This window comes from Neofelis nebulosa, chromosome 5 (assembly GCF_028018385.1).
Source record: "Neofelis nebulosa isolate mNeoNeb1 chromosome 5, mNeoNeb1.pri, whole genome shotgun sequence".
NCBI classification, from domain to species: Eukaryota; Metazoa; Chordata; class Mammalia; order Carnivora; family Felidae; genus Neofelis; species Neofelis nebulosa.
In genome coordinates, this window is record NC_080786.1 from 71289420 (window position 1) to 71359482 (window position 70063).

General features: G+C 38.8%; 1 protein-coding gene across 4 annotated transcripts; it reads right to left on the bottom strand.

Moving 5' to 3' along the window:
- Nucleotides 1-16247: 16247 nt before the first annotated feature.
- ZMAT3 (zinc finger matrin-type 3) lies at nt 16248-49096 on the bottom strand. 4 transcript variants are annotated; one of them, XM_058730551.1, is made up of 6 exons: nt 48857-49096; nt 45033-45359; nt 29971-30090; nt 27467-27633; nt 27247-27347; nt 16248-23657 (listed from the first exon to the last, which is right to left on the bottom strand). In XM_058730551.1, exons 2-6 carry the CDS (start codon nt 45300-45302, stop codon nt 23446-23448), a joined length of 870 nt encoding a protein of 289 aa, XP_058586534.1. In that variant the 5' UTR covers nt 45303-45359; nt 48857-49096; the 3' UTR covers nt 16248-23445. The 4 variants fall into 4 exon arrangements, with proteins under 4 accessions (XP_058586534.1, XP_058586537.1, XP_058586535.1 ...); XM_058730554.1 differs by having other exon boundaries at nt 16248-23654; nt 48857-49095; XM_058730552.1 differs by lacking the exon at nt 48857-49096 and adding an exon at nt 48595-48708.
- Between the last annotated feature and the right edge of the window lie 20967 nt (nt 49097-70063).

The following is a 70063-nucleotide window of genomic DNA, read 5'->3' on the forward strand; positions in this document are numbered from 1 at the left end:
TGCCTGACAGGGAAAACTCCTGATAGCCTAGGAATATTCTTACACACTAGTCGAAATTCTTTTTTACTATTATTATAGCCTTTAGAAAGTTATTTACTATTTTAAAAGCTAATAATTTTATATGCCCATTCTTAACTTTTTATCAGAGACCACCCTGTCAATATTCTTCATAACCCTCCAATGTCACAGGTTCTGTGGAAAATTACAAGATCCTCTTCTGGGAAAAACAAAGAACAGAACAGACTCTATTTCCAGCTGGGGTCAAATGGCAAGAGATTCAGTGTCCTCCTACCCAGCAGAATAGTGAGGTGGGAAGTAGAAACCCCAGGTTCAAGTATGAGTCAGGAACAAGGTATGAAGCTCTGTCCTGGCCAGATATCTGATATACCCAACAGGAGTGTGGCCTCCCCCATGAGAAAAGACAAATGTCCATATCAGATTCAGGCATGTCTACTAGAATAGAGAGTTCTCTTGTCTCTGATCTAAACTGAGAAACTTTGGAAAAAACTAGTTCAAGAACCAGGCTGGTTCAGACACTCCAAAAGAATAACATTTATAGAAATAAAACAGAGGATACTGATTACCAACATTAATAAAATAGTTCAGAGAGGTACCATGTACCCATCAGGCAGTTTCCTCCAGTGGTAACAATTTATTCAACTATAGTATAATATCAAAATTAAGGAGTTAACATTGGTACAACCCACAGATCTTACTCAAATTTCACCTGTTTTTTTTTCCTTTTAAAAATACCTTGATTTTTTTTAAAGTTTTTATTCAAATTCCAATTGGTTAACATACAGTGTAATATTAGTTTCAGGTATACTGTATAATGATTCAACACTTCATACAATACCCAATACTCATTACAAGTGTCTGATTTAACCTGTTTTATATCCACTCATTTGTATGTGTTTCTGTGTGTGTGTGTGTGTAGTTCTACGTAATTTTATTATGTATATAGATTAATATCATATTATATCATGATACATTATCATGATATATTATAATACCATAAGATCAAATTATGATATCATCAAGCTTTAAATTTCCTGAATATGGTGATTTATTCTTACACTTTCATGTTTTTGGTAAAATTATTGAATTAGCATTATAGTGAAGTTCAACCTCACTATTAATCAAAGAAATCCTATTTACAATTTTAAAATTCTCTTTTTCCCCTTTAAAGTTTTTAACTAACAATGTTCAGCTTCAGAGTACGGTAAGTCAAGCACTCTGTCTTAGGAGAATGCTGCTCTAAGAAGCCAAAATCAGTACAACTGTCCTGGAAACAAAAGTGTATGAAGGATCTTTTAATATTTCATACCCTCTCTTCTAGAAACTCCCCGTCCAGAAATATATACTAAGAAAAATAATCAGAAAATCAGGCAATTATTATGAAAAACATATGTTTACTTAGTAGTATCTAAACTAGTGAAAAACTGAAAATAGCCTAAATATTTTTTAAAATAAGATTAGTTGAGTAATTGAGACCTATCAAAGCAATGCTATATTATACAACAATTAAAAGTGGCATTTTTCAGGAACTTATATCCTAAAGAGAATCCCCACAATAAAATGTGAAAGTAAAATGATAGAAATAGCAGCTATGGTTCATAGCTCACTTTTTTGTGTGGAGATATGTATATAAGAAGTTCTGAACCTCTGCTTCTGGGAGGACAGAGTAGATGTACTTTTTTCATTCCTCTTGCTCAGTACAACTAAAAGCTCTGAATGTTTTATGTAAAACAAACATAAGAATAATCAGAAAGGTGGAAGAAAGACAACAGAATGTCTAGGGATCTCAAGACCCAAGGAGTCATATGGTCATTAGTACCCTGGATTTTTGGTTTGCCTCATATATCTCAGATTTGCAGCTAAGGAAGCCAGGTGCCCATTAAACACCAACAAGTGCAGATTTTTTGCTGTCTTGCCAAAAAGACTAGGAAAGGAAGAGCCAAGCAAGATAGAAAACTTTTAGACAATAACTACTCTATTCCATCCAAACACCACAGAAAAACACTGTTGTCCCCACCCTACCCATTCCAACAAAGGCTAAGTAGGAAACCTAGACTTCCACCCTCACAAGACACCCCAATACCGCTGCCAGAGTTGTGTCCAAGAAGGTCAAGTAAAGAGCCTTGAATTTCATCCCTATAAGCCTCCCCTCCAGCAGTGTCAGGAGAGACCCCATGGACGCCCACTGGTGTGGTGTCAGAGGAGGCCTACAGATGAGGCAGGATCTTCACCACTGCCCTGAAGAATGAAAGTGACAGAGGAAAGAGTCAATAAAATAGAAAATAGAACAATAGAAATGACAAAATCTGAACAACCATAAATAAATATATTTTTTAAGAAATGAACATAGACTCAAGGACATGTGGGACTATAAAAACAGCTCAAATATTTATATCATCAGAATTGTAAAAAGAGAGGAGAAAGAAGATGGGGCTGAAAAAGGACTTAAGGTGTTAATGGCTGAAAATTTCCCAAAGTTAGCAAAAGACATAAATCTAGTGATCCAAGAAGCTGATAAAATCCTAAAGAGGAAAATCCAAAGAAATCCACACCAGGACACATCATAGTCAAATTTCTGAAAAAAAAACAAACTTTTGAAAGAAGTAAGAGAGAAAATGCACATTATGTATAGAAGCTAACAATTTGAACGACAGTGTATTTCTCATCAGAAACCTCGGAGACCAGAGGAAATGACATAACATTTTACAAATGCTGAAAGAAAGAACTGTCAACCCAAAATCCTATACCCAGCAAAAATAACCTGTAGGAAGGAAGAGAAAATCAGGTCATTCCCAGGTGAAAGAAAACTAAGAGAATGTGTCACCAATAGACCTACCCTAAATGAATAGGTAAGGGAAGTTCTTGAAACAAAGAAGAAATGATAAAATTCAGAATGTTGGAACATCAGTAGAAAAGAAAAACACAAGAACCAAAAATATGGATAAATACTATACACTCCTTCTGCTCTTCCATTTTCTAAATTAGGTTTGAGGGTTGAAGCAAAAATCCTAACAGTATATGATGTGGTTCTAAATGTATATGGAGGAAATCACTAAGATAATTATAAATGGTGGAGGGTAAAAGAACATAACAGTGGGTAGGGTTTCTATACTTCACTTGAACTAGTTAAAAGACAACCCCAGTAAACTGTGGTAACTTAAGTGTGTATAATGTAATAACTAAAGCAACCACCAAAAAGTTTATATAAAAGAGATAAAACCAAAACACTATACATAAATCAAAATGAAATCTAAACAACGTTCAAAAACCCACAGGCAGATGGGAAAAGGAAAACAGAGGGGAAAAAGGAAGAAAAAATAAACAGAAAATAAAATAGAAGATTTAAGCCCTACCATATAAATAATTACATTTAATGGGGCTGGTCTAAACACAACAATTAAAAGGCAAAGATTGACAAAGTGGATAAAAAAGTCATGACCTAACTCAATGTTGTCAACAAGAAACTCACTTTAAATATAGCAATATAAGCATGTTGAAAGTAAAAGAATGGAAGAAAGTATACCATGAAAACATTCATCAAAAAAAAAGCAGTAGTGGTTATATGCATATCAGATAAAGAAAACTTTGGAGCAAAGAAAATCAATAGAGACAAAGAGAGGCATTATATAAAGATAAAGAGAGGCATTATATATAAAAACAATCCATCAAGAAGATATAGCTGTCCTTAAATAGATATACCAAACAATAAAGCTGTAAAATGTGTGATTTTACACACATTTTTACACACAAAAACTTATCGGACTGAAAGGAGAAATAGCCAAATCCGCAATTACAGATGGTGACCTCAACACTCTTCTCTCAACAAATTACTAGGACAAGTAGAGAGAAAATCAGCAAGGACTTGGAACTCAAAAACACATCAATCAACATGATCTAAATCAACATTTATAAAATATTCCACTCAACAACAGTATACACATTCTTTTCACATTACCACAGAACATATACCAAGATAGACCATATTCTAGGCCATAAAATAAAACTCAATAAATTTTTAAAAATTGAAGTCAGACAGAGTATGATCAAACTAGAAATCAACAACAGAAAAATAACAGGAAAATCTCCAAACCCTTGGGAAGTTTACACACTCTTCACTAGAATAATCCATGAGTCAAAGAGGAAGTTTCAAGTGAAATAAAAATATATATATTAAACTGAACAAAAGTGAAAATACAACATATCACAATGTGTGAGACACCAGTAAGTCTGTACTGAGAGTGAGGTTTATGGTACTAACTGCAGATATTGGAAACAAGGGAAAATTTCAGATTGATAATCTAAGCTCCCACGTTAACAATCTAGAAAAAGAAGAGCAAAATAAACCCAAAGAAAGGGATGCCTGGGTGGCTCAGTCAGGTAAGTGTCTGAGTCTCGGTTTTGGCTCAGGTCATGATCTCAGTTTGTGAGTTCAAGCCCCACATTGGGTTCTGTGCTGACAGTGCAGAGCTTGCTTGGGATTCTCTCTCTGCCTCCCTCTCTCTGTGCCCTTCCCCTGCTTGCTCTCTCTAAGTAAATAAACAAGAAAGAAAGAAAGAAAGAAAGAAAGAAAGAAAGAAAGAAAGAAAGAAAGAAAGAAAGCCTAAGGAAGGAAATAATCCTCTCATCTTCAGGAAATCAGTAAAACTGAAAACAGAAAAACAATAAAAACAGTAAAGAAAAATCAGTAAAAGACAGAACTAGTTCTCTGAAAAGATCAATAAAATTGACAAACCTCTGTTGGCAAGGATGTGGAGAAAAAGGAGTCCTCTTGCACTGTTGGTGGGAACACAAACTGGTACAACCACTGTGGAAAACAGTACGCACGTTCTTCAGAAGGTTAAAAATAGAACTACCCTTTGACCCACCAATTGCACTACTTGGTATTTACCCAAAGAATACAAAAACACTAACTTGAAAAGATATATGCACCCCTATGTTTATAGCAGCATTATTTACAATAGCCAAATTATGGAAGCAGTACAAATGTCCATGGATAGATGAATGGATAAAGATGTGGTATATATTTACAATAGAATATTATTCAGCCATGAAATCTTTCTATTTGCAACAACATGGGTGGAACTAGAGAGTATACAGAGTATAATGCTAAGCAAAATAAGTCAGTCAGAGAAAGACAAATACCAGATGATTTCACTCCTATGTGGAATTAAGAAACAAAATAGATGAGCAAAAGGAAAGAGGGAGAGAGAAACCAAGAAACAGTCTCTTAACTATAGAGAACAAACTGATGGTTACCAAGGGGAGGGGAGAGAGGTTGGGTGAACTAGGTGAAGGAGATTAAGGAGGGCACCTTGATGAGCACCAGGTGATGTATGGAATTGCTACATCGTACACCTGAAACTAATATAACACTGTGTTAACTGTAGTGGAACTGAAATTAAAAATTTAATTTAAAAAAAGGCAACACAAGAGACTCTTAAATACAGAACACAAATTGAGGGTTGATGGGGACGAGGAAAATGGATGATGGGCATGAAGGAGGGCATTTGTTGGGATGAGCACTGGGTATCATATGTAAGTGATGAATCATGGGTTCTACTCCTAAAGCCAAGACTACACTATGTGTTAACTAACTCGAGAATAAATTTTTTTTTAAAAGAAAAAAAAGGAGGTTAAAAAAAAAAATTAGAAAGGCAACATTCTAAAAACAACCAGACAGCTCTTTGGCCTTAGAGGCTTCTTGGGATGGAGGCTGTAGTTATCAAACTTTGAGGCACAGTAGAACCCAGAGTGCTGGTTCTTTAGCCCCACCCTCAGTGATACGGATTAAGTAAACCAGGATTTGAGTCCAGGATTCTGATTTCCAGAAGTACTTAAGATGAACCTGATGGAGGGAGGCCAGAGCGGGTTTAGAGGGAATGTTTACATTTTGTTTGAAAAGATAAGAAAATTAAAAGAAAGTATTGCATTAGGGGCGCCTGGGTGGCTCAGTCGGTTGAGCGTCGGACTTCGGCTCAGGTCATGATTCTGCAGTTTGTGAGTTTGAGCCCCGCGGAGGCTCTGTGCTGACAACTCAGAGCCTGGAGCCTGCTTCAGATTCTGTGTCTCCCTCTCTCCCTGCCCCTCCCCCGCTCATGCTCTGTTTCTCTCTCTGTCAAAAATAAATGAACATTAAAAAAAAAGTTTTTTTTAAAGAAAAGAAGGCATTGCACTAATGCTTCAATTAACCCATTACCGGGATTATTAAAATGAGTAGACTGACACTATATCCATACTTTGGATGAGCTGTACAGGTTTGTGTTTTTTGAAGATACGGTTCTGTTTGTCTAAGTTGTCAATGTTTGTTATGTGTGTAGGGTCATGCATTGTATTCTCTTACTATCCTTTTGTTGGCTGTAGAGTCTGTCGTGATATACCCATCGTATTCTTGACATTGGTAATTTGTGTCTTCTCTTTTTTGTCAATTTTGCTAGAGGTTTGTCCATTTTTTTAAGTTTTTTTTAATGTTTTTTAATGTTTATTTATTTTTGAGAGAGGGAGACACAAAGTGCGAGTGGGGGAGGGGCAGAGAGAGGGGAGACACAGAATTCCAAGCAGGCTCCAGGCTCTGAGCTGTCAGCACAGAGCCCGACATGGGGCTGAAAGTCCTGTGCCATGAGAACATGACCTGAGCCAAAATGGGACGCTTAACTGACTGAGCCACCCAGGTGCCCCGATTTTTTAAAGTTTTTATTTTAATTCCAGTTCATTAACATACAACGTAATATTAGTTTCAGGCATACAATATAGTGATTCAACAATTCCATACATCACCTGGTGCTCATCATGACAAGTACACTCCTTAACATAAAAACCATATGATCATTTCAATAGATGCAGGAAAAGCATTTGACACACTACCACATCCATTCATGATGCAAACTCTCAACAAAGTAGGTTTAGAGGGAACATGCCTCAACATAATAAACACCTTGCATGAAAAAACCCACAGTGAACATCATACTCAATGGGGAAAAACTGAGGCTTTTCCCCGAAGATCAGGAATAAGGGAAGGATGTCCACTCTCATAACTTTTATACAACATAGTACTCAAACTCCTAGCCATGGCAAAGAGACAACAAAAAGAAATCAAAGGTATCAAAATTGGTAATGAAGAAGTAAAACTTTCCCTATTTGCAGATGACATGATACTTTATACAGAAAACCTGAAAACTCCCCCAAAAAACTACTAGAACTGATAAACAAATTCAGTAAGTTCACAGGATACAAAATCAACGCGCGGAAATTGGTTGCATTTCTACACACTAATGATGAAGCAGCAGAAAGAGAAATTAAGAAAACTATCCCATTTTATAATTGCACCAAAAGTAATAAAATACCTAGGAATAAACTTAACCAAAGAGGTGGAACACTTGTACTCTGAAAGCTATAGAACATTGATGAAAGAAATCGAAGATGACACAGAATGTTGCCTTTTATTCTTCACTTTTGTCCTATCTTTTGTTACCATCACATGAGTGAAAGGTAATTGCCGCAGCTGAAGGGCTTTTAGCTTTCTCAATAAGGCAAGGATAATAGAATACTATGACAGACAAGTTTTTTTACAAAACTAAATATGGAAAAGCTAGCCACAGTGGGGAAATGGGAAATGCAATTTCCCTTTCCCACATTTTCTTTTCCATTACTTTACCCACATATGCATCTACATATTGGTTTGTTTACTTTGGCTTAGGCTCCAGATTAAATTGATTAAATGTAGTAAGTTTAAGTATTACATCCCTGAATCAGGCACACTATTCTACCATGGCCGCACACAGCTATATTCCTGCCTGTGTTGTGGTAAATCAGTGTGCGACCCCAAAGGGTGGTTATGAGATGATGGAAAGATTCCCACAGACACCAAGGATATTAGGTTTCTTTAATGGCAGAGGACATGCAAACTTCGAAGATGGTCATATAAAGCAGGCAATAACACAAACAGAAGCAAAACTTCCCAGGCCTCCACCACATCTCACAGGGAGACGCCCTGCTGTGGACCAACCACCCTCTTGGGGGTAAGAATTTGCTAAGGATGAGACTCCTTTTCCATTCTCATGGAGATCTGATGCCTATCTGTTCTGGAAACCACCCAGCCTATGCCTGCCTGCACAACACTCCCAAATCCTTCCTAGGTATTTTACAGCAATGTTGGGAAAAGCAAAGGTCCTTTTTCCAGACATATGCTCCTCCCGGACTGAGGCTTCTGGACAGTCTGAGGTGCATTCCTATAACTATCATTTCCAAAACATACCAGAGCCTCGAGTACTGTGGTTTCCGGAAGTGTCACAGGGGAAACCAACAAAAGAGGAATGATGCCATTTGGGAAAACCAGTCTGGTTGCCAAATACTTGGCAATGTGCTAAGAGGCAAGAGGCAGGCACAGTATTACTGACAGTTCAGGAGCTTTTGCAAAATACGACCAAGACCAACTTACTCTTCCTGCTTTTTTTTTTTCTCCCTAGTGAAATTCAAATAGGATCCCTGCCTTCTACAGTTATATTAGCTGCCCTTGTCTCCTGTTTCACTGAGAAATTTTAGGCCAACAGACATAAACTGTCTCAGCTTTCTTTTCCCTATGTGTCTATTTTCTACATTAGCTTCCCTTAAGAAGTAATAAGATATAGTGGCCAAGCATGAATTCTGAAACCAAACTACCTGACTATCCACCAGTTGTGTGATTCGGGGCAGTTATTCAACTGTGCCTCCATTTTCTAATCTGAAAAAAGGGAGCAATAATAACTCATATCTCCGAAAGTTCTTGTGAGGAAGAAAGGCTACCATTTACCAAATTATTTTGAAAGCATTCAGAACAGAGGCTGGCACAGAGTAAGTATCAGTGTTTGCTATCATTATTCCAATCTCAGAAAATGAAGAATCCTTCTTCTTTGGAGGTAAGCCACTGCCCCTGTACCCCTGATGCCATTCTCCTCATCTCCAACAAGAGCTGTCCCCGTGTCTTCTTCCCCTGTGTGCAAATCTCTAGCTCCCTCTCCTTAGCCTTTAAAGCTGTTTGTGTGCAGAGGAGTTACGGAAGGGTCCACAGAGAAGCTAAACTGAAGCTGGTCTTGAAGACCAAGTAAGAATTTGCTTCATGAAAAGGAGGGTGCCAAGAGATTAGTGGGGGGTGGGAGGGCAGCTAGGGTGGGGTCTCAAACAAAGGAAACAGCTCTAGCTAAGAGCCTTGACATGCATGGGGTGCTTAAGGAGTTGTTCAGGGTGCTCTTGGTGTCGAACAAGTGGATGAGTTCCTCAAGGTGTCGCTAAGGCAGAGTCACAACCTCAAAAGCCTACAGAACCAGGAAGGGGAAATGAATGAGTCAAGTAAGCTGGTTAGGGAAATCAGGAATGGAGGAGGTCTTGGCCTCAGCTTTCACCTCAGCTCTCACTTGGTCTCACCTCTCACAGAGGCTGTGACAGGGGCCTAAGTACAGGGAGTATTTCAGGAGGCGTTCCGAAGGACTGAGTGTGAGGAATCACAAAGAGTGGAACAAGGCGAGAAAGCCAATATTACTGAGGAAAACAGAGACTCTCGTCCACCGGGGACTCTGGAGGAACTATATAGAATTACTATGTAGAACACACTTCGGGATTACTCACCTGAGACATAAAAGTGGGATGCACTTATCAACTGGCTCTTGATCCTTACTCAAAAGCTGCCCACAGGGCATTAACCCTTTCACACCTGTATCACAGAGATGAGTGACTTCTGCCTGGCTCTCAGCCCGCAGAAGAGATGTTGTGTGTCTTATTTAACCCATGTGTTAAACGAGCTGTGCATTTATTCCCCCAGGAAACAGCTTAAAATCATACTCTAGAGAATTAAAACAAATAACCAAAGTTGGAGTTCATTGCTGGGTCAGAATTATATTTTAAAGGATACATCCTGTTTTAGATGGACAAAACTGTAAAGCCAAAGTCTTTCCTGGGGGTGAGAGATGTGCCTCTACTCTTGCTTCCCAACTCCCTTTCCTCCAGTGCCAGAGGCTCACCCCATCAGCAGCCTGGGGGATTTTCATGGTGAGGCTGTTCTTCCTCTGTTCCCTTCTTCCGCCTCTGCAGGAGCATTGATGAATTTTGTTCCGAAGGAATTCTCTGATTGCTGACAGGATAACATCCCGCCAACGGGTCTGTGTTTCCAGCAGGGGCCTTAGAAACATTACATTCATCGTGTTCTGCAGATGAGTGCTGCCAGAATGGCTGTTGCCTAATGCCACTGTGCATTTCATCAACATACCCTCCTGCCAAGTCTCTCTTAGTGGACGGAAGAAAGGGAATGAGCAGCTTCATATTTCTTTGCATGTGATCACCGTTTTATCACTTGGTAGCTGGCAAGCAAAACAGGATTTCATCTCTGGGCTCAAGGACTTTACAAAGTCACTACCAGTTAGGAAAACTATGGCCCGTGCTGGATTTCAGGAGAGACCTGTATTTTCCCTCCTAACTGCCCTATTGCAGGCGGTTGCTGCTTTGGAACTCATGGACTAATGGGCCAAAGAACAAAAGGCAAGCATGTGAGGAAGGGGCATATATCCAAATAAAATCTTGCCATCACACAATTTTGCCTAAAAACTTTCACTGGTTCCTCAGTGCCAAAAATTTCAATTCTATTATAGAATTAAATCAAAGCCTTCTTTTTTTAAAAATTTTTTTTTTTTTAACGTTTATTTATTTTTGAGACAGAGAGAGAGAGACAGAGCATGAACGGGGGAGGAGCAGAGAGAGAGGGAGACACAGAATCGGAAGCAGGCTCCAGGCTCTGGGCCATCAGCCCAGAGCCCGACGCGGGGCTCGAACTCACGGACCGCGAGATCGTGACCTGGCTGAAGTCGGACGCTTAACCGACTGCGCCACCCAGGCGCCCCAATCAAAGCCTTCTTAAAGCAGAGGCCACAAACCAGCAGCCTAGCACTGAATTTGTATTGCAGATATGTTTTGTTTGGCCCCAACGTGTTTTAGAAAAATTAGAATTTCCAAGAGACCAAGGTCAAGGGACTTAACATAAAAATTTAGATTTCTGTCCATATTGGCTGGCATTTCTGTATGAGGTTAAATAAATATTCAAGTAGAGGGCATAGAAATTCTTCTCCATAAATTATAAGACAACATATTTAGAAATACATAGAAAAAGGTTTGGAAGGATAAGCATTGCACTAATAATACCAGTTACCTCTAGGAAGGAAAAAGTAGGATTGGGGAAATGAGGAGTTGAAGGAGTATTTCCCCTTTTCAAAAGTATTGAATATTAGATAGTGAAAATGTGTGTAGGTCTACTTATGTGATTGAACATGAATTTAAGTAATGGAAATAAAGAATTTCCTATCTCTGAGAAGGTTCTTTCAGGTCACGTAAATACACTTTGAAGTAGCCAATCCAGTTGCGATTAAAGTGCTCTGTCCTGCAACTTATTCACAAAAATGCAGAGGGACTGGATAGATGAATAATTAGCCCCAAGACTCCCCAGGAATTTTCCCAGTTTTGACCACAACGATGTACTGTTGGACAGAAAAGCTCGCAATGGACAAAGTCCTGAGTTCTCTTCCTTGAGGAATCTGTTGCCGTGTGCACACCCTGACCACGGTCGGTGGAGGGCTGCTTCCTTCTGGAAGCACCCCAGGCTGGATATTGAGCAAGGAGTGCTGCAGGGTCTGTCTGGGCACAAAGCAGGGGGGTTCACCACCCTGTGGTGCATTTTTCCTCCTTACTCACATGTTCTGGCTTTTTGATAAACTGCACTATCCCAGTCAAAATCTCAAGGTTTTCTTAAGTGGAAAGTAAATTTTCCAACAATATTAAGAGAAATAATATTAATGGAGTGCTTTTTAGGAGATTATCTGATATACAGTTAGTGCCTTACAAATATTTGTTAAGTAAATTAAACTCTGTCGACGAAAAGCTAATTGCACTTAAAATAGGATAAAGCATTTGCTCAAGTGTTTTGATATTTGCTGGATTAGAAATTCCATTATTAGGCACACCTGGGTGGTTCAGTGGCTTAATGGTCTGACTTCGGCTCAGGTCATGATCTCCAGTTCGTGGGTTTGAGCCCCATGGTAGGCTCTGTGCTAACAGCTCAGAGCCTGAAAACTGCTACAGATTCTGTGTCTCCCTCTCTTTCTGCCCTCCCCTGCTTGCACCCTGTCTCTCTCTGTCGCTCTTTCAAAAATAAATAAACATTAAGAAAATGCACAGTACGAGATCCTGACCTGAGCTAAAGTCAGACACTTAGCCCACTCAGCCACCCAGGTGCCCCTGGGATGGTGCATTTCTAATGAGCTCTTAGGTGATGTAGCAAGGATGTGGTTTCTGAGTCTTTCACACATAGGCCTGTAAAGATATGTAAAAAGCATTCACTGTAGGGGTGCCTGGGTGGCTCAGTCAGTTAAGCATCCTACTCTTGATTTCGGTTCAGGCAGGTCATGATCTTGTGGTTCATGGTTCGTGGGTTCGAGCCCTGCATTGGACTCCTTGCTGACAGCGCAGGGCCTGCTTGGGATTCTCTGTCTCCCTCACACTCTGCCCCTCCTCTGCTTGTGTTCTCTCTCTCTCTCTCAAAATAAATAAGCTTAAAAAAAAAAAAGCATTCAATGCAGTATTGTTTGTAATAAAGTAATACTGAAAGCCACCTAAAGGTCCATCAACAGGATGAATTAATTACAGTATATATTGACAATGGAACACTATAGAGCACTTAAAATGGATAAACTATGGCTACATGTATCATCATAGATAAATCTCAGAATGTTGAGAAAAAAACGGAAAATACAAAGGTATTTGCACATTATGATGCCATTTACATTAATTTTGAAAGCATAGACAACAACACTGTATTCTTTATGGATAGATACGGTATTAACATAATATACATGAAAATAATAAATACCAGATTCAAGATTGTGGTTTATCTGGGAGGGACAAAGATCAGAACTGGGGAGAGGTGCACAGTAGGCTTCAACTGAAGCTATGCTTTATTCTCCTAAAAATAACAGAATATAGCAAAATGTTAGGATTTGATGGTGCTGGGGAGCTTGATGATGAATGCCTGTATGTCTATTTCATTGTCTTCTCTACTTTGCATCTGTGAAATAATTTCTAATTTTTAAAAGTTTTTAATTAATGTATACCTTGGTTCAGAGCAACATTATTCACCATAGCCTAAAGGTGAAGCAGCCCAAAGAGCCATCAACAGGTGAATAAACAAAATGTGGCAAGTACATATACTGGAATATCACTCAGCCTAAAAAGGAAGAAAATGTTAACATACACCACCATATGAACCTTGAAAATATGCTAAATAAAATAAACCAGTCACAAAAGGACAAAGAGTGTATGATTCAACTCGTATGAGCTACCTAGAGTAGTCAAAGTCACAGAGAAAGAGAGTAAAATGGTGGTTGCCATGGGGCTGGAGAGAGGGAGAAATGGGTGTTATTGTTTAACGGGTTATGGAGCTTTGGTGTGAGAAGATGAAAAAAGTTCTGGTAACAGTTGGTGGTGACAATGTAAGACAGTGTGAATGTACTCAATGTCACTGAAAGGCAGACTTGAAAATGGTTAAAAATGATAAATTTTATATTATGTACATTTTACCACAACTTTTTTTTAAAGTTTTTAATTTAAAAAATCGAGGGTCAAAGAAGAACCAGTAAAAGACATTTTGGAAATCATATGAGGGAATACCATGTAGTCAAAAAGAGTAAGATCCACATGTGCTGATAAAGAATGATTGTCAAGGCACATTGGTCACCAGAAAAATGAAAATGTGTATGGAAGGCCACCATTCATATTGCATAGGAGATCTCTGGAAAATACCTAAGAAACTGGTAACTGCCATTGCCTCGTGAGAGGAAAACATGGCAGCATGAGTTCATGGGTGAATACTGGCCTTATCTATTCAAAAACCTCAACCGATTTTTAAAGAAGAGCAATTCTCTAAGTTCTCCATGCTACTAAGAGGACTGAAAATAAATAACTGGAAATCACACTTAATACCCCAATTCTGAGTAACTGAAGAGTCAAGTGACATGCCCGGGGGGACACAGGTGACAGAATTGGCACCGATTACTCTAGAATGCACTTTTTCTAAATGTTTGAAGTATTTAACGAGACTTTAAAAATGTCTACTTCTGTACTGCCAGCTTATTGAAGCAGAAAACATCATATTTTCCCCAAAATAAATTATGCTTGGGAAAAGTTTTTGTATTTTGCATTTTGTAGTTTAGGTTTTATATTGTCAGCATCATTTCCACATATATTGTAACATTTGCCCCTATATATAATTTTTTATAATTTTAACAATCTCCTTTAATAAGACATTTTTCTAGTCCTTTCCTTCCAATTTGAGGCTCTCATTGATCATTATTTCTATTTAGCTTCCATATTTGTTGTTTACCTATCCAAATATGCATGGATAATGGATTCTTTTAAAGCAAAATAGACATTTTTTAAAATCACAAAAATCATACATACACACATATGTGCATTCTGATTCCCAATCCACCATTTTTCCCATTCTGCATACTTTAGCACCTAAAGTTATAAAAAGAATACAGCCCTTGTTATTTCCTAACATGATGTCTGCCCTTACATTATTTATGGATTAACAACTCTTCTCCTCCACTTGATGGTTTTTAGCCAAAGATCCTGCTCCCAAAGTAGTGTACCAACCACATTCAAACTGCTAAGATTTAGAGAGTCCACAGGGTGGCACTAGATACCTTTGGTCAAAGTCCATAACCCAGTAAGCTATTTCTAAAAAAACAGGGATAGAGAAGAGCCTCTGGCATTAGCAAAGATTAAAAATTAAAGCTACTATGAAAGACATCTTGTTCCTGTCTGGAGGGATGGCTGCCAGCCAAAGTATATTTGAAGCTCTAATTACATACTTAAAGACAACCAAAGTACCAAGCAGACGTTATAGACTCCTATGATGAAGCATATTTCTTCCAGTGGCAAATATCCATCTGTTCCTTTGAACGTACTTCATTATACATACATACAACATACTTCCGTACGCTTCCTCCTAATACGCTTTTCTCTCTCTATCCATGTATCTCCACATCTTTCTCTCTTACACACACATACCCACATGTATCTACACACCATGGTATGTACTTTTAAGTGATTTTTTTTTGGCAAAGATTCATAATCACATCCCTATTAAATATTTACAGTTCAAAATTGTTGCCTGTCTTCATCTTTTTCTAGGTTTCTACTTTTCAACAGTTTGTGAATATCCCACAAGTAGGAATAAAAGTTGGTGGATTAAGTTTCAACTCAGATGATAAAAATCTTAAAATTCGTCACAAAAATACCTATTTCTGATCTCTTTACAATCTTATATTAATTTATAACACTGTGAAATTTCATTACTAGTCTTTTACATACAGGCAATTGTAAAGGATAACACCCAGCAATTGATCTTGAATAGATTTTCAGCAAATAAGCTTCAGAAATGCCTGAAGAAAGAAAAGCTGAAAAGCTCTAGTGGTTAAAGACTCTCTTTTTTGATGCCCATTATCATAGTCTTCTTTTAAGTTAAAAATCTCTTAGAGATGATTTAATAAAATGTGCTGCCTTGAGTATTTTTACAACACACAGACAGATTCAATGTGATGTATTCACTTCATTCAGAAACATTTTTTTGTGCAGACACAAGAATTTTTCCCACGACAGTAAGTGTATGTGTCTTGCATCCTGATTAAACAAACCATAACAGCACCTTCCAGCCCTATAATCTACTTTTTAAAATGAGTATTTAAATTCAAAAGCACATTGCATATAGTAACCCAGAGTACTTAAATGACCATAGCTCAATATTTGCATATATAAGCTAATTATAAGAGTATTTTATATGTGAAACACTCAAAAGATTAATGGGTAGATCCCTTTTTACATTGTTTATTTTCAGAAGCAGTGATTATGGTCCTGCTAAGCCCAAAGTTCCTTAGAATTTGAAGGAAAGATAAATTTTAAAATACATCAATAAAATTAAGAACTTGCTCCAGGCTCAGGCTAACTCCAGTGATGTACAGAAGAAGTTGTGTGAGCAGCTAGGTCAATTCTACTGCAAGCCCAAGAGCTGACATACTCTGTATCAGTTCAAGAAGTCTGGCAGATCATATGCAGACTGATGAATGGGAAACCTAGTCATTGACCATCAGCATTGAAAATAACGCCTCAGTGCTGACAATGTACCTTTTCCCTGTGATCTCCAACTCATAACCAAACAATTTGCAGACAAGACTCAGAAACTGTTTTATTAAATTGAACACAAAATGCCTGTTATAATAATGTCAAGCTTTTATCATAAATCAGTACAGAAGTGAGGATACACAGCCAAAATGAGCCATCAACATAAGCAGTGTAAATTTTAAATAACTTTTGGATTTCTATATTCGATATGCTAAAAAAAAAAAAAAAACCAAAAGAGCAATTTCAATTTCACAATTCACAGTTGTGTAAAACCACAGTTGATTGGTTTTAATCCCATACTTTTGCCATTTTATGGCCCCAGAATGCAAAGATTTCCAAATCAGTGACTGGCACTTAGCCCCAACAGCATACACAGATGTTAAACCCCTGAATGACATTTAGAAAAAATTTTAGGAAACAAGCCCAATTTCATATGGCTCTGGCTGGCGCTTTTTAGCCATATCCTTTACTAGATATTGTTCTAGTGAAACAGCAAAAGCCAATTTTAAAAGTTTGCCATGCCATTAAATGAAGTGTTCTAAAGTCTCCCTTGGTTTTTTATGATTTTATTCTCTAATTTAAAACAATAACTACACTAAAATGCAACCTTAACAGTGAAAGCAAAATCAGTTTTGCTTCTGGATCTAGAGCATACATCCAAGACAGGCAACGTATTGCCCTAGCAGATGCATGGAATGCTTGAGAGCAGAATCGGACATGCTCTAGTAAGGCATTTCAAAGCAGACACACCATACCCAAACTAAATTATTATGGTCAGCCGAGGATACCACAAGGTGAACGCCAATGTACACAGAGTTAACAAGAAATTCTTACAAAATGACACACTGATTTACAAAACCACAGAAAGGTGCTCAAGTACCAAAAGAAGGCAAAACAACGACCAGCAGCTCTAACAGAGTTTTGTTCCAGTAAATGCCAGATTTGCAGAGTAGAAATAAACTTTATGTGTGCTTTGCCCTAGGATATCACTCATCCTGACACATGGGGTTACTTTTCCTTAAAAAAATATATCATGTCGACAATATACATTGAATCAGTGATATAGAACATTTATTTTCACTAGTGAGGGGGTCACTTAAGCACTTACATAGAAAAAGGAGTGAGTCATGAAGGTTATTCAAATGCAAAAAGAAATCTCATAAAACCTGCATTATTAGTCAGTATTCAACAGTGAAGTGAGATTTTTAGTAATTACATTGGCTTAATGAGGAACATGACCATGAAAAAAATCTTTAAGTTCAAAGAACCGTAAAATGCCTAAAAACGAAAGTCTAACTACTAAAAGTACATACTTTCATTTTAAGGTCCCCAAAGGAATGTTCAGTTATTTTGGAAGCCATGATTTGTATCATACAAGCACAAGAATATGAATCAGGAATAGTCAAGTTTCAATTCTGACTTATTTGTTCAATCTTCATGACCTGGAGCAAGTCACTTAAATTCTTCAGATTTTATCCACAAAAAAATTTGGCATAAAAATAAAGGCATATGTCAAAAAACTTTTTTTCTAGACAGTACTAGAGTAAAGCTAAAGATGCTTACTAAGGCTTACAATTTCAACAACTCATTGTACAGTACAATCGTTTTTGATCCTGCTAATTATGGCTAGAGGAAGCATGGACAATTACAATTCTCAGGGAATTCAAAGTCCTTAAATAAGTTAATGGTTTCAACTTTCTAAACTACAAAATCTGTTCTTCTCAAGTTGTTTAAAACCACTAATCATCTATAGGTTTGACTTTCCTCCTCTCTACATTCTGGTGGAGCAGGTAAAAGTAATGACAGAGATGTAGTATCGTGGAGAAAAGCAGCAATAGATTAAAATGAGGTATACACTGATTTAATAAACCCCAATTGGTAATTTACAGTTTTTTTAAGAAGCTGCATAGTTCAGCAAAAATACATCATCGAAGAGGGGTAAAGAAAAAAGTTCTTATCATCGAATTTTAAAATGTGTGACAACTAAGCATTTAAAATGACCAACCCCAAAAAATGTCAGGTTGGAAAGGAACTGTCTTCCTTTATGCTACGCACATATAAAACAGAAACCTAGAAAGCTAAAGTTCACGAGAGAAAAAAAAAATGCATGTTATTTGGTTCAGGTTATCAACTTAATACACTGCTTTTTAAAAGATATTAATTTAAACAAATAATAAACTCTAGTTAATGACACCTATGCTGAAGTGTGTAAGGGAAATGTACTGTCTGAAATTTACACTGAAATATGGATTTTAAAAAACTCCATGGATGGATGGATACAGGGATGGATGGACATGTGGTAATATAAACCTAGTAAAATGATGATGGTAGAATTTACTGGTGCAGATATGGTAAAATTTTTTCAACTGCAATGTACATTTAAAATTTTTCATAATAAAATGTTGAGGAAAATGTTAATATTTCTAAAATAAAATTAATTTAGCAGTGTGTTTTAAAGACTCAAAGTACCCAGGCAATTTAGAATTTTAAATTAATTGAAGTAGGGAATTTTTGTTTTAAAAGTCCTCACCCCTGATTTGTGAAAATCCTTTCTTTAACATAGAGATGAATTAACATGGTAAGTATTGTGGCAAGGGTAAGATAGTCTCTTCACACATCTCATTTGCAAGTAAATAATTCTCTCCTGGATAGCCATGTTGGGAAAAGACCACTGGAAAAAAGTTCTTCCAAACATCAATGTCAAGCCCCCTTTTCAACCCACCACACTACTATTCACTAAATATAAACGTAACACAGATTAAGGTGAAAAATAATCTGACTATTGCCAGCCTGGGATAACTGGATTTATTTTCAGGGGTATGGTTCCTGATCAATAATGTTAACAATTTTACTCAATATCAAATTGAAATTGCACTAAGAAAAAAAAAAAAAAAAAGACATAGAACACAATTCACACAGACCTTTGCTATTCCAAGCTTCTGTTTTATGAATTGTGATTAATGGCAATAATTCTATCATCTCTTCTCTCTGTAAAATGCTAAAACTTGCTAAAGGCACTCATATTCTGGGCTTAACGGAGACAGGGTCACATGGGACCACAAACCAGTATTGTTTTTTTGGTAGCTACCCAGAAAGGGAGTTTACAAATGATCTTCCCATTCATAATGGGAAGAAAAGGTCAAAGAGCTATCAGTAGGAACGTCGTATGAGAAGCTATTTACACAGCTATTTGTCCATTCAGCTAGACCGATAGTAATAACTTACGATGGTAGAGGTCCACAACCCAAAAAAAAAAAAAAAACCCAAAAAACAAAAGCAACAACAAAACACTATTATGTATGAAACTCCTGAATAATGATTTGGCTGTTAAAAAAAAAAAAAAGTTGGCAAAGTGGAATATTTTTCAAGCATTTGTTCAAAAGCCTGAATTAAACTTTTGCCTATATTGACAAAATATTTCTATTTCTAAGGAAGCTTTATTGTTCTTAGTATATGCCTCACCAAGTTCTTCAAAGAGCACTTCCAGCCTACATCCTGATATTAAGGAAACAAAATAGGTTCCAAATATACCATCCCTAGACCTCTCTGTAGAGGATACTCCACCTAACGGTTACATGTCTCCCCTGACACAAGTAAGGCTCTTTTTTACACAGGTCACTGGACAGTCCTCAAGCTGTCATTGCTCATGGTCCCAGCCAATTCAGGAGTGAAGAAATCCTAAATCCCACCACTAATCTTTAGAATCTATCTACAGAGAAAGATTTAACCAAATATATATACATATGTTTATATATAAACATGAAATATATATTTCTCCATTTATCTTCATTGAAAGTGTAGATAGGTAGCTATAAGCAAGCATTATCAGTTCTATAGAACAGCTTTATAAAACAAGGTGGAAGATTTCATGCTTCCCTTTAGCATGTTTAAGTCAGAGGAACATAAGGATGATCTCAGACAGCCATGATTCTTCATTCAACCTCAGGGTTTCAAAAATCCTAAATGGTTTTCTGAGTTTACCAACTAATTACAAGGGGAAATAATGAGGGAGTTGGAGAAGTTACTTTTTCTAAATGAATGGTATAAAATATTATTCATCTTGCAGAATCCAGTGCAATAAGAGACAAGCAGACAAATGTAATAAAAAAACATGCACATATTTACAAGTTGCAGTACATAATATACAAAGACAAGACCAACAAAGTATTTTTCTGTTCAATGTGGAGTCAAAAGGATTACATGGCACACTCAATTTTGTAGCTTAACTTTTTGAAAAAAACACTTCAAAGGCATATGCAATCCAACCTTTTAATTGGAACATGGAATTTTTCCTTTACAACTTCTTGCCCTCAATATCTTAAGAGTTTCTAATTGTTATCTTCTAACATTGACTTTGAATGACAACTTACACAAAGATATTCACAGAGAAAAGAGACTTTGATGCTATGAGTTCTTGCAGATGATTACTGAAATCTATTTGTTTGACTCAAGGTTTTCCACTGTTTAGGCCTCTGTCCATCCTTGTATACAGCATATAAAAAGATACTAACATGACTCCTGGGGAGCACAGGGTGCAAATTCTAAAGCACATTACAGAGCGGGAGTGGACTTCACAACATGAAACCAATGGAGATCACTTATCACTGCAGCAGGAACAATAGCCTTCTTCGACAGGGGAAAAAACACTGTCTACAGGGAATGTATGAATATGAGAAATTGTACCATGCAGAGATGTGTTTATTTAGGTATTTCCTTTCTGACAACCTCTGTCACCCTTTGTTTCACCTATGGAATATAGGAGAATATTGCAAGGTAACAAGCCCAAAACAACCCACTGTCACAGAGATTTGTGGGTTTTTTTGTTTTTTGTTTTTTGGATGTGTATGTAACCTCCATAAATGATCATGGAAGTTATCAACTTCCTACAGTTTGGAAATTAAGGAGCAAACTGAGTTATTGTAGGCAATATGGTATCTAAAGTGTCATATAAAACAAACACATAGCTCTTTTTTAGTGCAAAGAAATAGAGCAAGTAAGAAATAACATTATAAATCTAACTTTTCTTTAAAGAAAATGCGTTTATGCATTCATAACATCCATTAAGGGCACTGGGAGACTGGAAACCTGAATGTGCAAGGCCAGGAAAAACATCAAGGCCTTTAAGTCCACTGCTTTTTGTACATATGTAATGAGATTGTTAAGTGGGGAGAGTGGGCGAAATCCTTCCTTTAATTTTATTTGTAAAGGAAAAATGGAAAATAGATAAATGCCACTTTTACAAACTGTAAATTCTTATTCACAATCCTTTACTGTTATCTGAAATACGGATCCAATGAAATTTTCTCTATGGTATCACATAAACATATGTGTGTATATGTATATAAATATATACACACATATATGTGTGTGTGTGTACATATACATACACACACACACACACACACAGAGACATAAAGAGAAAGAGGGGAAAATGAGATTTTTAAATAATTATAGAACCAAGTGGCCAGCACTGTTATATTAAAATCTACCAAAAAATTATACTTAGCAGCAAAATGAGTAACCTACTGACCAATGAAATAAGCTCTAAATTGCCCTAAACAAATCAATTATATAAAAGGATTATACTATGAGTCACAAGTCTAGATAGAATCTCAATAACGTTATTTCATTCTTCTATTTTGGGGAGAAAAAAAATTACTAAACAATTCTACTATTTTTCAAAAAACCACTTCAACCAAAGGGCAACTTGATACTGAACTAGAGGTTAATCCCAAAACTGAATTTTAAATACATATCTAGATTGCTCAAAAACTGTTCATAAGTATTAAAGGAAAAGAATGACAATGATAATTTCCTTCTCCTCATCTCTTTGCTTATAGAATTCCCAAGGGAAAAAGGAGTTTCATTTTTAATTAGTAATGTAAGCAATCAAATGTGAATTGACCATAGTGCAAAGATACTACTCAATATAAACTTCCTGGTGAATGTGGCCTTTCAAAAGAACTATGGATGAGCACCAGTCTTATCCATGTAACTATAGTGAGTAGATAAAATACAAGTAATGAAAGTTCATAGGGTACTCCATTAGTTAATCTGGCCATACACTAGAGCTTCTTATTTTGAAAACAAGAAAATAATAATACTGTTGTAATTATCAGATACCAAAGTACTCCATAATGTATTTCTATTATCTTTTAGAAAGCTAAATTATAAAGAAACCAAAGTTCACGTATTTTACTATTGGAAATGATGCTACTAAAATTTGATTAACTTTTTTTAAAGTCCTCTCTATTTATGAAACAGTAAGGTAGTAGTATTTTCTCAGGACAGCCAACAAACTGGCAAGACAGGAAAGAATGTACAATGTAAGGATCAGTTTATCAAAAAAGTCTGCCAAAATAAATGTCAAGAGAACTGAATTTAGGATCAAGACCATCATACAAGTACATATTATCAGTGAATAACTCTAAAACCATCCGAAAAATATCTTTGTAAAAAATAGCATATCTATCTTACACTCACTGGATATTGGAATGGGGGGCTTGGAAAGCCCATAATATGGCTGGGGCATGAGAATGAGCTTATTTTACAAGCTAATTCAACCAGGACGGGGAGGGGCAGGGGAGGCGAAAGGAAGAAGGTGGCATTTAAATGAATGACTGGAAATGAAATTTCACCATTTGGAAGTCTACAAGCACATTGGAAGTGTATGAATCCATGAAAATCTGCATTTCAATAATGGGAAGACATGATAATGGGAAAACATGTCCTGGGAAAGACCCTAATGCAGTTTACAATAATAGTATATCCTACTGACAAGGCATTGCGTTGAGGTGGTTCCAAAGAAGCCTTGGGAAACCAAAATCTCTGCTTACCTGTTGTCACCGTTATCTGAAGTAAGAACTCAAGAATATTCTTAACAGTACATAAAACTAAAGTTGCAAAAGAAGGTGAAATTTTCAAATAGTTAAAGCTCTAAGTGATCAGGCTACTAGTTGACCAGAACTCGGTCAAGATAAAAAGTTATTTCTCATGGGGTAGGTAGGTCACATGCTCTAAGTAGCTCAACACAACTGACCTGAAAACGCATCGTGACCTAAGAAGCACATTCTTTACCTTCCCCAGTTTTGACATCTCACGGTACCACTGCAGGTTACATATATTAACATTAAGCAGAGGAATGTACTTATATCAAAAGGACCACAAAAGCAGGGCATGTCGACAGAAGGCAAAACACCAGGCAGGCAAAGCTGCTCTCTCTGAATGTAACAAGCACTATACATATCCCAGGTTCTCCATCTCGTTCCTGTACCGCTGCTCAGACACCTTGCTTTTATGTTGCTTGCTCTCTAAATGCTGCCGGAACTCCATCTCTTCGCCAGCCCCGACATTACACATGGAGCAGTAAAACCGGCCACTTGGAGTCACACACATGGCCAGATCACGGGGGATTCTCTGCCGAGAGCGGGGATTGAAGTAAGGACCTGCTAAAGCAAGAGATGAAAGTAGTGTAGTCACTTCAAAATATTTACTCAATAAACGATGGCAGTCTGGCTGATTATCACTGTAATTTGTCACTCTAAGTTCAAATTATAAAATTCACTGAACTCCCAGCTTTAAAAGAATGCAAAATTCCCAGATTTTCTTAAATTACATTTTTATACAGGTGCAATATAAAAAGCTAAAATGATTCCTCCAACTATCATCAGAAAGGTTACTAGGGCCAAACCCAAGCTCAAAATGGCAATGTCTCTAAAAAGTAAATAAAATTTTAAAAACTGTTTAACTTCCAAACATTACATGGAAACTTTTGTGATTATGCTAACTCTTTAATCCAAAACTTCGACTTCTAAGAATTCTCCCAAGAAAATACTGAGAATTTTTGCACGGAGATTTGTCAACAAGGACATTATTTATGACCAGTGTTCATATAAGTTTTTATCAGAGGATGTGGGGAAAGGAGAGATCAAACACATGATTTGAACAATTACGGTAATGGATGCAATGGAAATCCATGCAGTCACCATAAGTAACAAAAACTCTTTTGATTACATGCAAACTTAATTATAATATGCTACTAAGTGAAACAAGAATATCACAAAATATAATCGCATTTCTATTTTAAAGAAGTATACAGAGAGATGGGAATGACATATACAAAAACATTGGTGGGATTACTAATAATTTTATTTTCTTCTTTTTACATAACTGACTTCTTTTTTTTTTTTTTAACTATGTTAAATTGAATTTACTAGCCTGTGCATTCAAAAAAAGGTAATCTAGGGGCTCCTGGGTGGCTCAGTCAGCTGAGCATCTGACTCTTGGTATCAACTCAGGTCATGACCCCAGGGTCGTGGGATTGAGCCCTGCATCAGGCTCTCCACTGAGCATGAAGCCTGTTTGGGATTCTCTCTCTCTGCCCCTCAACTCAGCTTACACCCATACTCTCTCCCTCTCTCTCTCAAAAAGAAAAAAGTTAATCTATAATTATGTAAATAAATTCTTTAGAATTCAAAATATGCAATGTGATGTATTTATAGGTAAACCAAATTATAACTAATGTATTTTAAGTTGGGGAGGTTGTTTTTTTGTTTGTTTTTTGTTTGTTTGTTTTTTGAGAGAGAGAGACAGAGTGCAAATGGGGGGAGGGGCAGAGAGAGAGGGAGACACAGAATCTGAAGCAGGCTCCAGGCTCCGGAGCTGTCAGCACAGAGCCCACGGTGGGGCTCAAACTCACAAACCGTGAGATCATGACCTGAGCCAAAGTTGGATGCTTAACCAACTGTGCCACCCACGCGCTCCTTGGGAGGGTTGTTTGTTTTTATTGAAGTATACCTGACACATCATGTTACCTTAGTTTCAAGTGTACAACATAGTGATTCGACGATTCTATACATTTTGCGATGCTCACCACCAGTGTAGCTGCCATCTGTTACCATACAACACTATTATAATACCATTGACTATATTTCCTATGCTATACCTATTATCCTCTGACTTATTCATTCCATAACTGGAAGGCTGTGTCTCCCACTCCCCTTCACCATTTTGCCCAAGCCGCCCTCCCCTCCCCTACTATTTGTTCTCTATATTTACTTAGCATAATACCCTCTAGGTCCATCCATGTTTTTTCAAAGAGCAAGATCTCATCCTTTTTTATGATTGATATTCCATAGTGTGTGTGTGTGTGTGTGCACATGCATGTACACACCACATCTTTATCCATTCATATACTAATGGATACTTGGGTTGCCTCCATATTTTGGCTATTGCAAATAATGCTGCAATAAACAGGGGTACATATATCTTTTCAAAATAGTGTTTTTGGGGGTGCCTGGGTGGCTCAGTTGGTTAAGTATCCAACTTCAGCTCAGGTGATGATCTTGCAGCTGGTGAGTTCAAGCCCCACATCATGCTCTGTGCTAACAGCTCAGAGCCAGGAGCCTGCCTGCAATTCTGTCTCCCTCTCTCTCTGCCCTTCCCCCATTCGCACTCTGTCTCTCTCTCTCCCTCTCTCTCTCAAAAATAAATAAACATTTTTTAAAAATAGTGTTTTTGTTTTCTTTGGGTCAATACTCAGTTATGTAACTGACTTAAGTTGGACCACTGCTTATTAATTTTCTGCTTTTCTTTTCTACTGTAAGAAATTCTTAAGACTTTCCTCAAGATATTATTTTCACTGAATCCTACAGTTTAATCTATTTTTATTACTGTTTGGTTTTAAGAATTTTTAATTTCCAGTACGATTACTTCTTTGATCCATGAATCATTTAGAAGTATTTTAAAATTTCCAAATGGAAATTTCATAACATTTTTTTAAATGTATTTTTTGATATTGACTTCTCATTTAATTGTATTCTGGCCAGAGAATGTAGTCTAAACTGCCATCTGTCCTAAAGTTTATTTTATCTAATTTTTAATTTTTTAAATGTTTACTTATGAGAGAGAGAGAGAGAGAAAAAAACACAGAGTGCAAGCAAGGGAGGGGCAGAGACAGAAGAAGATACAAAATCCGAAGCAGGCTCCAGGCTCCGAGCTGCCAGCATAGAGCCTGACGCAGGGCTGAAACTCACGAGCTGTGAGATCATGACCTGAGCCGAAGTCGGATGCTTAACTGATGGAGCCACCCAGGCACCCTACTTTATCTAAAATCAATACAGCTATCTCAGCTTCCTTTCAGCTGAATTTTTTATCTAATCTTATAACACTTGTCTTTAAACTGGGACTTCAGTAAATTTACACTTACTATAATTACTGACATATATCTGAACTTCTATTAATCCTATTACATTGTGCTTTCTATATGTCCCTTTTTTCTATGCTTCTCTTGCCTTTCCAACTAACTTTTTTTTGTTTTTTTGTTTGATTTACTGTTCACGTGAATTACCTCTGCTGATATGTGTGTGCACTGGAGGCTGTGATGGGGAGAGAATGAAGGACTATTCAGTTCAACTCTCCCTACTGGAGATAATCAGAAAATGCAGACAACATTCCTCTAAAGTGGCAGTTCTAAACTGAAGGTGTATATGAGAATCACTGAAGAAGCATTTTCATACCACACATATGTCTGGGTCCCACTCCCAATTTACTGACTGAAAATCTCTAAGTCATGGTTCAGGCATGTGTATTTTGTAAAAATTCCCCCAATAAATCTGATTCACCACCCTACTTAAAAGCCACTGCTATAATCTTTTTTTATTTTCCCCCCAAAATGAAGATTTAACATTGTACAACTTTAAACCAAACAGCCCATTTTTATAATGCATTTTACATTTCTCAGCAGGCAAACACCAGGAGCAGTATAAAGGACTATGTATGATCAGAGACCTTAAAATAAAAATAAATAATATACCTCAGCATAAATAAATGAATGAATGAATGAATGAATGAATGAATAAATAAATAAATAAATAAATGCTTGGAAATAAATGCCAACTTGAAAAGCCACTAGACAAACTGAACAAAACAATTAGCTAGCCCCAAATTCCCAGGACTACTTATTCCCATTAAAGGAAATAAAAATAAAGAAGACCATCTGCAGAATGTAGCCAAGGTATGTGGAAATCCACAGGATACCTGAATTATTCTGTACCGTATACATATTCCTCCTATTAGGCATCATCTTATACTCATTCCCTTCTTTCCGGGTCCGCCGCTGACCCGCCTCTGAGGATTCCCTGGAGAAAAGAAATTTTAAAAGAGTGAGACTTCTAAACAAGGATCCCTTTCAACTCTTTTTCTCTAGACAGTCAGTCTTACACAACACTTTGGCCTCAGAGAAAGTGGCAATACCTACGAGAATGAGTTACTCTGAGCTTCCGCCAGCCGCAGCCTCTTGGCATGATTCTTCCCTTGATAGTGAGCCTGAGCCACAGCCGGAGAACTAAAGGAGGCATCACAGAGCTTACAGTAATCGTTCTCTGTGGCCAGGATCACTCTGCCTCCTGGCTTAAAGGAGCCCATCTGACATCAAAGACACAAGAGACAAAGTTAAAAAAAAAAAATGTGAAGTTTATTCCCTTCTTTCCTTCAAAGTTCCCTCTAAGTGTTGAAAGATAACCAAAGGTTACGGTATGACCACAGCATTCGGCTTTATAAGGAAAGAACATAATTCATTCCAGAAAAAAAAGCAACAACAACAGAGAGAAAAAAAAATGTTGAGAGACAATGTGGTTTTGTATTACAATCACCTATGTACCGAACTGGTTAATGGCTTGTTGCTGTCTCCATGGAGAAATTTTTTAAAAGAAGCATAGAAGATTCAGGGCAGTACAGGTAAGGCCTAATATCACATTATCAGAAAGGTAAAGTCCATCCAGAATCCATCAGCAAGCCTTTAATGAATGCCTACTGCTTTTAGGGCTTGCTACCTAATGCAGAAGGGATATACAGACATATATTTATAAATGAGCCCCTCTCCCAAAGAGTCTAAAAATTAGCTACAGATGTAGCTGGGGAAAAATAACCAACAGATTCAGACAACTGTATTCAGCTGAGAAACGAGTTATGAGAAACCTAACACAGTGCCTGGAAGATAGTATCTACTTAATAAATACTGTTAACAAAAAAAGACAAACTAGATTTTGGCTAGAGGAGAATAAAATACATAATAAGGAGCCTGGAAAGCCTATCGTATTAGGACCAACTGAAGGAAACAGTATTGTTTCATCCGGTCAGAAAGATTTTCTGGGGACAGGATAGCTGTCTCCAAAAATCACAAAGGGCTAGGCTGTGAAAGAAGGTGATGGCTGTTTGCTCAGGAGGCAGACACCAGCTGAAAACAGTCCCCAGCCAGGAGTGACCATCTCATTCCAGAGCAGCCTGGAGGAATAAGGGCCCTGTAAACTGCTCAGCCTGAAAATCTGTCTGGGTATTTTCCTGTCCTTTGACTCTGTTTTTACCTTCTCTCATTTACCCCACAAACTCGTGAGGATGGAAAGATACCTGGAATGGCTGTCCACACTTTAAATACTGGAAAACTGATGTTCAGACAAGTAAAATTATGCTGTCATGGTTAGTAGAGGTCCAAGGTCAAAAGAAATTCTTGTTCCGCCAATTCACAAAACATGTAATGCCATGGACAAGTTACTTAGCTTACCTGAGCTTCTAATAAATGTCCAGCTGAGACAAATGTTGCTGGCCCACGGATTACACACCCACTAATAAGGCCAATACCTCTACGTTCTTGGAAGCACTAAATGCAATCAGGGTCCAGGACTAGAATGAGGCAAGACAAGCATTTGCCATGGGCATGACATTTAAGGGTGTATCAAAAAACTCAGCCATCAAGATAAATAATATTTTAACGGAACATTCTTACAAATCAAACCTGATGCCAAAAGAAATCAATGTAAACAAAGTATCAAAATTTTAAATACAGACAGGATCAGGAATAGCGCCATGCCAAGCCATATGGCAGCCAAGGCAGAAGGAAAATCAGTAATACCTACCCTGTCTTTAAGTTGTTGACATTTTGTTTACTACTGATTTTTTCAAATTAATTTTGGATTTTTACAATACGACATTAAAATATTTATCTTGATAACTTAATGTTTTGGCTCCCTCTTAATTTTTGTGCCTAAGTCAAGTACATCCCTGACATCATCTTAGTCCCAGCGCTGAATGAAGTGACGCATGGAAAGTGCTTAGCAGAGTGCCTGGCATAGTAAGTGCTCAATTAGAGTTATTATTATCTATGACCATGTATTGTTCTACAGACAAAGACAGATGAAGGAATACAATCCATATTTCAGAGACTGTTACTGAGTACAGGATTTCTTGCCTCAAACACCTGCTTTACCTACCAAAGAGTGAAAGAACTTGGCTCATCAGTATGTGTCATTACACCAAAGTCCAGATAAAGTTTATACAGGCTCTTGCCATAGAGGTAAGAAAGCAGTAATCTGAGAAAACTGACCTTGCTGGAAGGCAAATAGGAAGTCAGGGGGATTAACTGTAATAAAGATGTAAGTGTTTAAGAACCTCTCTTTTCATTCAGAGCTTAGCCTAGACATTCAGAGTTATTTAACCCAGAATTTTGAGAAATGCTTAGAGAAAAGTACATGTACCAATATTTGTTTCATCATTTCATGCATCGCAACCAAAGCCAACGAGAAATCTCGAGGGTCATGGATGTTGGCAAGCTTTACATCCAGCACTACAGTTCAAGGAGTTAAAAATACCAAGGAGAACCTTTTGGGAGTATTTGCCCAACTGTACCTTGATGGGCTCATGGATGACAAATTTCATCCATGACCACTTGTGCACAGGACAGCTTCCACCCTGACACACGCATCTCACCTGTGGAGGGACCGGAACCGCTGGGGTGGCCACAGGTTCCACCACGCTGCTCATTCTGGCAGCAGGAGGACAACTGTTTGCTGCATAGTAATTTCGGAGTTTCTTACCGTGATTTTTACCCTAGAAGTAAAATGAAATGAGTAATCACCATGAAGAAAATCTGTCAAATTGAGTTAATGTACTCACTAAAAACACAGAAATAAGCGGAGAAAAACCCAAGTGATGTTACCTACATTTTATTTTTTCAGATATATGCAACAGTGGGGTAAAGAGACTACTAGATCTTAAAGTAAAAGAGTCTACTCTTTGGTTCCAATAGAATGATTTATCTGGGAAAGATGAGGGAACAAAGCCAAAAAAATATGAATTTCCTATTATTTCTGGAAAAGTATCGCATTTCCCAGTGATCTATGTCCTCCCCCAACTTGTTGCCATTCATATGCCACTGCCTAAATATGAGTTTTATTACACTCTGATCTAATCTACTTTATAAGTCAGTAATGAAATGGATAATCCAGTTATTTTTACAAAAATAGCACTTGCAGAGTATCTTTTTACTTGCAAAGGGCTCTCCTGTGCATCAGCTCATTTGCTGCTCACAAAATTTCCTGTAAGAGGAATTTGTTAGTATTTCCCACACATGATAGCTGAGGAACTCAATCTGGAGACGGTGGAGGACTTGCCCCTGGCACCTTCAGCTGGGGTGAGAAGTGGAGCCAGAGCTTGGGACAGGCCCTCTGAATTGAGAGCAAGGCCCTTTTGACTATATCAGGATGGCTTCAGGAGGCACTGTGTACCTCTACTAAAATGCATTTGCCTCTCTCGGTGTGTTTTAAGTTGTTATTCACATGATTATATTCCCTGAACTGATAGAAACTTCAAGCCTGTAGGCAAACATTCATTCACCATCTACTACAGGCTAAGCCCTAGCAATGAAAAGACCTAGCACACACTCAAGAGGAGGAGACAGATATATAAATAGGTAATTAAAGTAAGGCGATAAATTCTACCTTTTTTTTTTTTTTTTTCAACGTTTTTTATTTATTTTTGGGACAGAGAGAGACAGAGCATGAATGGGGGAGGGGCAGAGAGAGAGGGAGACACAGAATCGGAAACAGGCTCCAGGCTCCGAGCCATCAGCCCAGAGCCCGAAGCGGGGCTCTGAACTCATGGACCGCGAGATCGTGACCTGGCTGAAGTCGGACGCTTAACCGACTGCGCCACCCAGGCGCCCCTAAATTCTACCTTCTGACCACTGGAATGCCCTAAAGGTGCTTTTGCCAAAGTCACGTGACCTCGTAGTCAAACTCACATCTGTGGCTTCACCACATTCTAACTCTAAGCAGCATGACACCATTGCTACTCCCTTCTATTGTCTTCTGTGACTCCCACTTACCTCCTGACTTCTCATACTCTAAACTCTGCAACATCCAAAGCTCCACCGTTGGCCCTCTTCTCCATCTACATTATTTTACCCTCATAGCTTTAAAATAATCAACAAGTTAGTAGCTCCCAAATTATCTATCTCCATCCCTATTTTGGACTGAAGGATTGTGTCCCACCAAAATTTGTATGTGGACATCTAATCTGGAGGTGGAGCCTTTGGGAGGTGATTAATCACTGTCCTTATAAAAAGAAGGCCAAGAGCTCCCTCACCCTCCTCATTCTGCCATGTGAGGATCCAGGGAGACGTTGGCTGTCCGTAACGTGGAAGAGGACCTTGCCAGAATCCAACCATGCTAATACCCTGATCTCAGACTTTCGGCCTCCAGAACTATGAGAAATGAAACTCATTCTAGCTCCAGGGCTTTTGTACTTGCTGTTCCTTTTGCCTGGAATGTTCTTCTTTCAGTTCTCTGCATGGCTAGCTCCTTCTTATCTTTCAGGTCTTAACTCAAATGGCATCTCACTGAATGCCATCCTCCCCTACTCTGCACACACATACTCTCTAACACGTTACCACACTGTCTGGTCTATCCTAGTTCCACTTAGCATGATCTGAAATGACATTGTTTGGTTTGTTTTTTATCTCTTTTGTACTTTCTGGAATGTAGACTCCTTAAAAATAAGGACTTGTCTTGTTTACTCTTCTATCTCCAATGTCTAGAACAGCTTCTAGGCACCTGTCTGGTTCAGCCAGTAGAGTGTGCAGCTCGGGTTCGTGAGTTTGAGCCTCACGTCAGATGTAGAGATTACTTGAAAATAAAATAGTAAGTAAATAAATAGATCTAGAACAGTTTGTAGCATATAGCAGGCAATCAGTAAAGATTTGTTGGCTAAATGAACCAAGTATTATAATGGAGATAACAAATACACTGCCAAGAGAATGCAGAAAAGGAATTTGTTAACTCTGGCTGAATGTGTCAGAGAAGGCTTCCCTGAAAAGGGGACAATCAAGTCATCTTTTAAAATGAGCAAAAGTTTACCAGGCAGGTAAGGAGTGAGGGGAAATAAAATCGTGAACAGAAGAAATACTGTAAGCAAATACTGTAAGCAAAAGCCCAACCTGCCCTATTGAGGAATCACAAGAGAGACAGTCTTCTGGAGAAGAGAAGGACTTGAGATACATAGTGGGCTTAATGGCGAAACAGATCTTGGACTTCAGAGGCAGCAGGGAGCCCCTGAAGGACTCTAAGCAAAGTAGTTACATGACTGGATTGCATTTGATAAAAATCAACCTGGAATTAGCACGGGGGATAAGTCAGAGTAGATCAAAGCTGCAGCTGGATAGATGAAACAGAGCTAAGGACAAAGCCCTGGGACAATATAATGTAACAGTGTAGTAAGAATGAGGATCAAGAAAATGAGATTGAAAATGTCTGGTCCATCAAATAAAATGAAAACCAGACAAGTATGGTATTATGGAAGCTAGAATAAAGTGTTTCAAAAGAAGAGTCTAGTTAGATACATTATGACCAAACAGAAACATACGTATAAGGAGATATCTATAAGTGTTCCTAGGGGGCGCCTGGGTGGCTCAGTCAGTTGGGCGTCCAACTTCAGCTCAGGTCATGATCTCACCATTTGTGAGTTTGAGCCCCACTTCAGGCTCTGTGCTGACAGCTCAGAGCCTGGAGCCTGCTTCAGATTCTGCGTCTCCCTCTCTCTCTGCACCTCCCCTGCTCACACTCTGTCTCTCTCTCTCAAAAATAAACATTAAAAAAATTTTTCTTAAAGTGTGTTCCTAGAAGGACTGTTAGTAACACTGAAAAGTAAAAATAACTGAAGTGTCCATCTACAGGATAATGCATAAATCATAGTCTGTTCCTACAATGAAACACTATACAGTAGTGAAAAATAAACATTCCAGGGCCATGCATGGCAACGTGAATGATTCTAACAAAACGCTGAATGAAAAGATCAAGTTGCAAAAGGAGATACATAACAATAATTTTTTAATATGGGAGTTAAAAATATGAAGAGCCACTACAGTTTACATAAGGAAACAGTATGTAGCAAAAGTACAAAAAAGTAATGGAACAATAAATATCAATTCAGTACTGTAGCTACACTTAGGAGCACAGGAGAGGATACAATTTGGGAAGGGATGCATGGAGGCTTCAACTGAATGGATAATTTTCACTCTTTCAGCTTGATGGCAAATATGCAGGTTCATTATATTATTTTTGTGCTTTTTTATGTCTGAAGTATCTCATAAAAATTTAAAACAATACTAACAACGACAAGAAAAAAAAGAGTTGTTCACCAGGTCAAATGCTACTGTGGGGTTGAGTATCGTCAGGACAGAGAAGTAATGCTTGGATTTAAAATCAGAGGTTGAGTAACTTTGCTAGAACCATTTCAATAGAGGGGTTAAGAGATGACATGGAGGGGCTTGGCGAGACAACGGGAGATGTGAAAACAGAAATAACTAGTATAGGCAAATGTTTAGAAGGGTTCTATGACAGGGCAGGGAGCAGACATATAGGGTGGAGAGTGAGAAAGGGAAGTGGGTCAAGGGAAGGCTGGTTTTAAATTTGGGTTTTACTTAGGGTCATTTGCATGACAACAGAAGGAAGTCAGTAAAACCTGAAGAACAGATGGTACAGGAGCCAAAGCATGTCCGTGAAAAGGCAGAAGAAGATGAGACACATGGTACTACAGGAAGAGCCAACATTAGACACTATTCACAAGTTTCAAGCCGACGTTACGTCCATCACAAAATGACAATCATGGCAACTAATGTTTTTTAGCATTCATGTGATAAGCGGTGCTCTAAATACTTCATATATATTATCTCGTGTAATCTTCATGAAATCTCCATCTAGTAGGTATAATTACCATCCCCATTCTACACATGAGGAAACGGAACTCAGGAGAGTTAAAAACTTGCCCAAGAGTTTCCAGATGGCTAGGCAGCAGGTACCTGGGCTTGTGTGTCCCCATCTACCCTCTACAAACAATACAGAACAGTAAGGAAAACAAATAAAACTACACAAAAGCCATGCCCTCCACATAACGAGAAGGCACAGAATGCCCAGACTTCAACATAACTATAAGTAAAAATGGAGAAAACATCAAATCCCAGGGAGCACTCACTCACACTTCTGCCACATGCATTCACAGTAAGCAAGAGAGTCTTTCTGCAGGAAAGAGAGAAGAGGAAGCTAGCAGCAGACCTAAAATTGCTTTCAAACCACCACCAGGAAAAATAAACCCACCCTAAGTTTGTAAACACTAAAACATGATCTGGTGGAGCAGAGCACTCACTACTGAACGGGGCTTAAACGTACACATGATCTGAGGCAGCAAAGTGGCTTCTGGAGGAGAAAAAGACAAAAAAGAAGGGAGAGGCACCTTTTGGCACATGGGAGGCAAAGGGCGGGAAACAACAAAACAGGAAAAGCTAGCATCCTACAAAACAACAACAACAAAAATTAGAGGACATACAAACCACAAAAGAAAAAAAAAAAAAAAAAAAAAACCAACAACAAAACCCGAAGAACGAACTTTGCTACGGTCACAGAAGAGACTGTCACTGAATTAAGACTCTCATAAAGCACCCCAAATCCTCATAATGAACAGATGAAAACACTAGTCAGTTCTTTATTTTATTTTATTTTTGAAAACTAATCAATTCTATACAAAGTTATTACCAAAAAAATTAACACATCTCAGCCAATGAACTCCACCCCCCAAAAAAAACATATGAAACAGAAGAAAACCATTAAGACAATACTCCAATTTGAACTAATATAGTCATTTATTTGGAAATCTGAAACATCACGTTATCACCTTCAATCAGAATCCAAGAGGTACAAGGAAAAATGGACAAAAGAGGAAGAAATGAAAAGAAGGGTAATTAAACTTAGGAAAGAAAAAAGAGAATTTTATCAAAAATGAGAAGTAAATGCGTGCCAAAGGAAAACAGACACAAATGAAAATGTACTAAGAGACACTGAAGAAAGACAGAAAAGCAGTCAAGAAAATAAAACAATATAAAGACAAAAATCTTAAAGGCTCAGAGAGGAAGCAATGGAAATGGAGGACAAGAAGGAATACTTTATGCAAAACTGGAGCCCCTGAAAGACAAAAAAACTAAACAGCCAAATAGAATATTTGAAACCATATTCAAATAGAACTAATATTTGAAATTACAACCCAAGAAAATCGTCCAAAAGTAAATCAAGACCTGAATCTACATATTGAAAAGGCACGCCAGGTTTCTGGGAAAATCAACCTAGAACAATCAGATCTGAAGTATATTTTTCAAAAGGTATGAGATTTCAAAGAAAAAGAAAAGAAAAAGCCTCAAGCTTACCAGGCAAAAAGAGCAAATAACTTACAGATACATAAGAATTAGAATGGCATCCACAATATGTAAAACAAGGCAGTAGCTGAGAAGCATTTTTTTTTTAATGACACTTAATGAAAGTGTCAACCAAGGATTTTATGTATAGCCCACTGTCCCTGTGTCAAGGGTCAGGACTACAGAAAAACATTTTCAACATACACAACCTTAGGAACTCAGTACGTGTAAGTCCTGCTTGAGGAATCTTTTGGAGCTTCGTCCAACCAAAAAATGACTGGGAAAACTTCAGCAAAAGGGCTGATGGTAAGTATTTTCATAGATATAATTCTAGATCAAAAACTAAATAAAAGGTGGAGATCAGGATGAAAGATTGATGTTCAAATATTACACGACACAATGGAAATCATGCAACAAAAAACAGAAAAAGGAAGAGGAAAGTAGAACAAGCCCATTGATTCTGCAATAGGTAATTTAGCTGGAATACCATTGAAAACTGACAAACCAGAGGGGGGCCTGTGTGGCTCAGTTGGTTAAGTGTCTGACTTTGGCTCAGGTCATGATCTCGCGGTTTGTGGGTTTGAGCCCCGTGTCGGGCTCTGTGCTGACAGCTCAGAGCCTGGAGCCTGCTTCAGGTTCTGTATCTCCCTCTCTCTCTCTGCCCCTCTCCCTTTCTCTCTCTCAAAAATAAATAAACGTTAAAATAAAAACCCTTAACTGACAAACCAGACAATACATTAAATAACTGAACGGGATAGTAAGATCACTTAAAGTGTATAAATAATAGGGATATGAGAATGGACTACAAGGTATAGTAGGATGTGATATACATTCCTAAGTATACGTTTTTGTATAGTTCTTACTTTTAGAACTGTATTAACATTTCACAAACTTAGAAAAAGAATCAAAGTCAACAAGAATTGGGGAGGACTCAAAATACAAACAGAAACAAACAAACCTTTTGTATAAAAAAATGAATAACACAACAATACTGAATGGGGGGGGGGAAACTATTCACATGGTCTTAAAGTATCACCCCCACGATATTTATTAAACACAAAAAGAAAAATAGTAACTTTACAAAACAAGAACCTTATACCAGGCAGCATCTCTGTAACCTAAGTAAATTTTAAAGCAATATTTTTACTATATATCATGCTAAAGACAAAAAGAACAATACACAAATATTATCCTCTGGTTAGCAGGTTTTTCATGGGGATGTAGCTTATCAATCTGCAAACTATGTATACTGAGAGAGAGAGAGAGAGAGAGAGAGAGAGAGAGAGAGAGAGAGAGAGTGTGTTGTGGTTAATGAGTGCCTAAGTTTTTCACTATCCTAGAAAGAAATTAAACATTAAGAAAAGATGAAAGGCTGGAATGAACACTGTCCTATTGTACTGAAATTGGAAGTTTCAATCTGAACTCAGTTTTCAACATACATGCACATAAGTATATATAAATGTGTGTACACATAAATATATATAACTAGCTCTGCCACTGAGATGATCTAGAAACACTAACATCCCAGTAGCAAAGAGTATGCCTTGCACTCAGATTTTGGTTTCTAAACACCATTTTCCAATAAAAGTATACCTGGCTCCTTGAAGAAGTGGCTAGCATAGGGAAAATACAAGAAAATCCTAGAATCTTTTGTATTCAGGAATTAAGGAAGCATGACAAAAATTACAGGGATGTGTTAAAAGGACACAGGCACCAGCCTGAAGATTCTCACACTTTTCAAATCTGGGACAACATAAACATCGGAATAAATACTGATAGTAATACATTATATCTGTAGAATAAAATAAGAATCCATAATCTATGGTGATTGAATGAAAGCAGAAAGTTCTTCCTTAAGGTAAAATTCCAACTAATAAAGGTAGAAAGAATCATTAAAACAGAAAAATCACCATTTGGCAAACACCACAGTAATAATCACTGCAGGGAAGAATCATCAATGGATGTTAAAATTACTCAGTGAAAATACCATAAGAAATAAAATACAGAGTCTCAAAGTACCTCCCCACATGATACTTATTAAACACAAGAAGAAAAATAGTAACTTTATAAAGAAGAACCCTGGCAGGCACCACCTTAACCAGTGACCGAAGTCAACAGCACCAATGATGCAAAATTTTCATGTCATCTCCTTCCCAGTATGATGCACGGGGAATGATGCAACATCACTTTTGTGGTATTTGTGTCAAACACACACACACACACACACACACACACACACACACACACACACACACACAGAATCTGAGCTTAATAATGAGAAAACATCAATCAAACCCAAATTGGGATATTCTACAAAACTACTCTTCAAAAATTGCAAGATTGTAAAAAACAAAGAAAAAACTCAACCTGTCTAGATTAAAGGAGACATAACAACCCCATGCAAAATTTCATCCTGGATTGGATCCTGGAACCAGGAAAAGGACCCCATTAGACAACTGGTGAAATGTAGTCTGTAGATTAGATAATATTATTGTTATCAGTGTTAATTTTCTGATTTTGATCATTGTACTATAATTATAAAAACATTCACATTTGGGGAATCCGGATGAGGTACATGCAGAAATTTTTGGTAGTGTTTCTGGAACCAGCTTGGAAGTTAAAGGTTATTCAAACTGAAAAGTTAGTAAAATAGGATAAAACTTGCCCAAAGCCACAAGTAAGTGGCAGAGCTGGGATCAATCCTGAGCCACCACGCCTCACTGCACCCTAGGAAAAGTCAACAGTATTAAGGACCATCTCAGGTACCAGAAACTGTTCTAAATGTCTTACACATACTATTACTAGTGACATCATCATCTTCTTCATCATGAGGCAGAGAGGAGTTAGGATATATTTCCAATGTCATACATCTAGTAACTAGTGAGACTACAATTTGAAGACTAGTCTGACCCCAAAGTCCATGATTTCATGTTCTTAACTAATAGTACAGAACAGATACTAGCAAAGGAAACGGTAAGAAAACAAGAGACCCTTAAAAATTAAAGACATAAATGCCAAAGTAACAAAATTCAATATAGAGTTAGAATTCAATACCTCTTAGAAATAAAGGAATGATGAAAGAGAGAAGAGATAAGCAATATAAACAATTGATCCAGCTAGTCTAGGCAAGGGCTACCAGAATTACCAGGAAAAGAGAGAAAGTATAGAGAAGAATTTTATCAAGGAAACAGCATCAAAGAAAATCCCCCAGAGCTCAAGAGAAACAGGAATATGCAAATTGAAAGGAACTACTAGCACTGACCAAGGCCAATGGGAAAAGAGGCACAACTAAACACATCCATCACCGTGAAATTTCAGATATTGGGGATCAAAAGGAGAGCCTAAAAGCTTCCAAGGAGAAAAGTTCCAAAATTAAAGTAGGTCACCCACAAAAGAGTAAGAATCAGAGTAAGATTTCTCTTCAGCGATTCTAGATTACAAAACACACACACACACACACACACACACACACACACACATGCACACACAATGAGGTATATAGCCTTTAACATTCTTAGGAAAAAAAATTTCAACATGAAAATAAACTGTCACATAAGAAAACATAATACACACATTTTTAGACATACAAGGGCTCAGAAAAATTTATTTATTACTCCCTCACTTTATTTTAAAGAGAGAGACGTATTGTAACGTACATTTATATTTATTCTTTCTTCCTTCAAGTAATGTGAAGAGGTACTTCAATAAAACAAGATTGGAAGATAGAAAGGAAGAAAACATGTATATTTAGAAAAGCGTTGTCCAAGCCAGAGAGCGAAGAAGAGAAATCCAAAATTGACATCGATGCAGCAAACCCAGAGGGCATGGGAGGATGGAGGGATCTGGGATAAAGGGGGGATTCCACACAGTGGAAAGTGCGATGCACTGGAGGGGAAAATGGGGATATGATAAAGATATATTATGTAAGAAAAAGAAGGCACAAGAAGAAAAGCAATGAAAAACTCTAGGATATACAATAAGCTGCACAATGAAGTCAGGATCCAAATGGGAAACAACTAGTCCAAACCAGAACAGGAAATCAGTGGGTCTAATAAGGATAAATAAAACAGACTGTAAGCAATAAAAACAAAGATTAAGAAGCTAGCAATTGTTACAAATTCATAAGATTCTTCTCCCTATGTTTTTAAAGTATCAGAAACTCGAGGAAAAACAAAAGGTTATTTCGCAGTTAAAATCCACATATGAAACGAACTAAAAAGGGCATGATTTTGAGCAACTGGTGGCATTCAAGAAAGGGTCATCCATTTGAACTTCACTTTTGAGTAGCATGGGATCGTGACATTGGAAACAGAGAAGAAAACAGTTCTACTGTGGACAACAGTTCCCTACTCATAGTAATGCAAAAGCTGAATGTCAACTTTCAACAATTGGAATCAACCTTATAAATAGAGCAACAGAAATTTTAATTTGATTATCAAATAAACAAAAATGTGATCAACCTTAACAGTGTCAAAGTAAAACTATTGCCAACACAAGATGAGAGTTGGAAGGCAGAATGGAGAAGAAAAGGAAGGGATAGAAGAGGAAGAGAGAACAGGTGATTACCGCTTTTCATTATATGCCCTTTGTTCTATATGCATTATTTTGAGTTAAAATTTCTTTAAATGTTTTGAGGAAGCTGTTCCTAGTGGCAAATGCTACAAAAGGTCGAGAAAGAACTAGATTTGACCTGTAAGACCACAGGTGACCTTGGAAAGGACCATTTCAGTAGAATATTGGAACGGAAATCAGAATGCAGTGAATGAATAGAAAATGAAGACCAGGAGAGGACAATTATACCTGTCAGAACTCTTAGGAGAGAAGAGAAAAGTTGCCAAAGAAAGGGATTAAAAGCACAGGAAAGGTTGCTGTTGCTATTTTTATTTATATAGAAAAACCTGAGCAGGTTTTTAATTTGATCGAAGTAAAGAAGTGATGACAGGTGATGAAATCCATAGTTAGGGCAAGGAATCAGCCTCGTACAGAAGAAGGGATATGTACTTTTCTGAAATAAGAAGGAATGAGGTCAAGGGGACTAGGATGGAGAGGCAGAAAGCTGGTGAGACACAGCCACCGGCAGGATCATGGAGACCTCCTGTCTTCTAGTAAGTGCATTTTGACTAAACTCAGTCCACTGCAAGTTCGTTTGGAAAACAACCAGATGGGAGAATTTTGAAAAACATAAAAATTAGCTGCGATTAGAGTTGCTGATCATGAAACCGGGTAGCCAATGTTAAAATATAAATACCAAAATCAGTACTCCAAACTTTGGGATAACATCAATTGCATTCTCTGCATTATCAATTAACATCACTACAATCAGTATCACAACTGTAGAACTACTTTTTTTAACCTGCATTCTGTCTCCCTTTCAAATTAATCTAATTAATACAGTACATTGTTATTTGGCTGCTAAATATTACAAATAGAAATAGGTCTATGTTTATGACAAACTTTGGAAATGCACCTTGAGTGAGCAGTTATTTTTCAAATCGACACACAAATTAGCAAATAAATTGGTTGACTTTATTTTCAATTGTGGATGCCCTGGCAAAATTCATCCATTTTTGGTTGCTTGTTTTATTTCTGCTAACAACCTTCTATCCAAAGTAGTTCTTCCTCTGGGCATGTCTGCTGCTAAAACAGTGTTGTGTTACTCCATGCCAGGCTTGCCCTAAGTGACCTGAAGCCTGCAGACAGATTTTAATAAAACGAAGATATGTTTTTCCTCCAAAGGTTTTATTTTAAATTAAGATATAACTGAAGCCATAATTGTGAGACTGTAAAAATAGGTAATCTCATTAAAAGTAAAACAATTCAGGGTATTTTGAAGCAGATGGACTGGGCTAAAAAGACCTGGGAATAAAACTAAATCTGTGGTGACCACAGATACCCAGGGGTCATTGCGAAGGCAGCCCCAACACAGGAACATCAGGATGTCAGGGAAAGAAGGTGGTGAGTTTAAAGGGAAATAATGAGCAGCTTCCATTGTGTGTCCTGGATTTCTGGAACATGATACAGTTAGACTCTAGCATAACACTGCCCACACCACACTGAAGGTTGTTTATAATACCCTGGGCAATTTGAAACTTTGCGATTTCAACAATGGCACCAACTGACTAAAACGTTTTGAGTAATGTAATCACCGTGATTTATCATTTCACACAAACCTGTTTCTAGCTTATAAACAGGCTACCACTGACCCCTTTTATCTCACGCATAAGAGAAATAGTGAATTTGTGGTCTTGGTATCACTCGGTATTAAAAATTATAAAGCAGGTTTTCAGAAGTAAAACTTTCCATCACCTCATCAACCACTTCGTTTTATTAGCCTACTTACAATCATTACTGTTCTGCCTATTCCTGGTTCTTGGTAAGCCTTACTCACTGGTCTTACCCTGGTCTTCAGTAGCCCTTTTCTTTTTAATTTTTTTTAATGTTTATGTTTGAGAGAGAGAGAGAGAGAGAGAGAGAGAGAGCAGGGGAGGGGCAGAGGGAGAAGGGGTCAGAGGATCTGAAGCAGACTCTGTGCTGACAGCCGAGATGGCGATGCAGGGCTCAAACTCAGCAACTGAACTGAACCGTGAGATCATGACCTGAACCGAAGTCGGAAGTTCAACCGACTGAGACACTCAGGCGCCCCTTCAGTAGCCGTTTTTAATCATTGTCTATTGGTGTACTGTCTATTAGCCTTTGATGCATCTTACAGGCTGACATTTCTGTTTCCCTTCTGTAGTGGTTTCACCCACCTCTAAGTTATGTCCATGCTCTGACTGTTTATTATTCTGACCTACTCTTTGATCCACACTCGCTCATCTCAACCACATCTATCTTGTTGACATTCAGATTTTACTTCTAAAATTAACTTTCTTCCAGGTGCCTGGGTGGCTCAGTCCATTCAGCATCTGGCTCTTGATTTCAGCTCAGGTCACACTCTCACAGTTCATGAGATCGAGCCCTGCATCAGGCTCTACGCTGACAGCACGGAGCCTGTTTGGGATTCTCTCTCTCTCCCTCTCTCTCTCTCTCAAAATAAATAAATAAATAAACTTTAAATAAATAAATAAATAGAATTAACTTTCCTTCTATACTATGCTAATAAAATTGTTCCATACTTTCACACGCTCATACATTAACTGCTTTCCCTTGTTTCTCTGTAAAGGGAAAACAAAAACAAAAAACCTCCCTCTTTAACAATAACACTGACTTCTTTCAAATCTTTGCTTCTAAGCTCTTAGAAACAAACTTAGAAAAAACCCAAACTTTTAATTTTCCATTAGGTTCTACTTTCTTTATACCCACTTGCTTCTCTTTACTCTATTTTTACCCTAGTTCTTGGCTGCTTAAATTATCCACTATGACAGGCTATCCTTCTCCAACTTTTCCCCTTAAAAATTCTGATTATAGAGACATTTATCTAAATTTCACTTCCCTGTTCTCATGTTTTCTAATTTACATATTTACCATATCATGAACAGAGCTGAAATTAAGTACAATTACTAATCTTATCAACTAAAAAGTTCAGAGCACACACGTGCGCGCGCGCGCGCACACACACACAAATGTAAAATCAAAGGAAAAACAACAACAAATAAATGTAGATTGTTTCTTATCTAGGTTAAGACTTACAATCCAATGACCCTCTTCAAATTGAATTCTGTCTATTCATAACCAGAAGCATCCATTACTGTCTATAGAGCCATAAAGTGATATTAGGAGGGGAAAAAAGGCAGGAGATACAGATATAATCCATACACACAGATTAAAATTACACATTGCCCAAGAGTTTTACCTCATAAAAGTAAACAACTCTTCTTTAAAGGGCACACACAGGTAGGTTTTCTCTCAAGTTAATGACTTAAAAATCAAACCTTGAGAACTTAAGCTTGATTTTTCAAAGTGAGTCTTCGCCTATAAAACTGGCCATTCTGCAGGAATAAATGAAGAGGAAAACTAGCACTGAGTCTTGGGTTTGACAAGCATCATCCTGACTCCCCTCAAACAGTAAAAGAGGCAAAGGAAGACTCTGTATCAAACACTGTGGTGGAGAGTGGTACACAGAGAGAATGAGAGTGGGGCTGGGGAAGGGGAGAAAATGTAAAAACAAAACCAGAAGATGCCTTCATGCACCAATGAGGACATGTGCCAAGATCTGAGATATAATTAACTCAATCCTCTGCACCTGAGGGCCAAACAAACCCAAACAAAGGGAACTCCGGGGAAGCCACACATTGTCTCTTCCCCCAAATCCCCAGGAAAACAATATACCATCACAATATTTCTGATGTACAATCACAAAGTGACACAGTCATCAGTCTTTAGGATCAAAACAAAACAAAAAAGATTTACACTTACAGTGAATAAAACCCGTAAGTTAGAGATGGTTATAGTGGCACGATGGAAGAAATACTTGTATAAGTCATCTTTCTACCTTACGTCTTATTATCGCAGCTACTCGTGCAAAGAATAAACAGCCAAATCAATGCTGACCCAGAAGACATCCTTTCATTCAGTGGTGTTTGGCCCCAGTTGCTTCTCAGGTCGCCTTTTTCCAAAAAAGGAAATTACATAATTGTATACGGATAGCAATCTACAATAAAAAGAAATACCGTACCCTCTCTTTCGAGCCAAAAGTTAGCTTTCTATTTGTTCTTAGGTAATAACACCCTTTAAAATTGTCCTTTCTGCTAGCCATTCTACATGGAGGTGAAAGCTTTAAACCTTAGAAATGATTATCAGTTCACACTAACGGGCTAAAAGAAACCACAGTATGCTTCCTATGAAGGGTAAGGCTCCATATTCCAACGTCATTTTATTCTAACGACAGAAAAATACATGTTTTCCTTAGGAGTGACAGGTTATATAAGAAGAGTCAGAGGTCAAAGAGACAAAGTGTAAGATTCATAGAGATTACCTTGCACTGAGATAAACTGTATTAGCTACAAGATAATATTTATAAGGCTAATTCTTATAAACCATTTGAACTGAGTTTGGTACATTATGTTTCAAATACCTATTCACCTGAGGATTGCACGCTGGTCCACGAGCACAGATGATGCACATTTGCCTACAACAAGTAGTAAGCTATCAAATGCCACACAGTTACGTTGAGAGTCCATTCTGTGAAACGTGATGCTCTCTTTTAATGTAGGAACCTTATGCTTTTTAATCAGACAAACTAATATCTAGTTCTTCACTAAGCCATCTTGATTATTCCAGGCACAATTGGTCATATCTGGAGACATGACTCTGAAATGAGCAAAGCCCTAAAACATTCTCTCACTAAATTCCTGGTTTTCTTTTCTTTCCTTACCTGATAATGAGCCTGGGCTTGCTGCGCTGAGTTCAAGGTGACATTGCAGAGTTTGCAGTACAGGGGCTTACATAGCTCCTCCAGGGCAGAGTCTTGCTCTCCTCCCTTAGGTAACTCCTCTTCCCCTGCCAGAGGCAAGGAAGCCTCCTGCCCAAAAGGCTTCTGTGGCGGAAGCTGCAAGGTTCCTGTAGACCTGGCGGCCACTGACATAGGAGGAGAGGATGAGGGCCGCTTAGGCAGAGGAAGCCCGGCGTGTTGCAAGAGGATCATTGGGTAGGAAAGCCTTGGGCATAATCCAATGGGCGATGAGAAGTCAGGTCTTCAAACCTGAATCAAGAGGGAAAAAAAAAATGCTCACTTAAAAATGTGACCTCAGCAATATGACATGTAAATGACCACACCACCTGACCCCTTCCTCTACTTCTCCAAGCCACCTTTGGGATTTCTTTTTGCCTCCTCTAGCAGACCTCCCCTGTCTGTTAATCCACACTGACACTATGCTCTTCCACTGAGAACAGCTTTATAGATTTCGCTTTATTTTGCTTGGCACAGCTCCAACTGCGGTCCCTCTGGCCCATGAACATTAATAGCATTGCATCCATGGCTAATTAAATCTAAAAGTCACATGGCTGAAATGGACATCAAAGGTCACCTAGTCCAGACCCCTTCCCTCAGGCACACTTACACTTAAATACTCTTGATGATAATTATGCATAGACAAAAACACTACAGGCTAAGAACCTTAGCAAATGTCTCCTTTCCATCCAAACTAGTCTTTCCATCCAGATGATGTCAAAAAGAGCAAAATAAAGACTGTCATGTCTTGGAACCCTGAAAACACTCTGAGAGCTAGCTAAAATATCAAGGAAGTTTAGGAATAACTCAGTTACAGTGTAACAAAAATAAATAAAAGAGTTCCTTCCCATCAACCAGTAATAGTTAAATAGGTACGCCAATGATTCCTCCCAGCAGAGGCTGTAGACAGCGTGTGGGCCACATGCAACTTCAGATGTCCTCTGTTTGGAATATACAGTGTTTTGTTTTGCTTTCACTTTTTAAATTGAATTAGTCATCAACATTTAAAAATCAAGAGATTCCTGGCTTCTCCTGACAAAAGGATGATCTGGCAACACTTGGCACCTGGTCCTATATGGACAATTAGCTAGTCAGTGCTGAGAGGCTGAGAGGCCAGTAGCCAGGCTTGCCTTCTTTGGGCCACCTTCTTCCCCACTTAGCCTGCTGTCTGTATCTGTGCTACTTGCCTGCTCCCTGTAGGCCCTTAAGCATAGGACCCCACTTTGTATGGCCTTACATTCATGAGTTGCCTAAAAAAATCAGAATATTTTCTCTTCTTCTAGCCATAAATTACCTGCATAAAATAATGTATCAACTAAATGTCCTATGAGGTAATGGATCACACTACCATTAGCCCAATTTAATTCTAGTTCCTCATCGGTCTTTCAGCAATTTCCTTTCTCCTTTTTATTAAGTAACTGATAATCTCAATTCTGGAAAAGATCCAATATGTTCCAATACCTCTTCAATTTTATACATGGTTTCTCCAGCCTCCCACCCAGCTGGCATCTTCTAACCCTGAGTATCTCAAAATGAACCACAGTACACGCTCTGAGTTCCCATGATTCTAATTAACCCAAATTAAAATCCTTACTCCAAAACACACAATTCCTTCCACTCTCTCAACACTACTAAAACCTCTTTTCTTGGTCAATAAAATATGGCTATTTTAAACTGCTGAAATTTTCCAGCTGCAATAGAAATGTGTACATTTTCTGACGATAATAGATTTACTAAAATTAACCAAAATTTTAAAAAGTTAAACATCTCTTTTAGCACAATTATAAGTATACCTGTGGAAACTGCAATCAAGTAGTAACTTTTATACTAAATTCAGGGTCTGGGGGCAGCAGAGGATATCAGGGCAATGGCAAAATAATGGAGTTAAGAGCAAAATACAAAAATTATTAGTCATGATATTCAACAATACTTCTCATTCATCATAATATTTAAAACAACAATATTATTTTATTCTTAAGCAGAAGTATACTGTCCATATCTCTAAGAACATAAAGAAAAGCAATACAGATTTAGAACCTTTAAAAAGTCAGATTCTCTATAATCATATTATTCTTCTCGATTAAATCAAACAAGACAGGCATGGATATTTGAAAAAGGAAAACTAAGGAGACAAAGCCACTTTTTCAAAAAGTTAGCTATCTAATTATAATAATTCGTAATATTAAAAGACTACACATGCCACCTGTACAGAGACATACTGCTACCAAACTGCCACAAACAAGCTGCCAGTTCAGAAAATGGAGGAGAGTGTTGAAACATCTGGATAAAGGAAATCGACAATACAAACAAAATCAAACACTACTGATTGCCTAGACATGTCTGGACTTGTTTTATGAAAGCTCACTCCCACTTGAGGAAATTCCAGCACGCATCCCCCCAGTGTTGCCTACAGGTTTCCATCAAAATAAAGTCCAGTCTCAAAGCACAAAGGTCCAAGAGGGCCCTTCCAGAGGTGATAAAATCCTGTGCATTACGGAAAAAAATCTTGCCAAGTACGAACTACCCATTATCACATTTTATCTTTATAATTTTTAAAGAATGGCCAGATATTCCAAAATTATTTCTTGTGATATTTAACAAGCAAAATGATAATGTCAACTCCCAAAAAGGATATGTGCATGACAACTACATCAAGTATTACCATGCTGGGGGCGGGGGGGGGGGGGGAACCTAACATAAAAATTAAATCTGAAAGAAATAAAACCTAGTCTTTAGTGAAAGCATGAGTGATAGAATATAGAGAAACCCAAAGCGTATGCGACTCGGATCCGTTCAACTACTGCATTAGAGTAAAAGAAACTAACTTGATGGCTAATGTAAATAATATATTCCTCAGACCTTAAAAACCATTCAATCTGATGCTTTAAGTGGCATAAACGAAGGACTTATGGTGGTTAACGTCCTGGTTTGGAAGGGGTTGAGGGAACAATAAAGAAAGTCAAGCTTTCATGGTGTACCCTGTTTGAAGAAAAGGAATGATCATGGCATAGTTTTCATGATCAGACTGGGGCCTACTTTTCACATACTGTATTAAAGACAATCACTTTCTCAGTTGGAGAAACCTACAGAGGAAAGAATACAGTGTAAAGGAACAGGTTATTGGTACCACAGCAAACTAGGGAAGTCTACAGTAATTGGGAATTCAGGAAATGAGGGGGAAATGGTGAGCATTACTCAGAGGTCATCAGAACGCAGCGAGAAGTAATGAAAGAGAGAAAAATAGAAAAATAATCAGCTGAGGCAAGGTCTATCATATAAGGAAGATTCAGAAGAATGCAGGGATCTGGGGGAGAAGAGGCCTTGGTGAATTGGCGAATGTTTTCCAGTCTCAGCTAAGACGGTTCCGAACCCAAGGGAACCATTTACACGTTTGAATCTAAGCTACATACACTTCACTATCGCCCACGTATACCTTACATTCCTAATATGTGCCTGCATAAACACGAGTGCGCACACACTCACGCACCTCGATCCCATAAGGATGCCATCACGAAAGATGGAATCCCCGGTCTCCCACCGGGCGGGGGCAAGCGTGAGGGCCAAGGCAGCAGCACGCCTAGACCATCCAAAAGGTGCACGTGAAATGCTCAAAAACAAACACAAATATCAGCAGCGCAAGCCTGTCACGTGGAGGGCAGGTGGAAAGCCCGCACCCGAAAGAACCGCTAGCCGCCGTCGCTCCGGGGCTCGTCCTAAATGCCCCGCGGCTCGCGATCGCCGGCACTTACCGGAACCCTCGGGACGCGCGGGGAGTCCGGGCGCCGCGTCCACGCCGGGCGCCCGCCACCGTCTGCCCCGCGCACCCGGCTCGGCCCGGCTCAACTCCGCCTCTCTCGACGCAACTTTCCCGGCTGGCCCCCGCCAAGCCCCCTCCGCAGCTGAAGGCTGACTGTCAAAAGTCAGTCCAGCCGTACCCACTGGGAAACAGCTGCAGGAAGTGACTGCGGAACCGGGAGGCGGCGGAGGAGGAGACTGAAGGCGCCGGCCCGGCGTCTCCACTGCGCATGTGCCAGGCGGGGCAGCCCGGCCGCGGCGGCGGCCGCGGCGGCTGCACGCGTGTCTCCAGCATCCCTGACAGGCCGGGTGCGCGCGGGACAAGTGCGGGCACTGCGATAGCAGGGCCCCTGGGGCGGGAATGGGAAACAAGCACAGGGCGGAAGGAGGGTGCACCACCCAGCGGACAGGTCCTAAGTACTGTTCATCACAAACACGCTGGAAAGTTGATCCAGAGCAAAAGCTTGGGCAGAGCTTTTGCCAACTTTCATCTCCTGTCGTTGAGATCCAAACCTTTTCACTCCAGCCGCGCCTTCAGTCCGATGGTTGCCTCCTAAGCTCCTGCCAAATTGTCCAGGATCCTTTAAAGTGCTGTGACAGAACCTTTAAACTACACCTCTCCCCAGGATGGAAGAAGAGCGCGGCTGACGGTTCAGAGGTCTCCAATCAGACAAGAGCGCGTGTGCGCGCCAGGGCACACAGACGCACACACACACCCTCTCTCCTATGCTACAGTGAGCAAGAGAAAGAGAAGACTTTCTCCTGACCCCTGGATCCCTATCTGCAGAGTAGGAAAGACCAGGAAGAGGTTATCTAATGCTAGAATGTCACATCATCACGTGGGCAACTTCAACACCTGTAGAGTTGACTTAGATGAGCTGAGGAATTTCCAGCTCCAAACTTCTATTAATTTGTAAACTATTCCATAAGAAGATGGGGGGGGGGGAGGGTGGCAAAATATACATAAATTTATTATTTTCACCATTTAAGTGTACACTTCAGTGCCATTAGGTATATTCACACATTCATGTGCTTATTTTTTAATCATTAATTAAAATGTCAAGGAGATCTAAGTATAGCAAGATGTGCCCTCATAGCAAGCAACTACTGCAGGCAATTAAGGCTGTTTCTTTGACTGAAACATACCATCCAGTACCACTAACAACAAACCAGACTGACTGTTTTCCAGAAATGACTTCATAAATACAGTGACTGTTTAGCAATCATACACACACAGCTAGTATACCCAAGCCATTTGGGGAGAGTAATCTATCAGGGTTAAATAGATAACAGAATTTTTCTGAATTGATTCTCCAACTGTTTATGTATACATACTTTATGTGTCAAAATTTTACATGGACACATTATTTTTAAAATAATAAATGCTGCTGAAGCACTCTCAACAATAGCCAAATTATGGAAAGAGCTTAAATGTCCATCAACTGATGAATGGATAAAGAAATTGTGGTTTATATACACAATGGAATACTACGTGGCAATGAGAAAGAATGAAATATGGCCTTTTGTAGCAACGTGGATGGAACTGGAGAGTGTGATGCTAAGTGAAATAAGCCATACAGAGAAAGACAGATACCATATGGTTTCACTCTTATGTGGATCCTGAGAAACTTAACAGAAACCCATGGGTGAGGGGAAGGAAAAAAAAAAAAAAAGAGATTAGAGTGGGAGAGAGCCAAAGCATAAGAGACTGTTAAAAACTGAGAACAAACTGAGGGTTGATGGGGGGTGGGAGGGAGGGCAGGGTGGGTGATGGGTATTGAGGAGGGCACCTTTTGGGATGAGCACTGGGTGTTGTATGGAAACCAATTTGACAGTAAATTTCATATATTAAAAAATAAATAAAAAAATAAAAAATAAATAAAAAATAAATAAATGCTGCTGAAATCCACTTTCCAGTCCTTTTTCTGCATGCTCTTTAGCCATGTCACAGTCTACACTCTTTAGCTAGGACTGCAACTGGACCTCTGCTAACCTTTCTGACCTGACCCTCCCACCAGTCTCCTAAATAATGAACAAAATAAAGTCACTCACATTTACTTGTTTACTCATGGATGGGCCCCATCCATGGCACTCACCCTCCTCTGTAATTTAGCTCTATCTGCATCTTGAGTGCAAAGTGCTTTTTCTCGCCTATCCCTGCATTTCTAAATCCCACCTATCCTTAAAGGCCTCTTCTTCAATGAGCTCCATAGCACTTTCTCTGCACACCTCGCTGACACACTTAATATTTATTGCCTCGTGTTACAGTTGCTTAAAGAAATGACTAATCTGCCCTATAAATCCCTTAAGCATAGAAAGGATAGCTATCTTGGAGTTTTCAAGTGGTATGTTTCATTCTTTTGTGCAGTTTTGTATGTCAGGACAAAAATATGAAATATTAATTTAGGCGTGTCATCCCCCAGCTCTGTACACATACACCTACATTTCCATGTCCTCTACCTCTGGTCTCAGACTCTTCCCAAACAGCCAGAGCACTTCCTTCCCTGCCTCAGGAAGAAAGAAGAAGCAACTCTCAGATGTTTGTTTAATAGATTTCAAGCTCATGGTGTGACAATAGTCTCATAAGTCAAAGGTTTGGTTTTGCAGTAGCTGTACTTCATGAGTTTCAGCTTCTAAAGAGCTGAAAGAAAGACAGACATTAGACCATAATGTATTAGTTTTGCTGTAAAAGCAAATAACGCCCAAATCCCGATGGCGAATTGCCACAAGGTTTCTTGTTTGTATTAATAACATGCTGTGGATCAGCTCCCTGGGTCTTCTTGTTCCAGGTCCCAGGCTGAAGAAGCAGCCCCTATTTGGGACTTGGCAATTCTCACGGCATATGGGAAGAGCCAGAGGGCTGGTGGAAACACATGAGACCTCTTAAAGCTGCTTCTCCAATGTATCATGACATGTCCACTCAAATCCTATTGGCCAAAACCTTTCATAGATCCAAACCCCAAGTCACTGGAGAAGTCGACAGCTTCCAGAGGCAAATCACATGTCAATAGGCATGGAATACAATCTTACAAGGCAGTGATGGGTGGTGGTTTAATTATAAACAGTAATGCAGTCTGCCGCAAAGAGGAACCAATTTTCTCATCCTAGAGGTATTAGTGTGTATCTCCCAAGAAGGGACTTGTGCCTCATCTTCACAGTCAAGATTAGCCTAAAAGAAACTATGGAGTTAAAAATAACAGAACCCCGAGATATGTTCCTAAGATCTGAAGACAGAAAAGATCTGAGTTCTATTACTAGCACAGCGATCAGGAAAACAACCAAGGCGCTGGGGGTTTTCTTTAATAAGCCAACAGACAGCAGCATGTTGGCATGAAGCATTTGCGTATGAAGAGCCAGAGGAAAGCCCTCAAACCTGTTCTTTAGTATCTATGGCAATAAAGACCCTTCAAAGAGGCTGGGAGGACTACAAAGGGTTGAATGGCCTAGAGGTCAAAATTAAGAACACAGCTGAGTGCATAGATCAGTGATCCAAAAGCAACGGAAACGTGGACATCAGCTTCTGAGGTCAAAGGCAAGGGTGTTCACATCTGAAATCAGATATCTCTTCTTACCCCCACCCTATGCACTCCACCCCAAAGAGTTTAGTTGCTACCCTGAGAAGAACAAGGGGAATCAGATCATTCTAAAATGATTACATTTTAGCCAGAAATTATGTGGGGACAGAAGAGATTTGTGAGTAACATAAGTGCAGGTGGAATTGACCAAGTGAAGTTTTCTGGCCTTAGGAAGAGCGAGATCTCAACATTGAGACAATTTTCTTTTAAATTTTTTTGCACTCTTGAGTTTTATTACTTGATTTAACATAACTAGTATGTTTGTATCACCATGCTCAATTGGATAAATGGATGAATGAATAAACTAATGAATGAGGTATTTCTGTTTCCTTCCTCTGTAAAGGGGATTATAGTGCTTGACAATTATACTTCATAGGAATGTTGTCTCTTTGGTATAACTATTATGTGGGAAACTCTCAATTTATCAAGAGGAAACTTCCATATTAAAATAAGGATAATGATTTTTCATTCTGTTAGATCCCATATGATAAAATCTACACTTTTCATTAGTTTATTTACCAAGAAGATGGTTCTAACACACTTTTGGTGTTATGGTGTGAGCCTATGGGGAATCTAAGCCAGAAGTCTTCATGTTATACCCAAAATCAAAAAAAGGAGAAACACTCATTCCTCTCCATGGACTGATGCAATTTGTCAGTTCAGACCCCCTTTGGAATATAAATTTCCGTCATCTTTTGAGACCACATCCTTTACTCTCATGCCCAGGCCATAACACATTATGTCTTCCAGACCTACTTCCTTCTTTAAATTATCAGAGAAAGCCTCCAAAATTATTTGTCTCTGACACTAACCTCTGCTTTTCAACACAATCCGTCCTTTATAATCAAAGCAGTACAACAAAACTCAAATCAAGCAACATAATCTCTCAGGAATTTTAATAACATTTTAGCATTTTTTACTTAAAAATAAAGTGTGAAGAAATAGTGGGAAAATGGCAACATCACTGGCATGAGTTTTTAACCTCCCTAAATTCCCCCGATTAAAAAAGTAGACAAAGTAAGTAGCAAGCCCAAAAGTCTTTGGACAACTACTACCACAAGGTATCCCCACCACCTCAAAATATAAGTAACAACAGAGACAAACCACCAATAGCTACAGAGCTGTGTGGTATTAGCAAGAGAAAGCAGAGAAAAACAGCAGGGACATGAGACAGACTGAGAATACCAATCAAGCTGACAGGGATGCACCGGAAAGCTCAGTGGGCCAATTTGAGGACAGCAGCTGAAATGGAGAAGAGCCATGCATAGTCCAGAAGCAGGTGCATGCAATGGGTACGTGATGAGTTCAGAAGGGACTGGAGCACATCAGGGCCCATAAACTCTCAGAGCTAACTAACCCTAACTCCATTTCCCCAACTGAGGAGAAAGTGCTGGGAATAGAATCCAAACGCTGCAGGTGACAGAAATAGGAGAGAGGAGATCCAGACTTGAAGAGGGAAAAGAGCCAGATCTCAGAAAGTAAGCCAGCAGCCTGGTGATACTACATGAGGAGAAGGGAAGAGTGAGCTCTGAAGTCGGACACTGAAAAGGTATCTTAAATCACCATCCTCCAGCTCCTGATCGAACCTGTAGATTCAACTGCCAGCTAGCAAGACATAACAGGGCAGAGAAACATGTTAAACTGCACTATGGGGATGCATTCAATAAAATCTAGACATAGAACAAATTACCTGATTTCTTCAAGCTTAAATTACACAGCAAAACAGGGACAGGGAAAGAGACTTGGGGGGTGTGGGGAGGGGGGTCAGTTAAAAGTCTTTAACCTGCAGATTAACATCTCCCTCTGGGAGGAAGACATCTCTATAGAACTAGGAGCATCAAAGGTCAAGAGAAGACTGATACTCCAGCTCAAGCGGTCAGGAAGAGAGAGAGTAAATTCTTCTTCCTCCATCTTTCTCTTCTATTCAGTCCTCAATACAGTGCGTAATGCCCACCCACATTGGGGAAGGCAATTCACTTTACTCAGTCTACTGATTCCAATGCTAATCTCTTCCAGAAACACCCTCAGAAACACCCTGAAATAATGTCTACCAGATACGTAGAGATCTCATGATTCAGTCAAGTTGACACATAAAATAAACAATCACAGGGGCGCCTGGGTGGCTCAATCAGTTGAGCGTCTGACTTCGGCTCAGGTCATGATCTTGTGGTTTGTGGGCCTGAGCCCCCGTGTCAGCTCTGTGCTGACAGCTCAGAGCCTGGAGCCTGCTTCAGATTCTGTGTCTCCCTCTCTCTCTGTCCCTCCCCTGCTCATATCTGTGTCTGTCTCCATCTCTCAAAAAATGAGTAAGTGTTAAAAAAAATTCTTTCAAATAAATAAATAAATAATCACATTATGTACGATAATGAATGCTATTTTAAGCTGCTAAAATTGGTTAATTTGTTAAGCAAAGATAACTAATATAAGCATCCCCATTAAAAAAAATTTAAACTATGTATATATATTACTTCAATAAAAATAAAAATATATATCTCACTACTCTTTTTTGTTCTTGTTTTCTTGACTATTCTTTGCTGTTTGTACTTCCTGGTTAATGTTATAATCACATTGTCAAATTGCCCAAGAAAAACCTCATTGGGATTTTAATCCAAATTGCATTAATTACTTAATTAATTATTAATTTGGGGAGAAGTTAAAATTTTATAGCATTATCTTCCTAACCATTCTGTAATGATTCAAGACTTGTATGTCCTTCACTAAGATTTTGTGATTTTTTTCATCATAGGTACAATATTCGACATATTATTATAATTATTCAAATAAGTAAAATATACATTTTGTTTTACTGAATGAAATCTACTTTCTTTTAAGCAATTATTGCTGACATATAGAAAAATTACCAAAGCCTTGTATTATGCTCAAGGATTTAAGTAACTTTATTAACTTCTTATATTATCACTAGAATCATATACTCTGTCTTGTGAGCAAATCTATCAACATACAAGAGACAAAAATGAGTACTTTTAATATAATGGCAATCATTTTTCTCTATCCTGTGAGATTTCAGATTATCCAGTTTTGGTCTTAAGATCTACAGGCAGCAGAAATAATTGGCTATTTTCCTAAAAACTCCATATTTCTTCCCTGGCCGAATACCTTGCTCCCTTCACAATCATAACTTCTCTGCCAATTCTAAAAAATACTAGAGTTAATTTTTATCCAAAAAATATGTGTTTCTTATTCAGACCAGTTAGTTTCCCTCTGTTTCTCTGTCATTGATACTACTAATGTGAACTCAATTTTGTGTATCCATTATGAAAAAGAAAGCCAAATCATACTTTTTCTTGACCCTTCACCCTTGCAGTCACTACTCTGTTTGGGAGAAACCATTATGCATCCACATATTCTTTTCTGTACCATTTTGTGTATGTGCTTATCAGTGACATCCAATAATGGCAAGAATCATACAATTATTTAATGTTGGAAAGGAAGGACACTAATGTGAAATAAGATTCTACCATATCAGACACTGTGCTGGTGGCTTTATGATCCTTACAATAACTCCATTGAGGTAGGTATTAATTTATCCATTTTGTAGATGAGAGAAATGATTCTGAAATTTTGGATTATAGTTTAAAGTTGTTTCACTTAGGTCTCTTGGCCCCCAAAGTCTTGGTTTCCATTCAGAGCTTCTCAAACTCATATGTACATAAGTCACCTGAAGATCTTGCTAAAATGCAGATAATGTCTCAGTACGTCTGAGGTAAGGACTGAGATTCGGCATTTCTAACAAGCTCACGGGTGATGCCAACACAGTCTCTCACTGTAGTCTAGTAGTCTCAATGCTAGTAGTCTCAATACCACACTTTGATTAGCAAAACTGAAAGCACAGAATTTAAGATGATCTGACTCATTGGAAGGAGCACAGGCTTTGGAATTTGATCATCTGAATTCAAATTCTAATGCAGTTACTCACTAGCCTTCTAACCTAACATAGATTCTTTCTGAACCTCAGTTCCCTCATATGAAATGTGGAGAAAATCAGACCAGCTTCACAGGATTGTTAGGATAAAAAAATAATAATAACGTATGTCTAATTTCTGACACATAGCAGAGGCCTCTCCTTAATTTGCCTCTTCTTGGGAACTTAGAATATTGCTATAAAAATTATAGCTGTTTAATACATGTACTTCTTGGTGGCAATGACAGAAAACAACTAAAACTGAGAAGGAATGGAAGGATCTCAGATTTCGTGGTAGTACAACTGTGGGAAAGGCAGCTGGGCTCCTAGAAACAAGGACTCAGATGCTGCCAGGAATCTCTCTCTAGGATCTGTTTCTCCCCTAAGGCTAATGGGATTCAGGCTGTTTCATTGCAGTTTTCTTTCTCACAGGTAGAAGGCCTGGATGCTAATAGCTCCAAAACATTACAGCTTAAGACTTCCACCATGAGAGAAGACTGAATCTCAGGCCTTTTTGTTTTTGTTCCAAATTTTAAAACCCTTGAAAACAGCATTAAGGAGGGCACTAGTTGGGATGACTAAATTCTACTCCTGAATCCTTATTACGCTATATGTTAACGAACTTGGATTTAAATAAAACTTGTAAATAAATAAACAAACAAACAAACTCTTGAAACAGAGTTTACTTGGACTGGAGTGGGTCAAATGTCCACCCTGAATCCAACATCTCTGGCCAGAAAGAGGGGATATTGTTGGAAGTACTAGCTACTTCAACTGTCAATTGGTGATGACTACAATGAAAGACATTAACGCCAAAGGAAAGAACTGGAAGAAACCTAGGTAATTGTCTCAGTTGTGACACCCTTTTTCTAAGTGACTGTGGGTAAATCACTTAATAGCTTTGAGTATCATCTTCCTTATATGCGTAATAAATGCTTTGGATTAGATGTCTGAACGCATATCCAAATATAAAATTTTATAAGCCTATACATATATGTGATAAAAATGTAGAATTCCTTTCAGTTTAACTGTTAGCTTTTTTTTTTCTTTAAGAGAAAGAGCAAGAGCAGAGGAGAGGGGCAGGAAGACAGAGGGAGAAAGAGAGAGAGAGAGAGAGAGAGAGAGAGAGAGAGAGAGAGAGAGAATCCTAAGCAGGCTCCACACTCAGAGTGGAGCCCAAAGCGGAGCTAAATCCCATGACCCCAGGATCATGACCTGAAGCCAAAATCAAGAGTCAGAGGTTCAACCAACTGAGCCACCCAGGTGCCCCTAACCGTTAGTTTTTTTTTTAATCTATCAAATAGCACCATCTTCCATTAGTATGTTTCAAGCTATTAAAGAATGGTAGGCAAAACTGACGAGGTCCCAATGAACCATTCCAGTGCTAGTGTTCTTTAACGTCAGTCAGTGTGCCTCACAAGTTGCATTTGACAGGAAAGGGCACTCAAAGTTGATGGAACTATTTATGGTTTGCTATAACCTGTCCCTGGTCTTCACTATCAAATTAGTTCTTATTTTCAAGGAGGACATCACCCTCCCTTTGCTTAACAAGCAGGGGTCTGGAAAACCATCACCACAGGTAATGAAAACATATCCATAGTATGAATAGAAAAGACCCTGCTATAGATGAACATGGAAGGGAAGGAAAAATAAGATAAAAAGAGAGAGGGAGGCACACCCATAAGAGACTCTTAAATACAGAGAACAAACTTGGGTTGCTGGAGGAGTGTTGGATGAGGGGCTGGGCTAAAAGGGTGATGGGCAAGAAGGAGGGCACTTGTTGTGATGGGCACTGGGTGCTATATGCAAGTGATGAATCACTAAATTCTACTTCTGAAATCATTACTCCCCTAAATGTTAACTGACTTGGATTTAAATAAAATTTTAAAATTAAAAAAAAAAGACCCTGTTGACTAGCTTCCGAGAAGGTTGCTATTACTTTAGAGGATTATATCACCTCATTCATGTATTTATTTAGCAAATATCAATCAAAGTCAGCTATGTTTCAGACACTGTTCTAGGTGTTGGGGACACAGCAGAGAAGGCAAACAAGATCCCTCAGTTCTTGGTGTTTATATGCTAATTAAGAAGATAAATAATAAATGCCTAGTAAACTCATGGATAAAATAATACCAAAGAGCCATAGTGCTATGAAGAAAACGTAGCTTTAAAAAAAGCAACTAGAGAACACATAACAGAAGAAACCTGAGAGAGGAGTCAATGGAGAAGATGTTTTAAAGCAGGTGACAGTTGAACAGAGGCCTAGATAAGCAATAGTCTGCCACTGGAAGATTTAAAGGAAAAGCATATGTCCAAAGGCAAGAACATTGAGGCAGGAATAAGCACAATGTAGTGGAGAAATAGAAAAAGTTCAATACGAATTAGAAGGAGAATAATAGAGGGGAACCTGACTGGCTCAGTTAGTTAAGCATTTGACTCTTGGTTTCAACTCAGGTCATGATCTCTTGGTTTCCTGAGTTCGAACCCCATGTCATCTCTGCACTGGCAGTGTGGAGCCTGCTTGTGACTCTCCCTCTCCTCTGTCTCTGCCCCTCCCTCATGTGCTATCTCCATCTCTCTCAAAATAAAAAACTTTAAAAATAATTAAATAAAAAAATAAAAGGAGAGTGACGGAAAATGATGTTGGAAAAAGAGGCAAGGCCAGATATTGGAAGCCACAGAAAGAATTTGAGTTTTATTCTAAGTACAATGCAAAGGTTCAGTTTGAACAGAGAGTAACATGACCTGATTCTTATTTTACAATCACTTTATTAACTGTGTGAAAAATGACCTGGGAGTGCCTGGCTACCTCAGTTGGTAGAGCAAGTGACTCTTGATCTCAGGGTCGTGAGTTCAAGCCCCATGATGGGTGTAGATTACTTGAAAAATAAAAAATTTAAGGGGCACCTGGGTGGCTCAGTCAGTTGAGCATCTGACTTTGGCTCAGGTCATGATCTCATGGTTTGTGGGTTTGAGCTCCGTGTTGGGCTTTGCGCTGATAGTGCAGAACCTGCTTCGGATTCTCTGTCTCCCTGTCTCTCTGTTCATCCCCCCCCCTTTAAAAAATAGATATAACATTAAAAAAAATAAATTTTTTTAATATTTATTTATTTTTGAGAGACAGAGTGTGAGTAGGGGAGGGGCAGAGAGAGAGGGAGACGCAGAATCCGAAGCAAGCTCCAGGCTCTGAGCTGTCAGCACAGAGCCAGACACGAGGCTCAAACTCATGAGCGGTAAGGTCATGACCTGAGCCAAAGTCGGATGCTTACCCTACTGAGCCACCCAGGCGCCCCTTAAATTTTTTTTTTTTAATTCCAGAAATATGATATTAGTTTAACATTAGAAAACCAATTATGTAATTAAGCCAGTTAGCATATTAAAAGACAAAATCCATGATAATTTCAATAGGTGCAAGAAAAACATTTGATTAAAAATGCAAGCGCTATTTATGATTTTAAAAGTTAGCGCTTCCACTTTCCAGTCCGGGACGTAAGAAGCTTAGAAGTCACCATTTCATACTAACAAGTCAAAAACTGAATAAACTGAAAAATCAACAACTCTCCTCAGAGAGTTGAAGATAAATGAGGTCAAGGGTAAATCACTGTCCCTAAAGTGGAGAGACCAACAAGGGAATATAGAGAATCACAATTTAGTGGACCAAAAACCCGTAATCAGAAACCTCCTTGGGAACGAGTGACTGGAGTAGGCAAAGTGACACTGTAATTGACAAATTACTGGAAGTTCAGTATAGCATTCTGAGAGTTAAAATCTCCAGGAAGACCTCATCACAGGGTGGGGCAGAGGGGCACACTTTTGTAAGTTTTAGCTCCTAGAGTTCCACCAGTTTCTCAAAGTGAATGTCAGAGAAAAGTCCCCATGCACTTCCGGCAGTGGGAAGGAAAAAAGAAATCTTTTGAAATGTGCAAGAGCATCATGTTCTTCTTGACAAGATCTGCCCTCAGAAGAAACTATTTAAGTAGAGACTAACCTGCTAGGGTCTTAAGAAAGCCTAACTGGCCTGGGAGAAGAGAATTACCCAACTGCAGCCCACTCTAGCCAATTTGTCCCACCTAAGGAGTGGAAGGAAGTGGGGGTGACTAAGAAGTATGTGTGAAGTTCACAGCCCAGAGGCACAGGCTCACTTAAAGACTAAGACTTACTCATAGGACTGTAAAACTCCCCCTCTCCACCCACACCTACCACCACATTACTAAAGGCCTATTTATAGAAGTTCCTTCTGCCCAGTATATCATGTCCAGATATCAAAGGAAAAAATTACAAGGCATACTAAAAAGCAAAAAAACACAATTTGAAGAGAAAGAGCAGGCATCAGAACCAGACTCAGATATGGCAGGATGTTGGAATTGTCAGACTGGGAATTTAAAACAACTATGATGAGTATGCTAAGGGCTCTAATGGATGAAGTAGATAATGTGCAAGAATGCAATAACACACAGGCAATATAAGCAGAGAGATGGAAATTCTAAGAAAGAACCAAAAAGAAATGCTAAAGATCAAAAACACCATAACAGAAAAGAAGAATTCCTTTTTGTGTTTATTACTAAACTGGACATACCAATCCAAAACTAAAATGCAAAGAGAAAAGAGACTGAGGGGGAAAAAAAAACAGAACAGAATGTCCAAGAACTGTGGAACAACTACAGAAGATACAGATCTAATAAGTCTCATCCAATCCAATGAGAAACTTGAAGGCAGAGATTGCCCAACAGAAGTAGGCAGGGAAAAAAAAAAAACCAGACCTCAATATCCCCATGTACCTAGTCATAGGCTAAAGAGTGCAGCTTTGTCTCAAACGCTGCAAGAGATTCTGAAGGTGCTACAGTGGAGGCTGTCGGCTAACTGCACACCTCACAGGTGAATGGCAGCTTCTTTCTTAAAGGGAGATCTAAGCGGCACACCTCAAGGCTGCCACAGTCCATCCCTTGCACCAAATAGATCCATTGTTTTACACTCATTTAGGCAGCAGCCTCTCCTCTCCTGCTAAGGGAGAAAATTAGTAAAAGGAGGTTAGTGGGAAAAACTATAGCCCCATTCTTAGAAATGATCATTAGACTGTGATGGGCACTCACCCTCTAACCTCCTCCATTCCCTCTCACCCTCAGCTGTCATCCCTGCAGGTCTCCATGGCTTACCATTGTGTGATCTACCACCTTCATTAGTGAGGGGTCTGAGCCCCAGGCAACCATTCGCTTTCAGGCTGTGGTTGTTGTACTTCTCCAGTCACAGATCCAACTTGGCAAGAGAGAACCAAGAAGCACCCAAATGGATCACTTGAGTTCCACATTGTTCTTCCCACATTGTTCCCCATGATATAACAGTATCCTGCTGATCAGAGATAATTACCCCTGAGAAGATGAAGACTTCTCTTCCACCTGCAGATTCCTAGGTAGAAAATGTCTAAATTGCATAGGCAATATCCATATCTTGCAGTTCAGTGAGATTATAGCTGTGTCTTCTGGAGAGTGCGCCCCTTCAGGGATCAGGACCTTTATCCCACAGTTGCAGGGATAGGAAGTGCTATTTCCTCCAATGGATCATTATGAATATTGATAAGTGAGGCTTAGTCCTATCTCAATCCCTTGGTCCTCAGTTCCTGGGCCCATGTATACTTCTTATTGGGGACACAGTGTCCAATGGAGGGCCTCTAAATCATATGTACATTCAGCATCAGGCAAGACGATGCTTCAATCTTACAGAATATTGCATTTGAACATTGTCTATTCTCATGAGGACCTTCTAGAATGAAAGAAGCCCTATATAGTCAACTTGCCACCAATTGGTTGATTGGCCCATCAAGGAATAGAATGATATCAGGAGCTCAGCATGGATTGTTCTCTGTTGCTTGGCAGTTTGGATATTCGAAGGCAATAATATCTAGCAGCTTTGGTAAGCAGAGCTATCAGGCCCATAAGAGAGATTCCATCTCTCTGCCACCATGACAATTTCATTTGTGTCATCATTCAGTTTCAAATGGCTGATGAGAAAAGTTGGCCAGCACACCCAACTATATTCAGGGCTTCTTCTAAAGTGAATGCTTTCTTGTGGGTGTGGTTCAGAAATTTTCATACTTCATAACTATTCTCATTACATCCATCCACATCTCTCTACTCCTAACTTTCTTTTCTCTGATCTTCCAGTGTTTTTTTTCTTTCCAGACCAGTGTGCCAGCCCATTCACCATTGCTCATGAGCCTGTGCATATTCTTTCCCTGGATAGAACAGTATTTTCAAGGGGTGCCTGGGTGGCTCAGTTGGTTAAGCCTCTGACTCTTGATTTTGGCTCAGGTCATGATCTCACAGTCATGAGATCAAGCCATGTGTCCAGCTCCACACTGGGTGCGGAGCCTGCTTAAGATTCTCTCTTCCTCTCCCTTTGCCCACCCTGCTCATGCTGCCTCTCATAAATAAATAAATAAATAAATAAATAAATAAATAAATAAATCAGTCAGTCCTGTCAGGCATTGTCTCCTTCTGCACACTGAGGGATGTAGGATGAAGCCATTTGTCTTTACTTTGGTGGAAGTTTCTTGGGATGCCCCTGACAACTAGATCCCTAAAATTTGTATTAATGTGAATCATGATAGGGATCTCAGAGTGTATATGTGTTATGAATACCTTCAGCATGCTAGCAACTTCTTATTTATCCTGGTCAATCAGCATAATGTCATTGATGCAACAGCTGAATGTGAAGTTATGTGAGATGCTAGACGATTTGGATTTCTATTGACTACCTTATGACAGGGAATAGAAGAATTAGTACAGCCCTGAGCCCTGAAGTTGTTTTGTTATACATTTCATATGGGCATATATGATCCTCTTTCCTCACTGAGATGAAAAAGAATTTATTCGCCAAGTAAACAGACACACATGATGGACATGCGGTCATATTCATCTGTTCTAGCAAAAATACTACAGCCAGCATGACTTATGAAGTCAGACTACTGCTTGAGGTAGTCTGTAGTTATTTTCCAAGATAAATCTGTTTTCTGCAGAGGCCAAACTGGTGGATTAAATGGAGACCTACAGGATCATCATATGTGCATCCTTTAGATACTTAAGTGAGGTACTAATCTCTTCTGTCTTTCCTGGGATGCAACATTGTTTTCAATTTACTATTCTGGCTGGACATAAGGGTGGGAAATTTAAAAGGTTTCCACTTGCTTTTCCCAGTATGAGAGTTCTTACCTCAGAAACCAAGGACGCAGTATGTTACGATGACATACTTGACATAACCAAGAATTCCCAATTCAAAAAAATAAAAATGAACACCAGGTAGGTCTGCAGTTTAATGGACCCATAGGAAGCCAGGCTTTGGCCAGGATTCCATTTATTACCCAGCCCTCCTATGCCCTTACTATAATAGGAGGTGTTATGGATTGAATGGGGCCCCACAAAATTCATATGTTGAAGCCATACTTCTAGTATGACTATAGTTGGAGATGGGTCCTGGAGGAAAAAATTAAGATTAAATGAGGTCATAAGGGTCTTACTACCTATGGTGTGCAGTGGTCTTCAAAATGTTTGGATAGTCCCTTTTGCTCAATGAACAGTCACCTCAGTAAATGGCCATAGATCCCTTTAGGCAAGGACTCAGACTATGATCACAGGATATACTTCCTGTGGTACTTCAGGGTCCTTCCTGTTAGGATCTGACCACTTTTCAGTCAGTGGATCCTGGACCTGAAAATTGACTTATGTCTGGACAAGAGAGTCTCTTTTTTTTCACTGAGATAAAATCCAAGTAGCATAAAATTCATTGTTTAAACCATTTGAGTGTACAATTAAGTGATTTTTAGCATATTCACAATGTTGTACAACTACCACCACTATCTAATTCCAAAATATTTTCAAACCTCTAAAAAGAAACCCTGTACTCATTGAGTAATAGGGACTATTCTCCACCACCCCCCGCTCCACCAGCCTGGACAACCCCTAATCTACTTTCTACCTCTATGAATTTGCCTATGGTAGACATTTCATATAAATAGAGTTATATGTCACCTTTGATCATTACTTTTTAGTGGAAGATAACTCAGCCTCCTGTTCATCCATTGCCACTCTCTTTTGATCACATGTATTAAACAACACCCTCATTGTCAACTCATCTGTTTTGTCCCTAGGGATACCATGCTGTATTAACCATCTCTACAATTCTTTGTAGCTCAAGCCTGTTACTATGAATTGAATGTTTGTGTCCCCTCCCACCAAAGCCATATGTTGAAAGCCTTAAAACCCAAAGTGATGGTATCTGGTGGAGACTTTGGGAGGTAATTGGGTTTAGATGAATCCCCATGATGGGATTAATGTCCTTTTAAGAAGAAAGGGGGACAAGAACTTCTTCCTCTCCCTTCCACGTGAGGATACAACAAAAAGGCTGTCTGCAAACCAGAAAGAGGGCCCTCACCAGAAACCACAACCCATTCTGGCACCCTGATTGCTGATTTCTAGCCTCCAGAACTGTGAGAAATAAATTTCTGTTGTTTAAGCCAACCACTGTATGGTGTTTGTTACAGCAACCCAAACTGAGCAAGACAGCTGTCATTCCAGCCTCTCTGGACATTATAATAATTTGAATTCCCTGGTTTGCAGCAGATAATCGTTACCCCCAGGGCTCTACAGCTTTGAGGCCCTATTGTTCCCATTGCCACCATGAGCCAAGCTATGTGGCAACCACTCTTATCATTAGTCACAGCCTGCAAAGGAGAGTCACCACTGACCTTATTAGTGATGCTCCTCTCACCTGTACATTTATGATGGTCTTGTTAAATAGGGTGACCCTCTGGGTCTTGGACTGTAATTCCCAGTTGGTTTTTCTAGCAGCATACAATATAAACATTTTGGCATGCCTAATCTCTAAGCCTTTTAATCCCTTCCTCCACCATTAGCCGTAGAATTCAGGCATTTCAATTTCATTCAACATGGGCCCTTGCCTTCTTCAAGCTTCTTGGAGTCACCCTAGCAATATCTTCCTTACCTAGTTTTAAATTTTAGCCTTTTTTTTTTTTTTTTTTTTTTTTTGAGTAGGCTTCGAGCCCAACGGGAAGCCCAGTGCAGAGCTTGAAGTCATGACCCTGAGATCAAGACAGGAGCTGAGATCAAGAATCAGACGCTTAACTGACTGAGCCACCCAGGTGACCCGTAAATTTTAGCCATTTTGATCAAGAAATTTTCCTGGGTCCTGACAGTACATGTTGACTAATTCCTGCAGTTCCTTTGTGGTATGATCTCTTTCTTCCCACATCATGTCTAGTATGTCATTGGACTGGCTATACTGTGATTTATCTTGGTTACTGGCCTGAAAGCCAGGAGAGTAAACAAGGGCAGATCTTGAGGGAAACTTTTGCCTTGCAGAGGAGAGGCTATGGGGAATAGGAGATTGGAGTGCTAACTTTTCTTTTAAGATTTTATTTTTAAGTAATCTCTACACCCAATGTGGGGCTCAACTCACAACCCTGAGATCAAGAGTCCTGTGCTCTACCAGTTGAGCCAGCCAGGTGCCCTGTGTACTAGCTTTTAATAGAGAGGGCCAAATGTGCTAGCTCTGAGGGTTGAGAGGAGTCTGGGGATTCAAAGTCGTTGAGGTTATCCACACAAATCGTCAGGGACCCAAGCTTCCCAACAACAGCCCCAACCTTAGCACAGCAGTCCTGCCTTAGCTGAGTGGTCAATTCATCTTTGTAGCTTGGTGATTCAAACTTTTATGTCCCAAGTATGGTTTTTATAATCTCTGCTCTGTTAATTTAGAAAACAATGGACTGTAGGAGTTACCAAGGAGGTCCTATGACCTTCACACTTAGTTTTCAATTCTTTGTTAAATGCCCTCAACATTCCATTATCCCTCTGTCGTTGGGGCATCAATGCAACTTAATAACAGCCAACCAGTTTCATATCTTTGTATGCATTGTCCACCCACTACCTGGCAACTTCCCAAAAACCTGAATAATTGCACCATCGAAGATGCTCTCCTCCACCAGAACATTTTCCTAAATCACCACTGGTGGAAGTTTTAGCAATTTGGCTGCCATCTTGTACATAAACTATCTTTGCCTTGTATACCACCTGGAATGGGGCTGCTATTGCCAGCCAATTGATGAATGATCCAATCCGCAGGCTTCACAGCTGGTGCCTTACTACATTACTTCAGGTGCCTGAGTAGACAGACACCAAGGCAATATTAGGAGGGCAAGAGGTTTAGTAGAGGTTGATGTCTGCAAAATCTAAAGGGAATGAAGCAGGACTAGGCAGGAAAACCTTCAAAAAACACTGCAGATCTTGGGGAACCTGGGTGGCTCAGTTGGTTAAGCGTCCAACTTCAGCTCAGGTCATGACTCACAGATTGTGAGTTCAAACCCCACACTGGGCTCTGTACTGACAGCTCGGAGCCTGGAGCCTGCTTCAGATTCTGTCTCCATCTCTCTCTACCCCTATGCCACTCATGCTATCTCTCTTTCTCTCTCTCAAAAATAAAAATTAAAGAACAATGCAGATCTGACAGTCTTAATCGCCTGATTGCAGACTACGAGGATAAAAACTAGTAGAACCTCTAGATCCTGGTAGAAGTCTTGCATCCTACTTCAAAACATGTATGTTTGTGTACAGAAACAATGTTTTAAATTAGTTGCTGGGGGTGGGGGAAGAAGTGAGTAAAGGCGTGTCTTGTGGTAAATGGACAAAATGCTATAGCAGTGAATGCATTGATTTTATAAAATTGGATTGAAGCAAACTCCTACCAAACACATTTTTAATTTCTTGTCAATTTTCTCTTCTCTCCTGAGGTGACAATATTTTGGAGACCCCAGAATTCCATAAATATGTGAATAGAGACTGAAAAGATGTTTGTTTGTTTCTACTCCATCACAAGATATGAAGGGAAATCATTAAGGGGAGACACTCAAAATGTAGTCACAAATATAATAAGGTGCAAGCAGAAATTCAGGCTAATGTCAGGCATTCTACGGGAACACATCACTAGTGACATAGGAAAGACTGATAGGCTCCTTAATCCAGGGTCAGTATCCTTTACAATCTTGGGATTACTTGTCAAAAGACGGTTTTAATGAAGAAAGTGAGATTTATCCTTAAATCTATAATTTTTATCACGTGTAAATTTAAAAGTCTCCAATGGTTCATGATCCTCAAGATCAACTTCCTTCACATACCCTCAAAAATCGTTTTTCATTGAAGTAATGCTATTGTTTTTTATTTTGGAAAGTTCACAGCCTGTTATTTTTACCATTCTGTTAAACATGCTAAGTAAAGAGGCAAATTTTTTTCAGATGAAATGTTCTTAGCAAATGATGCAGGATTAGTTAATAAATTCAGGAGATAAGCACTCCTGCAGCTTTATATGTGATGCCCATTTATTCATTTTTTTCAGTTGCTACTCTGTTCACTTAAAATTCACATATCTTGTCGAAAATATTTTTGTTTGCCCTTGGCAAATAAAGATGACTCCACAAATATTCTCATTGTCAACAATAGTAAAGAAAAACAAATGAAAAGCTAGATCAATAATTTGTCTTCAACATATCGTTATATTTGTTTGAGTACATGTTTTGAGCATGTCAGAATGTGGTTTGTTTTTTTTTTAATTTTTTTTTTAACGTTTATTTATTTTTGAGACAGAGAGAGATAGAGCATGAACGGGGGAGGGTCAGAGAGAGAGGGAGACACAGAATCTGAAACAGGCTCCAGGCTCTGAGCTGTCAGCACAGAGCCCGACGCGGGGCTCGAACCCTCGAACTGTGAGATCGTGACCTGAGCTGAAGTTGGACGCTTAGCCGACTGAGCCACCCAGGTGCCCCCAGAATGTGTTTTTTGATGGGATAGTCCCATTATTTCAGCTCAAATACCAATTTGGGGGGCCAAACATTTTCACCAAATCTATAATGCCAAATCTTCACCAAATTTTCTCCTACTCAATAGCTTCATTGCCCACAATAATTCTGAACTTTATTTTAAATTTTGTTTTTGTTTACCTTATTTAATTATTTTCTTTCTTCAGTTTTTAAAAGTCACTGAAAAATGGGTGGTGGTATGTACTCAGAATTTACCCCTATAAGTCATACTAAGGTTCAAGCTATTTTGTATCTCTGTAATAGTAAGACTCATGCTTAGAGATGCATCTATGGCAGAGACATATACTACTCACCAAATAAACTTGGGCTCCTCCACATTTCCTGATACACTTGCAGGTAGATAAGCCTGTGTGACTAGCTTTGGGCTGTTGTACTGTTCAGCCCCTAAGAGTAATTTTCTATCACACAAAACCTAGCATCTGAGTGTATTCTACCTTTTTTGATTAACTGCTGCTTCTTACTGTTGCTGACTCACAACCTATCACTGGAGTAAGGCTAACTCTTTTTTTTCCTGCCAACAAGGGAGTCTTTAACGAAAATGCCACTTCCTTACAAGCTTTGATCATTTCCATTATTTTCTCTATTTGAGTATGAACAGTTTACATATTCATAGGTTTTAAGCTTAATCATCAAATTTTTCATTTGCCGCCAGCAATGTGTGGCCCTAATTGAAAATACAATTTTAAATATTACATTTTTTTTTTTTTTTTTTTTATTTTTGGACAGAGAGAGACAGAGCATGAACGGGGGAGGGGCAGAGAGAGAGGGAGACACAGAATCGGAAACAGGCTCCAGGCTCCGAGCCATCAGCCCAGAGCCTGACGCGGGGCTCGAACTCACGGACCGCGAGATCGTGACCTGGCTGAAGTCGGACGCTTAACCGACTGCGCCACCCAGGCGCCCCTTAAATATTACATTTTTAAGAAGATGACGAGAGGCATTGCAGTCATTTTAAAGCAGAATTTCAGGGGTGCCTGGGTGGCTCGGTTGGTTGGGCATCCGACTTCAGCTCAGGTCATGATCTTGCAGTCTGTGAGTTCAAACCCCATGTTGGGCTCTGCACTGACAGCTCAGAGCCTGGAGCCTGCTTCAGTTTCTGTCTCTATCTCTCTCTGCCCCTCCCCTGCTCTCACTGTCCCTCTCTCTCTCTCTCTCTCTCAAAAATAAAATAAAAACATTAAAAAAATTGTTTTTGATAAATAAATAAATAAAGCAGAATTTCAGGTATATTTTTATTACAAGGGAACTAACTCACTGCCACAGCAAGTAATATTAAGGGTTACATTTGGTTATGGGAAATTGTGTTAGGAAGTTGGGCTGATTTGTAAGAAAATTATTTTCTATAATTAAAATCATAAATAAATAAATAAATAAATACACAAATGTATGTAGGGGTTTGAAAAGAGGCCATCTTGTTCTTCAAAATACTTAATGTGTGGACTTCCACAGGCTGACTGAGAAATCACATGGTCCAGTTCTAAGCACTACAAAGCGGAAGGAGCAGAGGTGGATAACAGGGAGGAAGAGGACTCACAGCCATAATGCACCCAGCTGGGAGGAGGGAAGGGCAAAATAAACCAGATTTCTTCAGTGATACAAAGTTCAAATTTCCCAGTAATTCCTGGTATATAAAAATATTAAAATGTGCAAAAATCGAACACATGTAAAACAAAATTGGTAAAATACACAACACAAACACACACAAACCATAACAAGGTAACCGCTGATTGTTCTTGTAGATTTATGTGACAAAATGTTTAATAAAAAATATTCACAATTTTTCTCT

Bases quoted from the DNA above. Each gene is read 5' to 3' on its own strand.
- ZMAT3 (XM_058730551.1), bottom strand. From the start codon at position 45,302: ATGATCCTCTTGCAACACGCCGGGCTTCCTCTGCCTAAGCGGCCCTCA. The intron at 30,091-45,032 runs GTAAGGAAAGAA...TTTTACTTCTAG, and splicing joins AAGCCCAGGCTCATTATCAG to GGTAAAAATCACGGTAAGAA. The intron at 23,658-27,246 runs GTATCCTGTGGA...CTCTTGCTTTAG, and splicing joins TACGGTACAGAATAATTCAG to CAGGTCCTTACTTCAATCCC.